This window comes from Quercus robur, chromosome 3, assembly GCF_932294415.1.
Source record: "Quercus robur chromosome 3, dhQueRobu3.1, whole genome shotgun sequence".
Taxonomy (NCBI): domain Eukaryota; kingdom Viridiplantae; phylum Streptophyta; class Magnoliopsida; order Fagales; family Fagaceae; genus Quercus; species Quercus robur.
The window spans coordinates 26,327,868-26,389,193 of record NC_065536.1 but is presented as its reverse complement, the minus strand read 5'-3'; the positions used below and the strand labels follow the sequence as shown (position 1 = coordinate 26,389,193).

Genomic DNA, 61,326 nt, shown 5'->3' with positions numbered 1-61,326 from the left:
TGTATCGTGTGAAAAAAGTGTTGTATCGTTGATACGTATTGTAGGTGCTTATGAATAGGACGATACAGTTGTATGTATCGTACGTATCGTGTGTATCAGACAATACATAAACAATTAGCTTAATAGGCTTTTTTAACCAAAATTTCAGCCCAAATGTTTTTCAAGTTTAGCCTAAAATGTTTTTCCATTTTTAAAAAAAAAAAATTTGGGCTATTTTAGTGGTTTGGCCCCATACAAAAGCCTTATTAAATTTTATTTAATTATTTTCTTTAGCCCTAAAAAATTTGAACCACAATTAAGTTGATTAACCCACACCACACCCACACGTTTTTTATTCTGATATTTTCCTTTGTATCTCAAGTTCTCAACTTTCCCAAAACCCTTTGGCTTCCTCTCTCTTTGTTTTCATCTTTTTAGCTTTTAGATCATCAACTTTCAAGAGATCTCTCATCAAGGGACCACAAGCTCCACAAGGACCACAATCTTGTCTTTTTCTTCTATTCCTTTTCCTAATCCAAAAGTCCCACACTCCTACATGCTACTAGAGCAAGACAACAACAACAAGAAGTGGTGCCTCACCTTCGGTCCACTTTGTGTGTAAGGTTAGTTTTTCTTTTTTCTTAATAATTTTTTTTGATTAATTCTTTATACTAAAAAATTATTGTAATTATTTATTGTTATTAACCTATTATATTAGTTAATTTAGTTTAATATAGCCAAGTGTTTTATAAAAAATTAGCTTAGTATAACTGAATATGTATCAATGTATGTATATGAGCGTTTATATATAAATATTTTATATTTATATATGTATTTTGTAATGATAATATTAATACTATGATTCTATGATAGTGTGACTGTGATGATTAATTTTTGAACATAAAAGTTTTTGATTGACTATAAATTCATGTGATCATATTTGTTTTTAGGTATATAAAAAAAGGGTGATAGGAGGAAAAGAAATAAGGAAAAAGATCACACTTGGGATCATTGTGTATGTATTAATGATGATAACACAAGGGAAAATTATTAGGTACTCCCAGAGTACCATAAATGCGTAGTCCCCCCTCTCATATGAATAGTGGGTCCCACCATGAATTTAATTAGTGGGACCCCACCATTCATGTGAGATGAGGAACTACGCATTTATGGTACTTCGTGAATACACAATAATTTCCCTAAGACAAGTAGACCTAAGCTTAAATATAATTATTGCTCAAATGAATATTGGGGTGGAGTCATAAGAATGAAAAACCATCTGGCACATACACATAAGGATCTTAAACCATGCTTGAAGGTGCCCGAAGATGTTAAAAATTATTTTGCCAAGCTTTTGGAAAACATTAAAAAAAATGAGCAACTTGCTGATGAGTTTGATGTTGAATGTCTTCAAGAAGATGAATTACAAAAGATTGATGGTGATAATACAAAAAAGGGAATCATGGATGAGTATTTAAAAGGAAAATCAAATCTTAAACAAGTGACTTTACCTTCCTTGGTAAAAGATCATATTGCAACTTGTTTGGCTATTTGTAGATTTTTTTATGCTCATGCTATACCTTTTCATTTAGTTAAGAGCCCTTTGTTTAAAAAAATGATAGATTCAATTGCTAATTATGGCAAGGGATTGAAACTCCCTACTTATAATGAAACAAGAGTGACTTTCTTGAAAAAAAGAGGTAAAAAATATGCACTTCACATTGGATAAGTATAAAAATGAGTGGAAAAAAAAAACAGGTTGCACTTTGATGTCAGATGGATGGACGGATAATAAGAGAGAGGTCTATCACAAACTTCCATGTCAATAGTCCAAAGGGAACAGTTTTTCTTAAATTTATTGTCACAAGATTTGCCACTGCCTACTTAACTTTGAAGAGTATATATCAACAAAAAATTGGATTAAGGTCTATGTTTGCATATGAGGAATGGGCTAAAAGTTCCTGTGCAAAGAAAAGTGATGGCATTAATGTCCAATTAATTATCTTGAGTGATCCAAAGTTTTGGCCTACTATTAAATTTTGCTTGAAATGTGTAATCCCTTTAGTAAAAGTTTTAAGGCTTGTAGATGGTGGTGCAAAACCAGCAATGTGCTATATATATGAACCTATGGATAGAACAAAAGAGCAAATCCGGTAAAATTTTAATGATGTGCAAAGGAGATATAGACCTATATTGAGAATTATTGAAACTAGATGGGAGCTTCAACTTCATAGGCCTTTACATGTAGCAGCTTATTTTCTCAATCCTAAGTAAGTTTATTATTTGAATTGTTATATATTTTAATCTTAATCTTTATATTTTGTATCCATATTTATTTATAAGATATAAAATTGTGACAAGTTTCATTATGATCCCAACTTTGCTGCAAGTGAAGAAGTGAGACTTGGATATTGAAAGGATGTGTCCTACAACTTTGGAGAGGTGTAGGATTGATCTACAATTGGAGAAATTTGATAAAGCTGAGGGTTTGTTTGGAAAAGAAATGGCTATACTTACAAGAACAAAGAAGTAGCCAGGTAAGTATTATTGTAATTATTATTATTATTGATTATCATCATCATCTTAATGTAGCTTTTTATTTGTTATTATCGTAATTATATTGTAGCCCTTTACAATTTCTCTTGTTGGCAATATAGTATTGTGGTGGGAAAGTTATGGAGTACATTGCAAAGAGTTTCAAAACTTAGCAATATGCATCTTAAGCCTAAATTGTAGTGCAACGGGATGTGAAAGAAATTGGAGTGCTTTTGATCATGTACACACCAAAAAAAGAAATCATCTTGAGCAACAAAGAGTGAATGTTTTGGTGTTTGCAAACTATAATATTAATTTGGAGTTGAGACAAATAAAGAGAGAAGAGAATGATGACTCATACGATCCAATTTGTCTATCAAATATGGAATTTGATGATGAATGGATTATCGAAAAGGAAGAACCTTGCTTGCTAGAAGATACTTCATGGATGGACATTCATGAATGTTTTGAAATTAATGAGGAAGGATTTAGTAGAAAAAGAAAGAAAGGTATAGATTTATATTAAATTAAAATTTTCTTTTCTATATTATGAATAAAATTTTAATTTTGACAATATTTTTTTTTTTTGTTATTATTTTTATAGGTCCAAGAAATTTGAATGCCAAAAAGAAAAGTAAAGAAAAAGTTTTTGAAATTGAAGAACCATAAGAGATAGTGGATGTACATGAAGATGGACATCTCCAAGAAGATGTCAATGATGAAATGATTTTGTAAGATGATGAAGACGATAACTTCATTGACTTGGACTATGGAGATGATTTTGATTAAGCAGTGATGAATATGATTAGGGAAAAAAAAGTATTTTGACTAATATAATATATAGTGACTTTGAACTCTAATGAATTTGGATATGGATGTTTTTATCTTTTGGATATGGATGTTAAAAATATATTTCCATTTGGTTAGCTTAGTCAAATGCTATAACATAAGTGATAATTAAAGTAGTCATTATTTGCATATGTTTCAATTTTATAATAAATATATGTATATGTATATTTTATATAGTGTTTGTTTATCTTACGATACACGATACGATATAATACATGATACATAAAAATGAAAAAAAGATTCACGATTTGACGACTATGGGTTGAGGAGTAGAAAAGTAGAGGGATAGAAAATAGAGGTGGTATAAATTTACTCACATACCCTAATTATATAACTTTTTTTATTATAAATGTTTTATTAAAGAAATAAAATATTGTTAGAATAAATAAAGAAAGTAACTCAAATGTTCAAAATGAAAGAGAAAAAAAATGTGCTGAAAAAAAAATCACATTAGTTTTATTTAGGGGTGGGGGAAGGGGTAGATGGGTAACTTCAATCCAACTGCTTCTCCTCCCTCATTTTTCTTCCTTTTTTTTTTTTTTTTTTTCGTGGGGGTAAGGGCGGGGGGGAGGGCTTGAAAAATGGAGGGTCTGGGGAGAAAACAACTGAGTCCCACCATTTTCTCTACAACTAAACATCCCTCCTACCCAAAATCACTCATAACTTCTCTCCTTTATTTTTCATCCTCCCTATTTTCACTCCAACCAAACATAACCTTAGAGCATCCACACCAGTGAATGCAAAATTTTCTTTCTATTTTACAATACAAACCTACTTTTTTTTTATTTTACACAACTAATTTGCAAAAACATCTGCATCAGATTATTTATAATACACTCTCTTTTATTTAAATAATACTTTCTCACCCTTTTTTTATTATTTCACTTACCCACGGCTCCACCACTTTACCCCACACATAGTCGACCTGAACACTCTCTCTGTCTTTTTCTTTTTCTTCTTCTTTCTTCCTCTACATTTTTTCTTCTTTGGCATGTTCTTCTTTCTTTCTTCTTCTTCTTTCTTTCTTCTTATTCTTTTTCATTTCTAATTTATTTTCTCTTTCTCTCCTCATTTCTCTCTATCAAACTAGTGCTCTATTCAAATCTGGGAAAAAAAAAAAAAAAAAATCTCTCTACCAAGCCTCCATGGCTCAATAAACTCACACTTTCTCTCTCGTGGCAGTGACAAGCATTTCATGGTAGTGGTGGCTTGGGTTTTGGGTTGATTTGTATTTTGCCAAATGGGTTTCCCAGTGTTTTGTTTTGAATTGATTTTAAGTTGGGTTTGTGATGATTTTTCATTAATTTTGGGTTGATTGTGTTTGGATTAAATTGATGTTGTAATAGGTTGGTTGTGGTGGTGGTTGTGGTTGGTTAGTTGTGATGGTGGGTGGATGTTGGTGGTGGTTGGTTGTGATTTTGGGCAGATATTGTGGTTATCTTCTTCTTCTTCTTCTTGATATTGAAGAGAGGGTGAGAGAGAGTCTGACAAGGCAAGGGAGAGGAGAGAGAAAAAAATCATATACAGAGTTATAATAACCGTACATATATGCATGGTTACTGTAGCAATTTTGCATACATGCAAAGTTATGCAAAGTTTTATAAGCATTGATGCATGTTATTTTATGATATATTATGCAAATTTTTGCACATTTTGTATTTTGCACCCACTGGTGTGGATGCTTTTAGTATACGTTTGGCTCCAAATTAAAAAGTCAGTTCATTTTACTATTCAGTTTATTTTTGCTAATATTCATGAGCCTCACTGCACTTTTTGGTACTATTTATGGGTCTCACTGTACTATTTCAGCTAACTTTTACCTTTATCTACAGTACTTTCAATAAAATGTTTTCAGATTCAACAAAATAAGTGGATCTCAAATAGACCCTTAGAGTGTGTTTAGCAAAAATTAATTCTGTCAACTTATTTTACTATTCAATTTATTTTTTGTACTATTCATGTGCCTCACTGCACTTTTTAGTACTATTCATGAGTCCCACTGTACCATTTCAGTTAACTTTTACCTTTATCTACAATATTTTTAGCAACAAGTTTTAAATTTCAACAAAATAAATGGGTCGCAAACGGACCCTTAGTGTGTTTGGTTGGAGGTGGAAAAGTGCGGAGAATGAAAAAATGGAGGGATGAAAGATTCTTTTGTTTCGTTGAGAAGAAAAATGAAATGATAAAAAAATGTAATTTATATAAATTTACTTCAATCCATATTACATAATATAAAAAATAAATTATTTGTAACCATTAAAAAAAACTATTACTTATTATCAATTTAATTAATAGAATAACATTTTATAAAAATTAATTAATTACCACCTATATTATATTATTTTTAATATAACAATCCACCATTTGATTTTTTTTTATAAAAAATGCATAATAAAAAAAATCCTCACTTGATTAAAATAGAAAATGAGAAAACAACAACATTTAAGTAGAGGGAGTGAGGGTAGTTTTCGTATTTTCACATCTACTCTTTTCTTCCTCCATTTTCTCTCCTATAGTCTCTCTAATTGGGGAGTTAGGATTTTGGTTGACTCTCCCAAGCCCAACAAAATCTCCTATATTTTCTCCTCCATCCGAACAACAATTTTTTTTCTCTCTCTTATTTTCCCCTCATCCTTTTCTACCCCCATAAGATTACCCAACCAAGTGGGGCTAGTTTCCAATTGTCATGTTGCTAATAATTATGTATGCACCATATTTTCCCCTCATCCTTGAATGAAAATTTACTATAAGGCAAGTATAATATTTTGTTGGAAAGTTGACCTTATTATTTCAAGATGTGTATCATTTCAAGATTTGTATATATTTAATAATATGACTTGTTATTATATAGGTGGAAATACATTTTTGGTCTCTACATTTTAATCATATTCTCATTTTGGTCCCTATCTTCATCTCACTAATGAATACAATCACGTGGTAAATGGAGTGCACTATTGTCATACTAAATGCTGACATGACCATTAAAATAATAATAAAATTTTTATTTAGCATTTTAAAAATGCCACATCATCTTTTAAATATATAAAATTAATTTATCAAATTTAACTAAATAAAAAATAAAAGGAAAAAACATAACTAAAAACCAAAAATCAATTAAATCATATAAATTGAGATCTAGCTTTATCTTGAAGAAAAACAGACAAAAACACAAACCAAGAAAATTCAAAACCCAAAAACATCTAGTGTTGTGAAATTTTAAAGTACTCGCAAGTGTACGAACCGTACCGAAGTATAGTTTGACAAGAATAAGGTCGAACCCACAAGGACTTGTATGAATGTAGGAAAATTAATCAAATCTTAACCAAATTAATCCTAATCTAGTATAACAAAAATTTGTTGTTTTGAAATTAAATATACTAAGCAAATAATTAAACTAAGCAAAGATATAATATAAAGTAGTAAAGAGATATAAACAATCCAGAGAAAGGAATTAAGGTTTTGAAATCCACCTTGTAAGTCATATTAGCATATATTTATGATCATTAATTTTTCCCAACTATTGCATGATAATCTAGAAATCAATCTTGCTATCATGGAAAATATTCTCATTAAAATTCTTGTTTTAAAAATCAAAACCATGTTCTTCTTCACTTTTTAAGTATAAAATCAAATCATCAATTATATCCATTGACAAACAAATCACAAGAGATATCCAATTTTATAATCAAGAAATAATAAACCAAGCATTCAATTAATTAAGATAAATCCTAAATCATGAGAAAAACATGATTGAACTCATATTTAGAATCTCATTTTAGTCAATTGATATGAAGTAAGAACAATTTAAATCATTAAAGAACAACTATTGTAGAAAAAAAATCAAATCACATAAATATTACTGATAATCCCTAACAAGCTTTCATCCTCAACCCTAATTATAAATTTAGCTACTCATGGTAATTGAAATAAAAAATACAAGAATAAAATATTAAACATTAAACTAGACAAATAAAATAGAGAAAGAAATAGTCACAATGCTATCATGGAGAAAAGCTACAGACTATCATGGAGAAAAGCTACAGAGAAGCCACATGCGGCACTGCCTCTTGCTCCAATTTTCTGTTTTGTATCTCAGCCCTAGCACTAGCCTCGGCCTCCTCTGAATTTTGCTCTAAAGAGCCTTTAAATAGATCAAGGAATCCTATTATAAGTTGAATTTCCGTTTGGAGAAAATCCCAAATTTTTAGGCTTCACTTAACTAATGATTTTGACCCATTTAACTTCAGAATTCGGACTTTTGGTAAAATACAAAGTTGTAGCCCTTTAAGTTAACTTCCCAACTCAACTTGAATCGTCTCGATTGGACATCTGAGCGGAAAGTTATGCAAAAATACTAACTGATGCGCAGGCTAGAATCCTAATCCGAACTATATTTGGATTTGGTGCAAATTGCTTTTGATTCCTTACTCCAATTGGACTTAAATTTAATTGGGTTGGTCTTCTTTAGCTTCATCGTGGCCCTTGTAAAAGTAAATTCCATTAGCTTCATCACTTATAATTCCATTCTCCTATAAAAGACAAATTCAAGCAATAAAATTCAATTAAATACAAAATTAATTATTCAACATTATTCCAAAACCAAATATAAAATGTATGAATTAACTCAAAATAAGTATGATAATGCTTTCTAACAATGATATAGATATGCAAAATTAAGCTATTACCAATGCATATCATCTAGCTTTATCAATTTTATCTTGACGTTAATTTTTTTTTAAAAGATAATTGACCAGATGTTTTTGATTTTTAAATTTTCTAGGTTTGTGTTCTTGTCTGTTCTTCTTCAACATAAAGCTATATCTCAATTTATATGATTTTTGGTTTTTATTAGTTTTTTCCTTTCTTTTTATTTGGTTAAAATTGATAAATTATTTTTTTATATTTAAAAGATGACTTGGTATCTTTAAAATGATAAATAAAAAAATTTATTAGTATTATAATAGTCATTAGTGTGCCAACAGTGTACTCCGTTTGCCACATAAACTACTTCCATTAGTGAGATGATGGTAGGGACCAAAACAAGTTCGCTTTTTTATTTTAAGGACTAAATACAATAAAATTAAAAAGTAGGGATTAAAATGGAAATAGAATCAAAATGTAGGGACCAAAAAGGTATTTTCGCCTATAATATATATACCACATAACTTGTCAAATTATCAATTCTCCAAAAAAATTTAAGCTATTAGAAGATTGTGAATTTTTATTTATTCTTCATGTGTGGGTCACCTAAGCTACCATTGAGTGGAGGCCTAACACGTGAAAATTTAAACATGAGGTGAGGTAGTGACAAATGATTGAACCCATGACCTTTTGTTCAGAATCCCATGTAAAATTACCGATTCTTTCAAAAATTTAAATTATTAAAAGATTATGAATTTATTCATTTAATCTAACACTAATGAAAAAAAGTATGACATCAAAATTATGTCAAAATAGGATTTCTGTTTGATAATTGATAATTACAACAATAAGGTATAAGAGATATGAACTCTAGTTTCCCTAATAGATAAGAGTAGGCTATGTCACTGAGTTATTTGTCTCTTGGTATCAAAATAGGATTCTCAATACATTATATAACACTAAATTTATAGACATGCATCAGCATGATAACCTAAAATTAGATGGCAATGTGTTTGGTTGGGGTGGAAACATGGAGGATAGAAAACAGAGGAGAGAAAAGAGTTTGGTTGAGGTGGAAAATTGGAGATATTTTGGTGGTGTTTAGGTATTTTCTTCATGAGCTCACTAAAATGCAACCTCTCCAACTAGAAAAATCTTTTTTGCGCCTGACACATGAGACATCTATCTCATTGACAAGCAGGACCCATAGGGCACATGAGACACTGCCTCTTCCAAATCATAGAGAAAACTAGGAACAATACTTTAGTGCATTTTGGATAAAAATACCCCCTTACAACGCTCTTTTCTTTCTTTTTGCTTTTGCCATCTTTCATTTTGTCTTTTCTCCTGCCTCTTCTTATTTCTTATATATGTTCTTCAAATCCTTGTATTTTTTGTTATTTGATTTGGTTTGTTGTTCCTTTTTTTTTTCTCATCAATTTTTTTGTCAAGCATTTCCTTATATATTTTGGGCTATTGTACCTTTTTTCAATGAAGTTTCTATCCATACACAATTTTTAATAAAAATATAACGTGATACTTTTTTTTTTAATCTAATAAGGGCATGAGATTAAATTTATATATAAATTACATTTTCTATCATCTCATTTTTCTTCTTAACTAAATAAATTTATTTTATCCCTTCACTTTTTCACTTCTAACCAAATATTATGAAGGAAAACTAAAATCTTTTCTATTCTTCTATTTTTTTTATCTTCTTATTTTTCACCCCCAACCGAACGGATCCTTAAAGAGACACCTACAGTACAGTGAGGCAAGCTTGTCATATGGATAACTTTGGACAGAAAAAAAGAAAAGGAGAATGATTTTATTTTGAAATTGGCTAAAGCAACATATTGATAATGCATTGTGAAAAATAATGCAGTGTGAAATATAAAAAACTGACTAAATTGAAAGGGAGATGACAAAATATAAGGAATTCTAACAATCATTAATAATTTAATATAAATCACCACAAAGCTTCAGGGCTAACTCAAAAAATTGCGGGGCCTACGGGAAAAAAAAAAAAAAAAACGAAGGCTTTTTTTAATATTTAAATATTAATTAAATTATCTATACTTAATTATTATTATTTTTATTTAAAATACATTTTTACTTACTTAATTAGTACAAAATTACTAATTAATCTTTGGGAAAATTACACTTTATACACTTGTGATTTGCCCAAAAAACACTTTACTTATTTGTGATTTAAAAATTAACACTTTATCTACCTGAAATTAGTTTCATTTGTCTTTCATTATCCATCTCTATTAAAAACATGAGTAAATTTGTATTTTTATTATATTTTTATGTCTCTCTTCTCTCAAAACATAAAAAACTAAAAAATAAAGTGAAAAGAAGATAAGCTAGATTTTAATTTTTACAAAACTTAACTTTTAGATCTTCTTTTCATTTATTTTATTTAATTTTTTTGGTAATCAGGCATTAATTCAATAGGGAAATTCTTTTCATTTATCAATTTTAGATCATGCAATCAGATTTATATACGATGGGGCTACAATTAAATAACATTGCAATTCCAACTTGGACCAGTTTGCCGTCATTCATTTGGCAATACCTTTGTATCGTGTACCCTTATATAATCATTGTAGAGATATCAGAAACATCAGCAACTTTCGAAATTATGCAGCCTCCAGAATTAATAAAACAAACAATATTTAAGAGCTACAGGCTCAGATGGATGTGAGATCTATTATAAGCCGTGAAGTCTTTGACTCTTTCTCAGCAGAACCTGAACGTTGGATTTCAGATATTTAGATTTGATTAAGATATCTGTCATTAAACAAAAAACTTACGAGAACATAGCCAAAAAAAAAAATACAAATTAAATAGCTTACTTAGAATAAAAAGGACTAATTCTATCTTATTATTAAAAAAAAGGACCGGTACAAATGGGAAAAGTCAAAAGTAATTTAATAAATTATCTTTCAGGAATTAAGATGGAGAGATAGATAGAATGTTTTTGTTTTTTTTTTTTTTTTTGTCTTGTTATTAGAGATATATAGTCTCTTTTTTGGCCGATTTCAAGAGATGAACATTATATTTTATTTATGGATTTGTTTGCAATTAATTCATATTTTAATTTTGTTAGGAGTGTTTTGTCTTATTTTAATTTTCTTTGTTCACCTTCTATGTTTTTGGATACAATGAAGGTTTTTTTAATAGACATTTAATTCTATTGTCCAATAGAGAGCAAAACTTCCACCGATAATTGGTGAGAAGTGCTACTTTTACACTTTTATAACAAATCATAGTTGGTAAATTATTATTGTATCTAATTTGAATAAAGCGCTTAACGTTTTTTTTTTTTTACTAATAACAACTTATAACAATTTGTCATCTAAGATTTGTTAGTGAAAATGTTGTTAGTGATATAGTATTTCTCATAATTGATTCAAGTAGGAGTGGGGGTATTTGTTTAGGTAAGAGTAAGAGTGCGCATAGAATACCAAAAGGGGATATTCATATTCAAGCAAGTTTCAACAATACCATTATGACTGTTATAGATGTACAAGGTCGAGTAATTTCTTGGTTCTGAGCTAGTACTTGTGGACTCAAGGGTACAAGAAAAGGGACATCCTTTGCAGCCCAAATTGTAACAAGAAATGCTATTTGGATGGTAGTGAATCGAGGTATGCAAAAATTAAGGCCTTAAGGGCTATTTGCAGGCCTTAATTTGTATATATTTATTAATTTTTATGGGGTGAAACAACCTTAATTAAAATGTTAAGACAAATAAATATAATATACTATTATATTAGTTAACAGAAAGTGTCGCCTTTTATTTGTGGCCTTTAGGCCATTGCCTAAGTTGTCTATATGGTTGAGTTGGTCTTACAAAGCTTAAGAGAAGGAAACCCATGTGGTCATCCGCCAAATTGATAAGTGCATTTATAACAGGGTATAATTTGTCATTAATATGGATGATAAAAATTCTCATTCCACTTTAATAGCATGTCTCACTCTCACTCTACCCGCATGCTTTTTTCTTGTTTTGGAAAGGTGATAGGTTTAGAATAGGTTTTTGCTCGTGACGTCATGTCTTAACCCACTCCACCTTGAGGTATATATATAAATAAAACATACTGTTAAAGACTCATAGTATGTTTATATATAATTTAATGGTATTTCTAAAAGATATGCTATTTACAACAAAAGACTTGGATAATATATTTATATATAAACAAAATATATAATTTAATAGTAATTCTTATAGATATGCCACTTAATGCAAAAGACTTGGATAATATGTTTATATATACTTTAATAGTATTTCTTAAAGATATGCTACTTATAGCAAAAGACTTGAATTAAGTTTAGTATTCAATTGCACTAAATTCATTCAAATGGAAACCTGACACGTATCATCCAAACGAGTTTAGTACAACTTAACACTGGATCCAACCCTTGCACCACCGCAAAACACTTGTGTTATTTCTCTTTCATTAACACTCTCACCATTGTCCCTTCCATTTCTTTTATCATTTTTACCTTGTTGTCAAAGCCCCCTCATTACAAAGCAAAGTCGAGCAATCGGGCTGGACCTGGACTCACGTGGGCTGCAATGCAAATATACAAAACCATGAGATGAGAGAGCCCATAGCCACAGCCGTACAGGCGTCCACTACACTACACTACACTACACAACACAACACTTCCTCTTCCATTTGCATTTGCATTTCAATATCCACAGTATATAAATCATTTTCCATATGTGTCTTCTCTTTGTCAGAGTGAGTCTCAGCACACCAGCATCTCCTCCCTAAAACCCTAACCAAAAAAAAACCAAAACCAACCCTCACCACCACTGAACTCAACCCCCACCTCTCTTTCACGCCCTCACACTCGGATCCTCAATTCGGATCCCAATGGCGGAGAATTCTTTGGATTCTCTCGTTTCCATTGCCGGGTTGGTATCCACCCAGTCCACCAAGACCCGGGTCCGGATCTTCCGCCATGAACTCCCACCGGTTCTTGACAATCCAGGTTCGTCACTGACTCCAAAACCTAGTTGCCGAATTCAAATTCTATGAAATGCTAAAAGTGGAATCCATGTGTAATACATCTGAGAATTCCCGATTGACTTGGGTCGCGTTGCACAAAAGCCATGGATTCCCAATTCTTTATATCTGACGCAACTTTGCCTAAATACCCATTTCAAATATTGCTCACAAGGCTAATGGGTCTAAGATATTTCACTTGCAAGTGCACTATTTTTATGGGTATCGGTGATATAGAAAGATAGTATTCCAACTTTTTTTTCTAAACATAACTTTATCATGGAACTTAGTGAAGAAAGAAACGCATTGTTTCTGTTCGAACCTCGCTCGAACCCAACTGGAAGAAATCAAGTTGTAAATCCATCCGTGCTTTTTAATGCCTTATGGACATCTTTGTCCTCAAAATGGTGTTCTGGATAGGCCTTCGATTCTTCTATGTGCATTATTTGTTTGTGTGATATTATTTGTTTTTATTGTTTTTTTATTGAATTGGTCAGTGTTATGAATTAAATTCTTAGTTATTTCAATTTAAATTAGATAATATTATGACAAGAAAGAGAGAGAGAGAGAGAGAGAGAGAGAGAGAGGAGAATAATTTGCTTGGCTATTAAACCGAAAACGTTTTTATTAATTAGTGAAGAACCCGATGATTAGGTTATGCCTTTACCTTTTTGGAGGCTTAAGTGTCAAATGATACGTTATGGATTGTATGAAGCAATTAGCGACGAGAGAATACATTCGCAACTTAATGTTTTACCATCTGTGGTTTTCGTGCATAGAAATAGATGATCAAACTTCGTAAAGCCTAACAGTATAGGTTTAAAATTACAGCATAAAAAACAGATGTTTATGTCCATCTCAAGCGTCTGAACTTTTGGGAGTTTGTGTAAAATACCATGTATTCATGTTAGTAAAACGTTAGTTCTGTCCATGGCCGAATTTGATTTGAAGTTTTTCTAAAGTATTGACAAGGAGGGAGTATGAATGATTTGCATTTCCTTCTTTAGCATTCTCAGGATGATTCCTAATTGTGATTTTATCCCAGCAAGAAAGAGGAAAATTCAGTTCTCTGTTACTATTTTATAAGAATATTTTTTCCTGTAAACACCATGAGGACTTACAAGTGAAAGCAATGGTGTGAATATGTTGAGCTTTTCTTTGGGTGTGTGTGTGTTTCGTTTTTGCTATGTAAGAAGTCATTCCTTTTTTTTTTTTTTTTTTTTGTTTATTTGTTTATGATAGGTGCAAAAAATAAAATCATTCATACATATTTTTCTCTCTGTGTGTGTGTTTAGTTTTTATGAATGAAGTCATTCATTTTTTTTCCCTTTTGGTGTCTGTTCTGCTATGAACAAAGTCATTTAATTTTCCTTTTGATAGGTGCTTTGCTGCTACTTAAATCATTCATACATATTCTTGTGTCAGTTGTGTGTTCTATTTTTGCTATGAATGAAGTCATTCATTTTTTTCCCTTTTGATTGGTACGAAGTCCTTTGTACATATTCTTGTCCTAAACTGTTGTAATTCTGAATTTGCAGCAATGTGTACAGAGCTTGCATCACTTTTGGTAGATATAATATTTAGAACCTTGTCAATTTATGATGATCGTGGATCAAGGAAGGCTGTTGATGATCTGATTGCAAAAGCTTTGGGTGACGTATTGTTCATGAAGAATTTTGCGGCAGCACTTGTCCAAGTAATGGAGAGGCAATTGAAGGTCCAATCCCATGTAGGTTGCTACGGACTTCTCAGATGGTCATGCCTTCTCTTAAGCAGGAGTCAGTTTGCCACAGTTTCAAAGAATGCATTGTGTAGAGTGGCTGCAGCGCAAGCATCTTTACTTAATATTGTTGTACAAAGATCTTTCCGTGAGCGAAGGGCTTGCAAGCAAACTTTTTTTAATTTGTTTTCTCAGGTTTTGCTCGTGTAACCTTCACTGATTGTAGAGAAGATTTCCCTGCTGGTACCTTCAAAATTTAATACCATTTTATAAATTTATTTTTTCAGTCTCCAAACATTTATAAAATATACATTGGAGAATTAAAGGATGGGCGTATTCCGTACAAAGATTGTCCTGAGTTAATACGGTTGTTACTAGAGTTCTCAAGTACATCACCGTCTTTGTTTGAACAATGCAAGGTGAAGAATTTATTTTTTACCTTGTGTATTTTCTTATTTTATGGAGATGCTTAAGTGCTCTTTCTCCCTGAATTCTGATTTTATTTCTTGTTTGTACAGCCTACATATCTTGATATGTATGTTAAAACAGTGCTAAATGCCAGAGAAAAGCCAGCACAGGTTCTATGTGAAGCTTTTTATTCACTTTTTACATGTATGTCACATGAAGATTTTCAAAGTATTGTGGTTCCGTCTTCTGTTAAAATGCTGAAACGCAACCCTGAGATTGTGTTGGAGTCGGTTGGAATTCTTTTGAAATCAGTGAACCTTGATTTGAGTAAGTACGCCACCGAAATACTCTTGGTAGTACTACCACAGGCTCGGCATGCAGATGAAGGAAGACGGATTGGGGCATTAGCAATAGTCAGAAGTTTGAGCCAAAAGTCTAGTAATCCAGATGTTTTAGAAGCGATGTTCAATGCTGTCAAAGCTGTAATTGGAGGTCTGTGTGTATTCTTTTGTTTATGCTTTCCTATGTTTTCTTTTAGGTGTTTTAAATGCTTTGTAATGTTTTCTATAAATCTCTGGTATTTAAGAAGTTTAATAACTGAATTTGTAAATCTATGTTGACCTTTTGTTTTTTTGGGGCAAACATTCATGTTGTTGATTTGATCAGGCTCAGAAGGAAGACTTGCGTTTCCATACCAGAGAATTGGTATGGTCAATGTGCTCCAGGAATTGTCTAATGCTCCTGAGGGAAAATATGTCAATGGCCTATCACGTGCCATATGTGTCTTCCTTTTGTCTTATTACAAGGATGATGGTAATCTATTTGTTCTCATCATTTTTTTTTAATTCATAAATTTAATTTAGTTTATGTTTTCATTTTTATTAACTGGTGGGAATTATAAACTTCTCAGAAAATTTTTCTTGATTTGAATCTTCACTTTCTTCTCATCTTTTAATGCTTTCAAGTTTTATTTTTCATGCACACTTCTGATTAGATGTCCAATGTTCTAATTTCTAGGGAATGAAGAGGTAAAGCTTGCAATTTTGTCAGCCATAGCTTCTTGGGCGGCACGATCTGCTGATGCCATTCAACCAGATTTAGTTTCCTTTATTGCTTCTGGACTCAAGGAAAAGGAAGCCTTAAGGAGGGGTCATCTTCGTTGTCTACGAGGCATATGCGAAAATGCTGATGCTGTTTTACAGGTAAGCTGTCTGATTAAAGTATATCTGCTTTTGTTGTTTGGTTCTTGTTGAGGCTGTTGCTTTGATGCTTCTATGTTAAAACACCTCAGGTATCATCTTTGTTGGGTCCTCTTGTCCAACTTGTAAAAACTGGTTTTACTAAGGCAGTGCAGCGTTTGGATGGTATATATGCTTTGCTATTAGTTGGGAAGATTGCGGCTCTTGATATCAAAGCAGGTGTTTAGTGTTTACTACTATTATCCTTGTTGCTTTTGAACTATAGACTTATACTTGGAATGATCCTGCATTTATGTTATTGGTTTTTCATGTGTAGAACTTCAAATTGATTTATTTATTCTTCTTTACTTTTTTCAGAGGAGACCGTTGCAAAGGAAAAGATCTGGTCTTTGATATCCCAAAACGAACCCTCCCTTGTACCAATCTCATTGGTAGCTATTCATAGACTCTTTGATGTTAGAGATATCCAATCTAAGTATTTTTGTGGGTATTTAACACTGAAATTTGTCACACAGGCCTCAAAGTTATCGACTGAGGATTGCATGGCATGTGTTGATCTTCTGGAAGTGCTGTTGGTGGAACATTTGCGCAGGTTTGCTTTATGAATGTTGCAAACTATTAACATTATTCTTGTCCTTGCAGTCTTTCTTAAGAAATTCATAGTGGCCTATTTCTTGTTCATTCTGCAGAGTATTGGAGACATTTTCAGTCAGATTACTATTACAGGTAAACCAGTGTCTAGTACTACATGGATGTATTTCTTAGCTAGGAATTTTATCACTTATAGTTTGTTGATATGGTGCAGTTAATGATATTTTTGATATGTCATCCAAGTTGGGATATAAGGAGAATAGCTTATAATGCTACCAGAAAGATAATTACTGCAGCACCACAGTTATCTGAAGATCTTTTACTCGAATTTACTAATTTTCTTTCTGTAGTTGGAGAAAAAATTTACCTTTCCAAGACAAGGTACAATTGGTATACAATGACTTGCTGAAATTTTTTTGTTGCTGGTTGTTTAAAACCTTTTCTCCGCTCCTCCCCTCACACTCTCTTCATTGAATTATAATGCATGCATGTAGTTAACAAAAAAAGTGAAATGCACAAGTGCATGTGTATGCATATAGTTACTGAAAAAGGGTGAACTGCATATTTTTTTTTGAAGACAAGGTATAATTTATATTTGATGAATCTTTTGTCTCCTATTATTAATTATAATTATGGTCATAATACACATGCGCTATTAATTATTATGATCATTATACACAGGGATGTTTTCCTACTCTTATTAATAAATGTTTTAGTAATAAAAAACAAAATGATCACAATATACATGTGCTTGCATGTTCACACACAACATATTTATTTTTATATTAGTAAAATGATTTTATTCTAAAAAAAAGAGATCAATCAATACACAAGTTGAAAGAATTACAATCTCAAGTTCAGAAGATCTAAAAAACCTAAAAAGACAAAAGGATTAAGGGGTGCTGCCTGAAATAGTCATGAACTCATGTAGGGCTTGCAACATCACTTGCTTAATTACTTGAATAGGCCATCACAAGTTCCACTTTGCTTCTCTTGCCAAATGGTCCACAACTCACACAAGGAAGTAGCCTTTTAAATCTTCAAGTTTCTTCGATTAAATTTTCCTTGCCAACAATTTAACATCTCAATCACTGTCTTTTATATAACCTAGAGTAAACACTAACAACCACAAGTCACTCACCATTGAGAAATGCAGAAGAAGGCCGTTGCTCTTACACCTGCAACACCAATCAATAATCATAAGCGATCATTTCTGAATATTATACATTGTGAAAATTATCCAAGCAAAAAAGCTCTCTTGCAAGGTATCTTTATGCTCCAAATTTTCCTCTAAGGGAAGTGAGCCCTTCTAGATCTAGGACTCATAGAAAGAGCGGACCTTAAAATTTTCACTCTTAGTCAATCCCCATGATATCTGGTCTTTAACCTGGCCTTTAGGAAAATGGGAGCACAACAAATCACAGAAACTATCCCCAGCTTCTGACTCCCGATCTTGAAAAGATTGACAAAAACAAAGGTCATGTCAAAACCTGGTTGGCTAATTCTCTTGCTCCAGCTCCAACTCTCAATCTTAAGAATTACTGCAACAAAGGTCATGCTAAAACCTGGTTGGCTGACCCTAGTGCCATCCCTAATGGTATTGTTAAATTAGAGGAATATGCGAAAAACACCCTTTCCTCCTTAGATGCACTTCCATAACCTTACCCCATTCCCAGGCACCTTTGCTGTTGTGCCCTTGGTTGTCCATACTTCATACTTTTTTTTTTTGATAGGTAATAGAACTTTTATTGAAAAAATAAACATTGTGTTCATGATGATGAACACTTTGGACATGGAGAAAATACATAAAGCTCAAGAGCTAAAGCAAGAAGCTAACAAATTATAGAAAGCAGGAATTGAAATACATTGTGTAAGACCCCAATTACGAGCCCACTGAAATAAAGTACCAAAAAGAAGATGTTTTAAAAGATCTAAAGATTGCTCATTATCTCCATAGATTTGTATGAAGTATGGTTATCCATACTTAATACAAATAACACGTGTCTATAAATGCTCCCTTTAAGTTGCAAATCTACAACTTTCCTAGCTAAGCTTGGTTATAACTACCCAGCTTTTGAATCCCCTTTGATGGCAAACTACCCTCCAGTCTAATGAATGAAATATTTTTGCATCCCACATTCCATCTCACATAAAATCTCTTGTAATTCTCTAACCTATTGGCAATGTGAATGGGCATGTTAAAGAGTTACATAAAGTATGTAGGAAGAGAAGATAAAGTATTCTTGATAAGAGTGATCCTCCCCCTGTTGAAGGTTAAAGTCTATTCCATCCTGCAAGCCTTCTCTCCATTTTTTTTTATATTATAAAATTCATATTCCTGACTGCTTGAGCCTTATAATACAATCCCGAAGGCAAGCCTAAAATATGTCATGGGAAGATGACCCAATCTGCAGCCCATAAAGGCAGCTAGTTGTCTGGCTCTGCTCACATACATTCATATTTATGTATCTAGTTTAGGAAAAACCGTGTGCAAACCCATAATTCTCAATTGGATGACTGAAAATTATGATAAATTTCTGTGTTGGCTTTAAATAATACTATTTTGTGTATGTATTTGATCTGTTGTTTAGTACTAGCTTGATAAATTCTTAATCTGTTAGGCCATTTATTGACTTAATTTGAATTTGTAGTTTTATTAAGGCATGTTTTCAGGCCAAAAAACTCTTGCTCAAATGGCATTTTTCACTCCATAAAGAATGGGGTGGAGGGAGAGGTAGTTGGTTCATGAACTTGCAAAAAAACAGAAGAGTGATTTTAGATACAGTTTTTCCTGGTCATAAATTTTCCATTTGTCCCCTTCCTATGATTATCAGGCATCTGACCTTTTATGCCTGTAGTGATACAGAGATTTCAGTGGACCCTCAAGTTCCTTTCCTTCCATCTGTCGAGGTTTTGGTGAAGGCTTTAGTTCTGATATCTTCAGCAGCTCTAGCTGCTGATCCAAGTTCTTCCGTGCGAGTTATATTCTGCTCACATCATCCATGTGTAGTTGGAACAGCAAAACGAGATGCAGTTTGGAGGGTAAATGTTTTATTCATCAATTTTTTTTGTTCATCATTTAAAATAGCTGACCCCAAAATGTAGGGTTAGGGCTTTGTTTGTTGTTGTTGCTGTATGAAATGCCTTGTACTTTCTGTTTGGTTTTGTTCTTTGGCATATTTTTTTACTTGAAACCAGTGAAGCCCAAGATTGCTGTTTTTATGAAAATGAGGGATTAGGCATGATCAATATTTTCTTTTCCTGCTCTGTTGATTTTTTTATATAAAAAAATAATTATTGAAATAATGAGTTCAAGAAACAATGTTCAATACTATTAGACGCTATCAAATAGCAAACATGACATAATCACCTTGCAAATTTTGGGGTTTGGGGGTGGGGTTTCTATATAATAGGTTTTGTTAAGGTGTATCCTTATACTCTTTCTTTGTTCTTAAAGGCTTTACATCCATGTTCAAGCCTTCAAGGCTGCTTTGATGGTAGATTCATGCTAAATTTCAAACATTATGATACACTGCTAAAAGTTTATTAACGATTTTAATTCTGTTTCAGAGACTTTACAAATGTTTGCAAACACTTGGTTTTGATGTAATTGGCATTTTTTCTGCTGATGTGGGGAATTTGAGCAAGGTAAGTTTTAGATTCTTAATTTATTTTTGGAGGTTTTTGCTGTTTTTTATTGAACTCCATAATAAACCTTCCAGCTATACATGTTTTTATTCATTACTTTCTGCCAAAAAAAAAAAAAAAATAGCCTAATTACATTATTCTGGTTGGGCATTTTCTGATTGATTGGTTTTCTAGGATAAGCATTATTATGCATCTGTGAATGAGTGAAGAATAGAACATATGTTGGCATATTATGATTGTTTAAAAAAATGCAGCTATGATAATTGGAGCCTAGAATAGCTAATGTGTGATTGTTGCCACTTTTCTTGGGAATATCTTGTCCTTGGCTGAAATTATCTTAAATGGTTTTGGTTGACAACTGCAAAAAAAAGAAAAAGAAAAAAGAAACAGAGAAATAGACATTGTGGAAAATGTGGACAAACAAAAAAAATATTGATATAGAAAATGTCAAGAAGATTTTTGGTAATCTCTGGATATCCATGAATAGTTGATATCAATTTATTGGGAAAGAACTGGTAGGTTTTGATTTGATGTATTTGAAAGGAAAAGTGGGGTGTCTTAATGTGTTTCATTGTTTATTGTTTGCTTGGCCTTTCATTCTTTTTTGACGTTTCTCTGTCTCTGTTGGATTTCTTAGATGCTCTTTTTCTTAACGGTTTTGAGTTATTTTGCGGCTTCGTATGTTTACATACTATATACTTGGAGTGTTTTTTATTTTTTATTTTTTATTATTATTATTTTTTTTATAAAGATTTTTGCTACTAATGCATAATTTGTGAGTGAAGTATAAACTTGTTATTGATAAAGGTTATACATTTTGAATGTTCAATATTATAATCTAGATATTCTCAACCAACTCAAACTTATCATTACGTCTTTACTTGAATGAGAACTATTATGCATTTCATTTTCTTTGTCAGTTTATTCTTTGCAACTAGATTTTTTTTTTCCATATATATGCATTGATTATTCATTCCTGAGTATTTATATCAGACCTCGTTGAAGTGTCTACACACTTATGTGCGACCAATGGGCTCTGGCTTAATAATGAATGGGACCTTTTTCCCTTGTTAGGGCAAGATTCAATGTGTTTCTCTTATATTTGTTTGAGTATGCTTTTTGTCTGCTTCTTCCTTGAAAATTTCTTACAAATTTTAATTAGTATGAGCATCATAATTTCTTCTATGAACTGCATCTTCCATTATGTGGTTGTGTTTACGATGTTGTTAAAGGCTAACTGGTGACCTCTTGCTGGTTGAGTTTTGCAGGGCCTACTTGGACCAATGGGGTTGATGAGTGCTAATCCACTTGAACAACAAGCAGCAATATCATCATTATCCACTTTGATGTCTATAACACCCAGAGACACCTATATAGAGTTTGAAAAGGTTTGCTTCTTACATCAATTATATTTTAATTTTTTTTTTTGTTTAAGTGGGGCCAATGATATTATATAGTGGAGGTTCTCTCCTGACTGCTGACTGCTGACTGAAACTTGTTTTTCATGCCAGCATTTGCAAAATCTTCCAGACCGTTATTCACACGACATGCTTTCAGAGAATGATGTTCTGGTAAATTCTTCTGCTTTTCTACTTGAATCGAATTGGTTTTGTGATAAATAAAAACAAAATCAGTGTAAAAGGGTAATACTATATTTTTATGTTACAATACTGGTTCTCTCAACATACTGGATTTGATATGTTAGGTTGATCATTAAATTAAGATGTGGAATTATACACCCTTAATTTGGAAATGATTGTTCTTTGTTGGGTATTTTGCAGTATTGTACTCAGGAAAGAATAGATATGTGGAGTATATAATTTGTTATCATGATTGTTTTCTTTGGCAAGCTTCCTCATTTCTTTAACTGAGTGCAATCAAGTTACTTATTCTTTCACTTGAGGAAGGGATATCTGGGGCTTGATATAGGTTTTGCTTTTAAAAGTCTAGTAAACAAAATTTTCTTTCGTATTGTGCATTTATATGCTAGAATCTCTTCTTTACCATTAATTGATAAAATATCTTTTGTTGGCTAAGTGCTAAATGGAGGGTGATGTCATGGGTTCAAGAACCATTGGGTGCGTGTGGAACATACCATTAAATAAAGGATCTCTTTTGATATCTAAGATGGTGATTTGGTTTAATTTATTTGGAATGGGGGCTTTCTACATTGGATTTGGTATTTGGAATGCCAAATATCCCCAAACTTTAGGGTGTAAAATCCAAATTTTGAAACTTTAGGGTGTAAAATTCAAACACCTCCAAATTTTAAGGGTAAAATCTATTTTCTAAATTTTCAGGGTGTAAAATCCAAGTACCCCCAAAATTTAGGGGTATAGTTTGCAATATAGCCTGATATGGGGAATATTCATCTTAATTGCCAACATCTTGGTCAACTTCTTGTCAATGTCATAATTCTATTCAAGGTTAACTATTGTGTTTGAAATTTTTAGAGAAGATCTTTATTTGAGTTTAGATGAGGGGTGTTTTTGCAAGTGAATAAGTTTGAGAAGTCATTAAAAATGTGGTAAGAATAAATTTGCACTGTAATTGGGTTGAGGAATATTTTTGGTGAAATCATATAGAAAATTGTTTTTTTTTTTTTGATAAATAACGTAATAATATTATTCATAATAAAAAGATTGCCAAACCGAGTACATTGGGGATGTACTATGGGGGCACAAGTCAAGAAACAAAAGAACAACGGTCAAGAAACAAAGAAAAGGAAGAACAAGAAAAATGAGAAAAAACCACACTCCATTCAAAGAGAGTGTGTAGGAAAAAAGACTTAAGCTCCAGTAAAGAGCGTTCACAACCCTCAAAACTTCTATCATTCCTTTCACGCCAAATGCACCAAATCAAGCAATGAGGCACCATTCTCCAAACATCAATGTGGCGATGTCGCACAAACTTTCCTTGCCAAGCCTCAAACAACTCAAGAACAGTATGAGGCATAACCCATTGAATACCAAACAAGCAGAAAACCATGGACCACAACTCCCAAGCTATGGAGCAATGAAGTAGAAGATGATCCACCGACTCCCCACTCCTCTTACACATATAGCACCAGTCAAGCACCATCACTCGTCTTTTACGAAGTGATCTATACAATTTTCTATATAAATCATATAGAAAATTGTAAGAAGTATATATTACTAAATCATGAAAGAGACATATAAATCAAAGAAATTACTCATAGAAATAGCCAAGAAACCCAACACAAAATTAAGCAATAATCTCATCTCTAGAAGCTGAGATTTGTGTTAGTGAGGAATGTCAAGATCTATGCAGGTGAAGGAGAGACAAAAAGTAATGGCCGAGATTAAAGGCTCGTGTTTGAGAGATCAAGGAATGAGGTCTCGTTGACATTATAAGTGGCTTCTGTTCAAATATCACCAACTTGCTTCTTGCTTGAGGTGGCCCAGTGTCGGACGAATCTAATAAAAAGTTGAGAGAGAGAGAGAGGGAGAGAGAGAGAGAGAGAGAGATAACCTTATCCCATGGCAACCAATAGTAATCAGCCATGCATGAGATAGGCACATGCAACAAATGAAATCTTGTCATCTTATACAAAAAAAAAGAAAAAAAAAGAAATCTTGTCATGTGCAAAGCGAGTGTGTGTATATATATATTAAAGGTTTTTGGGCAGGTTGGGGGAAATTTGATCAAACCTGCAACCCTCTTGGCGGCTTGGCCACCCAAAAATTCTAAAACTGATGATTGTTGGGTCAGTCGGGTGGGTCAGTTATACCTGGTGCATCAAATATTGGAAACACAATTGCTTTTACCTTCTCCATGGTTATTGTATTGATGAGATTGGGGGATTCTTCTTGATAGCAATTTGTAAGGTCAACAAAGACAGTTGATGAAGTTCAATGTAGATTTTGTGTAAAAATTGTCGACAGAATGTTCTTTCCCTATTTTCTGTAAGTGAAGATGTGCCTGCATAATAGTTTGGCCTCATATAGTATTTTTTTGATAGGTAATACGACTCTTATTGAAAAAGAACATCATGTTCACGATTGTGAACACTCTGAACAAGAAACATATACAATCTAATCAAGAACTAAAGGAAATAGAGACTAAGAATTCAGATAAAGAAATACAATTTGTACTTCAGCTGAAAAAAAATGATATTTATTTATCAGAAAGTTTTGATCTGGTAGCTTCTTGGAGCTGTTTATTCAATTCCTGGCTAAATTTTATGTCTTCAGTTCATATAATATAGAGTAAAAAATGATATTTTTTTTTATCAGAAGTTTTGATCTGGTAGCTTCTTGGAGCTGTTTATTCAATTCCTGGCTAAATTGTGTCTTCAGTTCATATAATATTGAGTAAAAATTGATATTTATTCATCAGAAAGTTTTGATCTGGTAGCTTCATGGAACTGTTTATTCAATTCATGGTACAAAAGATTTGGTTGATGAGTTATATCATTTTGGATCTCATCCTCTGGAAGGCTTCAGTTTCCCAGTCTATGAATTCTGCAGTACCTCTTGCTATTTTCTCTAAATTTCTCTTTGGGTTTTTTGTATGAGCTTATTCTATACTTTTCTATAAAATTAACTTTTAATTTTAAAAGATAACATCCCATAACACTAAGATGCTCTTGTATAAAATTATTCTTAGTTTGCACTTCTCTCTTCTTCTTTTTTTCTTTTCTCACTAAATATTTTATCTTCCCCATTTTTATGCAAATGGTTTGAGATTTTTGTTACATGTGCTTCTGTTTTTCTCTTTTTGTTCAGGTTTTTCATACACCTGAAGGAATGCTTTCCAATGAGCAAGGTGTTTATGTTGCAGAGTCCATTACTGCCAAGAACACAAAACAAGCAAAGGGTCGTTTTCGGATGTATGAAGACCAAAATGACATGGTACTTCTACATGTTTCTTCTTTGTAGGTTCTTTTTCCCCCCTTTTTTCAATAGTAGTTATATATGATGTGTATGTATTTGTTCCAGGATCTTATCGGTTCTAATCATTCTGTAAAGAGAGAACCAGCTAGTAGAGAAGTTGCTGGTGTGGGGAAAAAGGATACTGGGAAGTCAACTAAGAAAGCTGGCATGTTACTATTGATCCTGTGTTCTGTTAATGCTCTAATTTGCTTTCGTTGTTATTAGTCATTTCTAACATTTTATTTATTTATTATTTTGATCCATCTAGATAAGGGAAAGACAGCAAAAGAAGAGGCACGTGAATTGCTTCTTAGAGAGGAGGCATCCATACGTGAGAAGGTTCAAGAAATACAGAAGAATTTGTCTTTGATGCTGACAGCTCTTGGGGAGATGGCTTTAGCTAATCCTGTATTTGCACACAGTCAATTACGTTCCCTGGTTTGTGTCCCCACAGCCTGCCTTTCTTGATCTTTTCTTTTATTGATAAATTATTTATCTGATTTCTAATTTATCAGTCTCATTTATAATTACTTCATTTTTGCGTCTTAATGAAAGATTTGTTCGGTTTGCTAATTCTTCTTGATTAAAGATTTGTTTGGTTTGCTAATTCTTCTTGATTGGTAAGGTCTAAAGCCAAAGATTCATTAATCCCATCTCCTCCACATTACCACTTTAGTTGTGTTAGAGAAATAGGAGGATAATACTATGTGTTGTACCCATGTTTTGTATGGGTAGTACCTCTTCCAGAAAGGGTCAGGAAGTTTCTATGAGGTGAGTTGTCCCTACCTGCTGTCCCATTCAAGAATATTTGTTTTCCTATTGTAATTACCCTTTCTATATATATTTATCCAAAAAAAAAAAAAAATTACCCTTTCTAGATAAGGAATGAATGGTAAGAGGGCTGAAATAAAAAATGGGTCCCATATTTTCAGTGCAACATCATCTTTCATTCTTCTTCTTCTTCTTCATGGTATCAAAGCATTAAAAGTCCTTGCCCTCAGCGTTCTTTCCTTCCTTCGTTTTCTTCTTTCCCCTACTACTTTCTTTTCCTTTTTGCCTTTATCCGCTTCTAGTGTTTGCCGACTGATACACCTCTGGCATTTTTGGCAGATACTGTTCTTCTTTAGGCTGGTTCATTCATTTTCGCCCTTATTTAGCTTGGCTAGATACTTTTTTTTTGCTTCTATTTTCTTGTTGCATATCTGCATTTGCTGCTTGTTTACTTTTACAATGACTAACAGACCTGAGATTATGTATTCCTTGACCACTTTGAGGGCTCCCATGACAACTCTTAGTTTCATTGGCAAGAATTATATATTTTGCATAAAAAACAAGGAAAAGCCTTATTTGACCATCTCTTATCTGACAAGCCATCATCTTCTGCTTTTATGAGTGATGCGATTAGCTCCGATGAATCGACTATCATTACCACCATTGCCTCACCAAGCCTTTAGGACCAAGAGGACCATCTGATCATGGCTTTCATGCTCCCTAATATCAAGCCCAATATCAAGGTCACTCTGATGATCTGTAAAGGACATTTGGGAGTGTTTTCAACACGTCATTTCTTGGTCTTAGAATGCCACTCAGTTGTATGATGTCTGTAAGAACCACTTTAATCTTGAGCAAGATGATTAGGGGGCATTTGGTTTAGCCATTTTCATCACTCAAAACTCAAATTTCGTGGGCCCCACCTCATGTTCTCCTTTTTGGTTTAGTTTTTATTCTTAGTTCTCATTTCTGATTACTCAAAAAAAAATGAGTTATAGTGATGAAAACTGAAAATACATTTTAGATGTTTTCAAGTGATAAAAACTGAGTTCAATGGCAAACTTGTAAAAAAATAAAGGTGTTGGGACCCACATTTATGACTAATCTTTATCAAGTCAGGCTTCACTTTATTATATCTCTCTCTTGCTCCGGTCTCTCACACAAACCAGAAATGCTGGTCTCTTTCTTCTCCACTTTTTCTTTCTTCTTCTTTAACACTCACAAGCCTTCTCATCCCAGAATTTTTTCTTTCTTCCTTGTTCTAATTTCTTTCTTCTTCTTTTTTTTTTTCCCTTACCTCTTTGCCTTTCTCATCCCAGAATTTTTTTTCTTCTTTCTTCTTTTCCTTTGTCATCCCAAATTAAAGATCTGTTTCTTGAATTCTCAAAAAAAAGAAAAAAAGATCTGTTTCTCGGTGGGTTTATGTGTTGTTTATGGTATTGGGTTTGTGGGTTGAGATCGGTGTGGTTGTGGGTTGTTTTTGGTGGCGTACTCCTTGGTGGTTGTTGGGTTTTTGTGGTGGTAGTTGTTGGTTTCTGCATTTAACTGTGGTGAGTTTGTGTAGCAGCTGGGTTGAATGGTGGTGGTAGGAGGCCTGCTGGCTGGGTTGATTGGAGAGAGAGGGTTGGTGGTTGGAGAGAGGCAGAAAATTATGAAGAGAAAGAGAGAGTTTTAGAGGAAAGTGAAGAAGCAAGAGAGAAAAATGAAAGGAAATAAGGAGAGAGAATACTGTTCTGACAAGGACAGTGTGTGGGCTCCATCAGGTCATAAATAATTTGACTATAAAAAGTGAGATATCACCCCTGATTTTGAGATTCATTCCTGACTTCAGCACTCCACTCTCTGATTTTGACACTTTTTTGGTGACTGTTTTGCATTTGTTGTCTCTCGTGATAGTTATGGTCACAATTGATCTACTCTGTATAGAGAAACACTATTAGGATAAGGATGTTTGATTTACTAGTGGTTTGAAATTTTATTGGCCACTTTGCGCATTGATTTTATGCTAAGAAGCACAGACACAGGTATGAGTGTGACACGAAGACATTGCAATTTTTGAAAAAATAGGATGCGTGTAATAATGGATAATAAAACAAATCCATGACTATTAAAGGATGTTTAGAAATTAGAATACAAACCAAGAATAAAAGTATTTATTAATTTCCAAATGCACTATTATTATTCAGAGCATGAATTCTCTCTTTGTTTTGTGAAAGGGTACTTGATTCCTCTTATTCTCACGTCCAGGCCGTGTTGGGCATTTTTTTTTTTTTTTTTTTTATATATAATTTTTTTTTTAAAAAGGACTTGACTAGGACATGCATGTCAAGTGCACTACATGGGTACGGCACCCGAATGAAGTATTTTTGATTTCTAGATTTTATGTATCTTCGACCTCCCCTCTTTAAATGAGTGTTATTCCTACTTTAGTGCTCCTTTCTCTCTGATTCTAAGACTTTTTTTGGTGACCTTTATGCACTTGTCACCTTTCATGAAACTTATGGTGGTTCACAAGGGGGGCCATAGTAGTTTGGGTGGTCGCAGTATGCTCAAGGGGTGTTGGACACTGTAGCATTCGGGAACTGAACAAGTGCACGCATTGTGGGTACTACAACCACACTGGGAACTGAACAAGTGCACATATTGTGGGCACTAAAACCACACTGTTGATTACTGTTGAGACCTCCATAGCAAACCCTCTTGGTCTGCCAATCCAACTTTCACATAGCATGAGCCCACTCCGGCATCTGGACCATCCACTGATGTCCCGGTCACTAGATTAATCTCTATATCCAGAGACGTGAATGCTCAATTGGTTGCCCATCAGTTGCAAGTTGCTTTAACCGTCACAACCACCTAATCCAACCGTCATCAGCTTTCAATTGTCAATTATTGGGTAAAATCCTAACTAATGATCACTTTTGAAAGTTTATATTAGTTATGATAGAGTGGTGTAACTGGTTTCCATGTGTCAGAGGAAAGGAACTATTGATCATCTACCTCTATTGCATGATTGCTAGAGAGGTTTGGACCATGTTACGCTCTTTGTTTGGGGTATTTTGGGTTATGCCAAAAGGTCCTGTGGAGCTTTTAGCCAATTGGCAAGGCGGCAAGTTAAGCAGGTGTAGTAATGCTGCGATTTGATGCATGATCCTTTATTGTATCATGTGGGGTATTTGTCAGGAGAGGAATGTCCTGATGTTTAAGGATTATGAAAGATCAGTTCATGACCTGAAGCCTTATTCCTCAAGACTTTATTTTTTGTGGATAAATTCTTTGGGCTTGTTCTGTTTTGCTTCTTTTCATGACTTGATTGATCGATATACTTTTAATGTTTAATTTTGGTTTTCCTATTGTATACATCCTTTGTAAATGGATGAGAAGTTGAGAGCGGTGAGAAGCAGCAAACGAGATTGGCAACAAGAGTGAAAATCCGAGGCAGAAAAAAGAAGCAAAGAAATGAATTAAGAAGAGAACAAGCAATAGATGAGAGACAGTGAGGGAAATTTGGGATCTATAGTCTCCTGAGGCAGGAAAAAAAAAATTTAGCAGCAAAAACTGTTTGCCCAATAGTAAGATGAAGAGATGAGTGTGAGTGTAAATCCAGTTGATAGAAGTCCTCTATTTTCTTTAATATTTTTCTTCTTATTTTTGACGTTGTCATGTCGTGACCACGTCCAGAACTTCTCACTGCTGTTTCAGGAATAATTTTTTTTTTTTTTTTTGCCTACGCCCTGTAGATACACAGGCAACTGTGTCCCAGATATGTTTGTGTGTGACATGTGTTTGACATGGAACACTGAGATTTTAGGCATAGTCTTGCTTCTTAGCTTTCAGGTGTTTATGTTTTGACAATTCATCGGGTTGCATTATCTGATTCAGGTTGGTGACAAGCCATGGAATTGGAAATTGCTGCTTTACATTAAAATTGGACATGGGATCTGTTCCTCTTCCAATTGGCAAATGTACCGTTGGTTGTAAATGGTTATAGACGGTTAAGTTTCACCTTGATGGATCTGTTGACTGCCCTAAAGCTTGTTTTGCTGTCAAGGGCTGTATGCAGACCTATGGTATTGATTAGGATGAGACACTCTCATGTGGTCTTGATCTCTTCTATTTGAGTTTTGATATCGGTTTTGACCACCTCGACTAGACTTTGTATCAATTGTTGTAAAAAATGGCTTTCTTCATGGTGATCTCCTTGAGAAATTCTGTATGGAACAACCTCAGGGGTTTTGTTTGCAAATTGTTCCACTTAGTAGCATTGGAAGTCTGTGTAGTTTGCAAACATTGCATAACATCTTTATGCAAAACCAACAAGCAACTAGAAGCCTGTAGTGCCTGGAGCTTTATAACTCAGTGGTATTGATTGGTCTCTTTTGTGAGGAGAATTATGATTCAAATCTCTCTTTCCCACTAGTTGTAAAATTAAATTATAAAAATAAAAAATAAAAACCCATACCATTTAGATCATAATTTGTCTCCATTGGCTGTTTGATAGTTTCTGCTAAATTCTCAACAGCCAGTGGATTCTTATGGTGAATTTAACTTAAATATTCTAATTGGCTTACTAACGTTCCAAGGCTTGCAAGGGTATATGATTGTTCTGATGATTCTATGTCTCTCTGGATAGTCCATGAACCCTGAAAATTTGCTAAGTAATGTAGTATGTATGTATGTCTATATAAATTGTTCGCCATTTTAGCTTATATATGCTCTCACTTTTTTGTGTTATATCAGGTCCGGTTTGTTGATCCTTTACTACGATCACCAATAGTATGTGAAGTGGCATTTGAAACTATGGTGAAGCTGGCTAGATGTACCGCACCACCTCTCTGTAATTGGGCCCTCGACATTGCTACTGCTTTACGCTTAATTGTGACTGAGGAAGATCGTCTTGTGTTCGATCTGATTCCATCAGGTGGTGATGAAGAAGCCAATGAAAGACCATCCTTGGGGCTTTTTGAGCGAATAATAAATGGCTTGTCTGTATCTTGTAAATCTGGACCTCTTCCTGTAGATTCCTTTACTTATGTCTTCCCGGTAAGTTTTCCTACTTGTCCTGTATGGTTGAATCAGTTCAGTGTTGCTTCTTTTACTAATTCTTAAATTTCTCACAGATAATTGAGCGAATTCTGTTATCCTCCAAGAAGACGAGACTCCATGATGACGTGCTGCGGATTGTTTATTTGCACATGGATCCTCTATTACCCCTTCCAAGGCTTCGGATGTTATCAGTTACTTATCTATATTCATTTTTGAACATGCCCAAAAACATGCATAACTGATACATATAATATAGCAATTTTGTTTTCTTCAATATGTTTGGTTCTGTTGTTTCTTATTGCTCACTGTAGTGTTAACTTGCTGTTTTGCAGGTTCTCTATCATGTTCTGGGTGTTGTACCAGCCTATCAAGCATCCATTGCTCCTGCATTAAATGAGTTGAGTCTTGGTCTGCAACCCAATGAAGTGGCACCTGTATGTGCTTTAAAAACCCTTTCAAATTGTTCATATAATGTGTTTAGGTACATTGCTTATGCTATCTATTGAAATGTGGGTTTACAGGCTCTATATGGGGTATATGCAAAAGATGTTCATGTTAGAATGGCCTGCTTAAATGCTGTTAAATGCATTCCTGCTATTTCTAGTCGTTCTCTTCCTGAGAATGTTGAGGTCGCAACAAGTATTTGGATTGCTTTACACGATCCGGAAAAGGTTAGTGTTGCTAATTGTTTTACCTATAATCATAAATTAAATTTAAAATTAACCCTCTCTGTGAGGTTTATTTAGATTTTAACCAGAAAATTAGCAATCACTTAATTTTAGTACAATTCACATATTTCTGTTTATGTTCTTCCAACAGTTGGGCAGAGATATCATTAGATTAATTGATTATTGCTTTCTATAATCATTTTCTTTCCATGGCTCCTCGATCATATTTTATGTATATCTCTATCATTTCCTCAGTTATGTTGTTTAACATGGTTATCATCATATTGCTCTTCTGCTGAGATGCTCTTCTACTTTGTAGTTCCATTGTTTCTATGGGTGATGTAGGAAGCAATGAGAAGACAGACTTATTATATTTTATTTGATTTTAAGTATCAAGGTCAATTTTATAATTTCATAATATTCTGGAATGGGCTATGCTAACAGTCCATTAGATCTTCCTTTGGGTTATATTTAAGTTTGGTTATTTAGTTGGGCTTAGTAGTAAAAGCCTAAGGAGTCCAAGTACAAGTCTTATTAGGGTTTTAAGAAATCCTACTTCTACTGATATTTTTTTTGGTCTTCTTCTACCCTTTTGCGTGCCCTCAACTTGGACCAACTCACTCTTTCTTACTAGTGCATTAGTTGAACATGGCCAAACCATCTTGAGTGACCCTCCTTCATCTTTTCATTAACAGGGGTTACCCCTATCTTTATGCGAATGTTCTCATTTCGAATCTTATGTTTTTGTGTATTTCCTCTCATCCATATTAACATTCTCATTTAAGCTACACTCATTTTATGAATATGTTTCTTTTTTAAAGCCCCAACATTTAGTACCATAGAGCATAGCTGGTCGTATAGCAGTCTTATGATGACTAGGAAATTCTTATACTTCTCTTTTTCTGCTCCCATTTTAAAATATAAGGTGCTTGTCTGCAACCACACAATTAAGACTTTGTATTGGCATACTTCTTTGTTTACTTGATGCGCCCTCCAGAATAGATGTAAATAAGCGCTGATTTTTTTCACGATACATCTTTCTTCCAACAGTCGTATGAGCTTTTGAATTCTGATTTCATTATATATGTGCTCTATGAGAAGTTCTGATGCCGATCTATTCATATTTTGTATTTTAGTTGATGCATCTTTGTTGAATTTGTGCATCAAAATATTTCTCTTCTGGTTTTAGAAATTATGTTTTTCTGTTTATTTAATTTATTTTCTTCTCTAACCGACCTCATTGCACTTTGTTATCCTGATGTTCATTATGTTTCAGTCAATTGCAGAAGCGGCAGAGGACATATGGGATCGCTATGGGCATGACTTTGGGACTGACTACTCAGGACTTTTCAAAGCGCTTTCACATTCAAATTATAATGTCCGCTTGGCTGCTGCAGAGGCATTAGCTACTGCATTGGATGAAAACCCGGATTCTATACAGGTTAGTTTTGTTTCAAATGTCCACCATAATTTATCGATGTAGTTTTCTTATATTTTTATGTTATTTTCAGGAATCTCTTTCCACTTTGTTTTCTTTGTATATCCGTGATGCTGGTTTTGGAGACGAAAGTGTTGATTCTGATTGGCTGGGCAGACAAGGAATAGCAGTGGCATTACATTCTGCAGCTGATGTTCTGAGAACCAAAGACCTTCCTGTTGTTATGACATTTCTCATATCACGGGCACTGGTAAGATCTGTGTTATTCATCTCAAAGGATGAAACTTGTTTTTATTCTTGATGTGCGTATTTTTTGTTAATTTGTTTTTATTATTTGTTAAAAAAAAAGAGATGTTTTTACTTTTTGGTGTAACAGTCTTGTTGAGCTGTTTATAGTCTATTTATTTCATTTTTTTTTGGTTTTGGATAATCTTTAAAGCTAAGCCAAATGTATATCATAAGGATTTTTTTGATTCTGCAGGCTGATCCTAATGCAGATGTTCGAGGAAGAATGATCAATGCCGGTATCCTGATTATTGACAAGCACGGGAGAGAGAACGTGTCATTGTTATTTCCAATTTTTGAGAACTACTTAAACAAAACGGTTAGCTTTTGTTGTGATTGATTTTTTTTTTTTTTAAATATAATTCTTATTAATTTTTAAATTCATTTTTGCAGTGTGGTGTAATTAGAACCACTTTGCCCTATAAGCAATTGGGGTCTCTTGTTTTGTTCCCATGTCTTAAATACTGAACTACTGATTGTGTGTTAATTTGTAGGAATATCACTAATATATTTCTATCTCTTCTCTTAGGCATCGGATGAAGAAAAGTATGATTTGGTCCGTGAGGGTGTAGTTATCTTCACAGGAGCTCTGGCCAAACATTTGGCAAAGGTGTGAGTTTTACTATTTTGGGGAATTAACTGTGCTGCTTTACTTTTCCAGTTTGATTTTATTAAATTGCTTGTTGAAACTCTTACCCAAAACCCAAAAAAAAAAAAAAAAAATGGCATTTTGGAACAGGATGATCCTAAAGTTCATGCTGTTGTTGAGAAATTGTTGGATGTGTTAAACACGCCATCGGAAGCTGTTCAACGGGCTGTCTCAATGTGCCTATCTCCACTAATGCAATCAAAGCAAGTATGTGAAAGGGTGATTGTATATATTATTTGACTTTGTAGCTTTCTTTGTAGACACTTATGCAGTTAAGCTCGATAAATTTGATGTTCTTAAATTTCTTTTGTGTGTATACTTCTCATGTACTAGTGCACTTTTTTTATTTCTATATAATTTTATTAACCATCAAACAAAATATTTTAGTTGTTCTTAAAAATGATGGTATACCCCCGAACATTTGTTTCTTAGTAATGGAGGAAAAGGTTCCAGTGTTACAGGTAGGTTTCAATAAATGGCATGATTAGAATAACAAAAAAAATACATTGCTAGCTATTACTGTCTGTGCTTAAGTGTTAGGCTTTCCTGGTCTGTAGGCTATGCAATAACCTGTGACATGGTTATTTATGTCCAAAGAGAAGTCTGGAAAAAAAAAAACACTGTAGCACAACATTTACTTCCAAATCAGTCACTTAAAATAATAGTTCTTGGTGTTTGAACAAGGCAATACATTCCACAAAGGGTGATACTGTTACATTTCTGTCCATGATTCTTTTTTTCTTCAAATTCTGTTCAGTCATGCTGGCTTCAATTATCGTGTTTAAGATGCTCACTCTGAAGCATAAACTTGTCTATTATAATGATTTGAACCTTTGTATTGGACTGGAGTTTTTTTTTTTTTTTTGGTTTGCTTTACATTATTTTTTTTTTGGTGCTTTAGGATGATGCACCTGCTTTAGTTACTAGGCTGTTGGATCAATTGATGAAGAGTGACAAGTATGGGGAACGGCGTGGAGCGGCTTTTGGACTTGCTGGAGTGGTTAAGGGATTTGGAATTTCTTGCTTGAAGAAGTATGGTATTGTGGCTGTATTACGGGAAGGTCTTGTGGACAGGTTATTGGCAATTGTTTCTTCTAAGTGGCTAATACTACATATTTTATAAAAATGAGATAGTGCTGTTTTTTGCATGCGAATACTTGATTAAAAGGAGGTAATATTTGTGCGTAATTAAATCAATGGAGATAGGCTTTTATAAGTTAGTCTATCTTTAGTAATTTGCATAAGTTATATATTTTGGGAGAGAAACATTATGATGAGCAAAGGCCATGTAATTTTGTCACTAACGTGGTTTCTTGTTAAAATTCTTGTGTGCATGTATGCATTTAAAATAAAAATTAAAAACCAGGAAGTTATTGTCTTGAATTTTTCATATAATACACAAAGCTAGATTTTGTTATATTTATGTCGTCGAATGTTATGGTCATTGTCTCTGGAGCAGTGACTTCCTCCCTGAACACACACACACACACACACACACACACACACACACATAGATACCTACATATATATATATATATATATATATATACATATGTGCTATCTGTCAAAATATATGTTATCATTGTCTCTAGGATTACCTGCTCTGCAAAGTAAGAAATTTAATCAATGTAATTGTTAGTGAACTTCCTGGGGGGTTAGAACTTCTTGCAAAGTTTAAAGCCTTGTCTGGTACTGTGGTTTATCCAGGATATATATATATATATATAAATATGCATGTATGTATGTAAGTATGTATGTATTAATGTTCTTGTTTTACAAGTTCTTGGACATGTTTTTGATATAACAGATTCTCATATCTCAATTACTCATGCGGAGGCATGTTTGCAGTCTTGGGGAGCTGGCCTTGCCAAGGGCTTGCAATATAATGAACAATGTGTTTTTCTTTATGAACTATCGTGTGGGAAGGTGGCTGGGATAATAATTGATAAAATCATAGAAGGTTTATTGCTTATGTCAATCAAAATTTAATTCCCATCTGGGATGTAATTTTGGCATCTTGAGTGCAATTAAGTTGTTTTATTTATCTTTAAGGAAGGACCATGTATGCTTTTTACAATAATGAATTTTTATGTGAAGATCTTTCTAAATCTTGTTATCAATTGCTCAAAGTAAAATCTTTTCCCTCTCTGATGGTTGCATTTGTGGTGTTGAATCAAGTTATCATATTTCTGATAGCATTAGTTTTACTATAATCTTTGTCCTACCTAATGGGGAAACTTTTAGAATGTTTGAATTTGGGGCTATATTCTCAATAGAGCCAACCTATGTTAAGGAGAAAGAGGCCATGATAGAAAAACAATTCAATAGATGGATGATAAAAGGTCTGTTAGTTTAGGATTCAGATTTGAGGGATTAAGATTAACTTGATGTGATGATTAATAGAAAAGAAAGTGAAATAGGAGGGCGGGAGTGAGTTTGATGGAATACAAAAATCCAAGCTGACTGGATTCTGTGGATGTGGATGGAGGAAGCAAGGGAGATTATAAGTTGAAGAAGATAACAGAAAGATGTAGTGGGAAGTGTATGTTGGTGGCTGCACAGCCTAGTGTTTGGAGGCTTGGGATGAGCTGTAGACCCAGGGTCCCCTGGATTATCTGAGACATGGTTCTGGTGGATGGGGTCCTGTATCTATGGTTTACTCACTAGTAGTGGGTCCAAGGGGTCCAACTTTGGTGAGGTTCTGCATCATTTAAAAAAAAAAAAAAAAGAGTTGCCAAACTTAGCTTTGCTTGGACAATCAGAGAAAAAGTGGGGGAAAGTGGCTCCTTAGGTTTATTTGTCAATAACATATTCAAAGAAAACTCTACTTTTGTTCATTTATAGCCTATTAAAATGAGAACAAGGGAAGTGAGGGGGTCAGGTTGTGGATAGGCCAGTATGATCTAATGGGTCTCAGGCAGTTTCAAACAGGTGGGAAGTCAAGTGGCGTTTGGAGCTTGGAAGGAAAAATAGCCAGTCATCTGTCAGATAGTGGTTTCTCAAACCTCTACATGAGCAATCTGATCTGACCAAAACGTTGCTATATATGTAGATGTAGATATATATTGAATGCCCAACTGTCACCATTGCCGCCGACTACCCCATAATGGCTGCCTCTCATCGCTCTGTTGACTCAATCTGGCAAGACATTTTAGTTTCTGTGTTGCTGCCTCTTGTCAGGTCGAGTGATGGGTTGACCTCAAACCCAATCCAACTCGGCCTATGCTCTGTCTTTAGGTGCAGCTCAGGTCAGATTGTTATGAATAAGTCTGACTCAACCCAGCTGGGCTATCCTAGGGGAATTTATGTGTAGTTTAAAAAAAAAAAAAAAATTCTAAATCAGTAGATTTGTGTGTAGTATGGTGGATTAACTTTTTATTACTATGCAATTGTGAAAGTTGGTATGCTTTTGTAATTTTTGACTTTGGCCCTTTTTATTTCTACTGAGTTTTTTTTTTTTCCCATATAATGGGAGAATGAAGTTGTAGTGCATTAAAAAAATTTAAATCTATAGTATTTGAATGTAACAAGTTACTGCTTACTGATTATGTTAAGTACAGGAATTCTGCAAAATGTCGTGAAGGAGCTTTACTAGGATTTGAATGCCTTTGTGAAACACTTGGAAGATTGTTTGAACCGTAAGCATGCACATTTTTATGGCCAAAAAACTGACTTGTTCTGTAATCGGTTTGTCTAACTGTTTTCTTGTTTCCCCATGTTGGTCCAGCTATGTGATTCAAATGTTGCCATTACTTTTGGTTTCTTTCTCCGATCAAGTTGTTGCTGTTCGAGATGCTGCTGAATGTGCTGCTCGTGCAATGATGTCTCAACTTAGTGCTCAGGGGGTGAAGCTTGTACTTCCATCTCTTCTAAAGGTGTTTATTTCACAATTTATTTATTATATATGGTTGTTTTAGGGATATTTACTATTTAACTGGTGGTTTTGTCTTATTAACTATTTACTCCTATCCCAAACTATTTTTTCTTTAAAAATTTGTTAGATTGGATGTCAGTTGGTTCATTGTTTTTCTCTATCTATGGTCAGCAATTTGATAGATATTTGTGTTTTTTGTGCTTGATTGTTGGTATACTTGGGTGACTCTTTTGATCTTAATAAAATTCATTATTTATCAAAAAAAAAAAAAAAAAATTTAGTACACAAATTTCCCATTGTTACATCTGATCCCCTAAAGTTTGGATTAAAGAAAATAGTTAGGGTTCCGTCCAAATTTATAGATTTTGCATTTTGTGGACAAACTTTGAATTACAATTTACTCCTCACAATTTAGTCCCTTAAAACTTTTCAATTGCTACATTTTAACCCTTTAAGATTTCAATTAAAATGAGTCTTTTGACGGAACCACAGAGATTTCCTTTTAGTTTAAATCTTAGGGGCTTAAATATAATAATTGGAAGTTTGTGGACTATATTGTGATAGAGACAAACCATTGGTTGGGGGGGGGGGAAGAGGGATTTCAATTTCTTCTTGCTTCTTTTGTACTTATACTGTTTTTCTTTGTAATCAAATTGAAAATGCATCTCTCCATTTGCTATGATTTTAATATAAATAAGTATGCAAGTGAACACTAGTAGTGCTTATCTTTCTTGTGCTTCCTGAACCAGTTTATTGTGGCTAGAAGTTTAGAATAGTAGTCTGTTAGATACAAGGACATACCATATAGTATAGGGTTTACGCTATCTTGAGTTCAGTTTGGATCAGTCAAATAGTTTCCGTTAGGGTCCTGTTTGTTTGACCTAGGACTGGCTAGCAAATAATCATCCATAATTTGAATGTCACCTTTATGTGAAAAGTTATCTGTTTACGTTAGGATTTCCTTTTTTAAATTTGAAAAGCTAAAGTTCCTCGCAAGTGCATTTTGGATGTAAACAAATAGCTTTAAGTGTGTGAGTTTGTGGATTGTTTTACAATTATCAAGGTTTGATTTTTGAAGGCAAGTGTTACTAAATGTTTTTGGCATTGGCTAATTGATGGTTTTAAATGTGAGTTTGAAAGGGTTGGATTGATGGAAAAAGGCTATGAAATACGAGGCTTCATATTTTTGAAAAGGTGTAAAGAACTGATTGAGGTTTGGGGTTGGGATAAAGCAAAGAAAGTTAAAATTTGGTTGCTGTTAGTTGGTCTGCGGACCATGACTTGAAAACTATGATTTTAGTATTTGTGATTTTGATTTGGCAAATGGTGGTGGGATGGTTGCGTGAAGATTTTAAAAGCTTATGGTAAGAGGACTTGATGGTGGTTGAGCTTTTGGCTTGTTGGCAAGGAAAGTTTGGGTAGCGTCGGAATGGTGCTATTTGGATGGCTGTCCCACATTGTTTTCTATGGTGCCTTTCCAGATCTTATACTCTTCTTCTTTAAGACTCTCTTGGAATGGGTTGCGGTTTTAGGGATCCAATCTTTTTTTTTTCTTCAGTTCATGTTTTAATGGACTATTGTAATTTTTGCACTTGATTGTACTTTGTTCCTGATGTATACTTCTTGTATACATAGTTGACACTCTTCTCATTTTTATTATATGTTTTCGTTACTTATACTTACCAAAAAATATATCTTTTCGTTACTTATCCAAAAAAAACAAAAGAAAAAAACAAAAAAGCAAAACAAGGAGATGACAGTGAAGGGGAGATATTGGTCTCCTAATCCTACTTTATGTTTGATGTGGACACTTTGGAGAAATAGCTGCACCTTCATTTGGGTGGAGGTTTCAGTTGTTGAGCAAAAGTCAGTGATTTTGGGATCAATGTTTTGAGTGGTTTTATAATTGTTGGATCTTATGATGCATAGTCAATTGTAGACTTTGAAAAGCTTCACTTTCTTTTCAATTGTAGTTCTACCAGGCTTTAAGCCAGAGCCGTTACTCATTTTTTAGGAGGGTGTTGTGTTCACACCTCATATGCTCAAAGTCTTTCTTCTATATCAATAAAGTTATCTAATTCTTCATCTTTACAACCCTAAATCAAGCCCTTTCTTTTACCTTTCAAAACCCTAAATCCTCACATACTTCTACCAAGTAACTATCACATAACTCATCAAACCACCTTTAAATTCATAACACAACCCCATGATCCTTTCTTCAACAACTCTAAATAAAAAAAGAAAATCACAAATCCTCCTAAACCTTAATCCACCACAACCACACGTTGACAAATTCTCTAATTTGTCATACGTCTGGGTGTTATTTGCTAGCTTTGTTATAATTGGGGTGGTTATTTCAAGTTTTCATAATTTAGGGTGCTAAGGGCAAGTATCTCGAAAGTTTGGGGTGGTTTTATTTATTTTTTAAGTAATAAACTTCTTTGAAAATTAATAAACAATGCACACTTGCATTGTCCTAAGAGGCAACAAAGAAAAAGAAACTGAACAACAATGAAAGTACAAAAACCAAGCATATATTGTGGAATTTGTGGATCATCTACCATTTCACTGTAAGTTTTCTCACGCCTTATGGTGTGAAGCTCTCTTCTCTTTGCTTGGAGAAATTGGATTGGAAAGCACCTATCAACCATATGGAATATGGTCCTGCCATGTTTAATGTGGATAGTTTGGCAGTAACATAATACTCGCATTTTTGAAGACAAGGAGAGACCCCTAGACCTCTTAAAATCTCCTCCTCGGTACTTTGTTTCTGTGGGCTCGTATTTGGGGTTGTATGAAATGTATTTCAATTTCTGAATTCTTACTCTCTTCCTTTTAGTTCTTGATTTGGTTGTATTTGTTCCTTGTTCAGAGTGTTCACCATCGTGAACATGATATTCAGTTTTTTTCAATAAAAGCATTATTACCTATCAAAAAAAAAAAAAAAAATCAAACATATCAGGAAGAGAAATGAAAGTAACAACACCCGAAGCATTCGCCTTTTCAAACTAAGTTTGAAAGAAGAAGAGCTCCAACTCATGAATCAACCTTTCATCCCCTTAAAAAGTATGTGTATTCCTTTCCCTCGATGTGACACACATAAGACAGTGAGGGACCATACTCCAAAGCAACTTGCCTGACCAATTAACCTAATTCTATATGAACAAAAAATGTCAAATCTATTTCTAGATTCATGTGTGTTTGAGAGAGAGAGGTACCCACTAACTTGAATTAAAGTAAAGAGCTACCCTTTTATGGCCAAATTACATGAGTGCCTTTTGTTTTTCCCCTCATTCTGAATTTCGTTGAAGCTGTCACCTGAAGTGCTTTTAACTTTGTTTGAGGTGTTTGCCTCATTAAAGGTGCCTCACCTCAGCAGTTTGACTAAAATAAAATAATCTAAATAAAATTACAGTGAGCAACATCTTCGTAAATTTGGAGGCACTTTTGCCACATTGTTGGTATATAGCTATCTTTAGTTGTGGCCCCTGTACTGTGCCCTGAGAATGTGTATATTTGCTTTGTACCTCTTGGAACCAAGATTTGTTGCATTGGTTTTGTCTTTTCTTTGCTCTTAATGATATTTTTATAATATATATTTTTTGTTTTCTCAGGGTCTTGAAGATAAAGCATGGAGAACAAAGCAAAGTAGTGTACAACTACTTGGTGCTATGGCTTACTGTGCTCCTCAGCAGCTATCTCAGTGCCTCCCCAAGATTGTGCCCAAACTTACAGAGGTCTGTCTAAATCTCAACTTGAGTTTGTTATCTATAATTTAAATTGTTATTTTTTCTCTTCTTTGAAGAAAACAAGTAGTCTTACGCTCCATTTGTTTCGATAGAAAACCTTGTGTAAAAATAGTTTTTCATGTTTTTCAGTGTTTGGTAGTATTAGTAAAAATTAGTCAATGGAAATCTATCTTTGGTCAATGAAAAAAGTATGGTTTATTTTTAAAGATTGTTTTCCTCTAAATTTTTTGGAAAACAACTCTATCTCATAGCAAGCTAAATAAGGGAAGTTAAAAGATTATTTTTCATTTAAAGTTGCTACCAAACATAGGAAAATGAGATAGTTTTATAGAAAATACTTTTGGAAAAATGACTCATTTTCTAGAAAACATTATCGCCAAAACAAACAGAGCATTAATTAACCTTCATTCTTGCTTCTAATTTCAGGTTTTGACTGATACCCATCCCAAAGTCCAGTCGGCAGGGCAAATGGCCCTTCAACAGGTTATGATTGGTGTTATGAATTATCAGTGCTGTTAGTTTTTTTTTTTTTTTTTTTTTGGGTGTAATTTCTGAATTTAACTCTGTTTATTTATATATATTTTTGCATAATATTTTCTTGTGCTTCTTAGGTTGGGAGTGTTATAAAGAATCCAGAAATAGCTTCACTTGTCCCTACTCTTCTAATGGGTCTAACGGATCCCAATGACTATACGAAATATTCCCTAGATATTCTTCTCCAAGTATGCTCTATAGACTTAAATCTGTACTGTCAGTTGCCTTGGTTTGTTGTACGGTACTCTAAATTCTCATTGATTCTTTGCAGACAACTTTTATTAATTCAATTGATGCTCCTTCACTTGCCCTTTTGGTACCAATAGTACATAGAGGGCTAAGGGAGAGAAGTGCTGAGACTAAAAAGAAGGCTGCGCAAATTGTTGGAAATATGTGTTCATTAGTTACAGAACCAAAGGATATGATTCCATACATAGGATTGCTCCTTCCTGAAGTGAAAAAGGTATTTTCTTCGCGAGAATTGTACATTTTGACATTTCTTGTATGCCTCTTCTCATTTTTTGTGTTCAATGAAACAGGTTCTTGTGGATCCTATTCCAGAAGTCAGATCAGTTGCAGCTAGGGCCCTGGGATCCCTTATAAGAGGGATGGGTGAAGAAAACTTCACAGATCTTGTTCCATGGTTATTTGATACGCTTAAATCTGATAATAGTAATGTTGAGCGCTCTGGAGCTGCTCAAGGGTTGAGTGAGGTCAGTCCAAATTTACTTCTCAGTTTGAGCTTTTTAAATTTGATATGTTTGGTATTATCCTGTTTTCTTTCTGGGGTTTTCCATGTACTTTTTTATTACCTTTGATTAGAGATTAGGCATAGTGGGAGATTGTTTTTTGAATTCTCAATGGTATGCTAGAAACTGCATTGGGTAAATAATGTCCTTTGTTCTTCATTGTTTTTTATTCAATGTCGACATTATGGAAATACAGATTAGAAGTTCATGGTACAGCGCAGATATGTTTATATGGCGGGACCAGGGAGTCACTGAGAAACAGATATAGTTACTTTTTTACATGTCAATTTTTTGTTATGTTAAAATATTCTAGTTATACATCAGCCAAACTGATGCAAGACAACCAAAAATGATGGAACAAAAATTGAAGAACTTAAAAAATAGACAGTAAATTAACCCAGGAATCGGCACTAAGCCAGATAAAACAAACCTTGGAATCAATGTCTAGGGTTGAATGAGATCAGATCCAGGCCACTTAGAAAATTTAAACGGAAATGTTATTAATTAAGAAAATTCTAAATTTTAAACTTCTCCATATGAAAACAATAGTGTGCTTATATAGACTACTAGGACTAAATCCTAATTCTAATTGACTGGGGAAGCCAATTATTGAATTACAAAAATACCCATGACTCTTGGAAATTTAATAAAACACTAATAACCTAATTAACTAATAAGTCCTAAAATTAAATCCAACAAACTAATAGTAAAAAATTCAATTGACTTCTAAAAAAAACCAAATTAAAATTTATTTTTGCTTCTAGCATCACAGGGATTCTGAATTTATATGGTAGTCAATATACATGTCAGATATTTCCATTTACAACTAGCCTGTAGATTGTAAAATGCATGGTAGTTTGAATTCGGTTTACAACTTGGAACATTCTGTCTCTGGGTCTTTGTGTGTGGATATACCGTTTTCTTCACCGTTAAAACTCACCTTATAAACCTTTGTGTCATAACAATATTATCATTGAAGTCATATACTTTGTGGTGAAAAATAACATAATATCAACTCTGGATCATGAAGTACGTAAATTTTGTATAGATGCCTTTGCAAATTGAGCTTTTATGTGTATCTTTTTTTTAAAAAAAAAAAAAAAACAAAGAAGAGAAGACATTATTTGATTTAGGGGTGGTAAGTGGAAAGTCTAAAAGTGATATTGCTAAAGTTAAAGAGTCTTGGTAAATACTACTTATATGAGATTTAATGAGGAAAGAGATGTGGAAGCTGTAATTGAACGAAAAGAAAGGGGCACTGGTGGGTGATGCAAGTGAGGGTTGTTGTCTTGTTGAATTGCTTGCTTCTTGGAAAGGATAGATTGGTTGCCCTAGGAGTGGTGAAATTTGCAATGCCATTGCACATTGTCTCATGTGGTTAATTTGGAGAGAATAGGCATTCAACATTTTCTCATATCCCTTAATTCTTCTATTTTTTGAAATTATTGTTCAACTGGATGTTAGCTTTAGGCAGTATACTCATCTGCCTATTTTCTGAGTTTTTTAGATTATTTAAACTTCAAATTTTAATTCTTTAGGCACTTACCTGTTGACTTGATTGTTTCTCTATCTAATGAAGTAAAATTACTTATAAACAATAGAAAAAGCAATACATCTAAAAAATGACGTTTTTAACAGAAGTCCTTTTGCCACATATTTTATGTGATTATGCTCTATTTCATGTTAGAAATGATGCATCTTTTTGTTCAAGGTGTAATTGTTATGTGTCAGAAGGTATCTGAGTGGTGAGAACTGAGAAGTATCTTTGTAGAAGTATTAGTATCAGCATGTGTATCCAATTCAGATGCAGCTCCCATCTGGAAGTGGTACACAGTTGATCCATTTCTCCTGTCATATTAATAAGAGATCTATATTTGTATGTTACAGGTTTTAGCTGCACTTGGAACTGTGTACTTTGAGCATGTACTTCCTGATATTATTCGAAATTGTTCTCATCAAAGAGCATCTGTACGTGATGGATATTTGACACTTTTCAAGGTAAACACATCTTTGTATGACTCTTTGCTGATATCAGAAGTGTTTGCTTATAGGCTCTCTGTAATTGTTACCTTCTTATGGGAATTTATTGCAGTATTTGCCAAGGTCACTGGGCATCCAATTTCAGAACTATTTGCAACAGGCTCTTCCTGCTATATTAGATGGTACATGTGCTATCATTTGGGAATTTTTCTTATGCTTTGTTTACTAAGTTGGCACTCTTTCTTTAGAGGTTTTTTGGCGCCATTTTTCTAATATAATATCGGCTTATACTCTTACAGGTCTTGCTGATGAGAACGAGTCAGTACGTGATGCAGCACTAGGTGCTGGACATGTCCTGGTTGAGCATTACGCAACAACGTATGCACTCTTTAGATTTCTTGTGCTGCTCATTATAGGTTTCTCGATGCCAGTGAGCTCTAGCTCAACTGGTATCTCCTCCCCTTGTAAGTGCTAGGTGGAGGGTAAGGTTGTGGGTTTGAGATCCACAGGGTGTGCGCGTAACTTACATGTCAAAAGAAGTATATGTTTCTCTATTCCTTCTCTCTTTCCATGCTCACTAAAATGTAGCCATGAAGTCACGATTAAGATTTAAGAAAATATTCTAGGTGTTTCTCAAATTTTGCATTTAATCTGAAAAATACCTTGAATAAGCTGGTTGGTGACTAAGCTTTGAAGGATAATAGCATTTTGAAGTCTTTTTTGTAAAATTTATGCAATTTTTTAAGATTTTGGAATCTTTTGCAATTCCTTAATATTAAAACCTTTCATAAATTGTTCGGTCACAATTACTCAAATTCTTTTAAAAGTCTGCCATAACTTGGGACATCAACCGAATATCTGTGAATATTATATTGATTGATGGTTCTATTTTCATTTGACAAGTTCTTTCTATTCTCATGTTTGTTATTTTCATCCCAGGTCTTTACCTCTGCTCCTGCCAGCTGTTGAAGATGGTATTTTCAATGATAATTGGCGTATTCGACAGAGCTCTGTGGAGCTGTTGGGTGATCTCTTGTTTAAAGTATTTACTCCTCACCTACTTCCAGTATTTCCTTTTAGGAATTCCTACAAATTGCTATTTTAGATGATCTGTATTTCTTCCAGGTTGCTGGAACTTCTGGAAAAGCTTTGCTTGAGGGTGGCAGTGATGATGAAGGTGCTAGTACTGAAGCTCAAGGGCGTGCTATTATTGAGGTTTTGGGAAGGGATAAGCGTAATGAAGTTCTTGCTGCATTATATATGGTTCGAACAGATGTCAGCATATCTGTGCGTCAGGTAGGAAGGCAAAGTACTTATTATTTGTTTTTCCTGACTTGGATACCTTATTTCATTTTTGGCTACATATGTTCTATGTTAACTGAATTTCCCCATTTTCCAGGCTGCTTTACATGTGTGGAAAACCATAGTGGCAAATACTCCAAAGACTCTCAAGGAAATTATGCCAGTTCTAATGAATACTCTAATTACTTCTCTTGCATCATCATCATCTGAAAGGCGGCAGGTCTGCACTTATATATTGGTGATCCATTTTTGTTGAGCAACAACCTACAAAATTCATAAAATACTATTGCTCTGTTTCAGGTTGCTGGACGATCACTGGGTGAGCTTGTTAGGAAGCTTGGTGAAAGAGTACTTCCTTTGATCATTCCAATTTTATCCAAAGGGCTGAATGACCCTAATACTGGCAGAAGACAGGTAGAATGTTATCCTATTGTTATTCTGTTTTCTATCTCATTAGCCTTTTCGGAATTGCAACTGTACTTTTTTAGTTAGAAATTCCTTATAATCGTGAAATCTCCCAGCTGGTAAACTCATTTTAGAATTCATACTATGTTTGACCGCATTTATAATATGCTCAGAGGTCATTAGAAAAATGCTGTAAGTACTTTTAAATGCTGCAAGTAGTTTTAAATTTTACATTCTATATAAAGTAGAATGAGAAAGTAAAAGGCAAACTGGAAATATATTCCAAATTGAATTTGAATGATCAGGGAAGTCTTTGGGATGCTGAGAGTGGTATTATTTTCAGCTTATTAAATTTGGATGATCAGGGAAGTCTTTCAGACTGAGAGATGTATCATTTCCAACTTATAGCCATCAGGTGTGTTTTCTGTGTGGCTATGACTGGTCCAGGGGTCAAATTTGGCAAAGAGTAATTTAGTACCAATTGTTGGAGTGGGAGGGGTAAATGACTTGGCTACAATATTGTGTTGTAAAGTAGGTTTGTTACCTATGACTTTTGTGGGTTTCCCAGTGGGTTAAACTTTAGGGCTTGAGAAATCTGGAACATCATTAGAAAGAAATGGAAGGTGTCTGGCAAGTTGGGAAAGGTTATTTTTGTTGAAAGGCGAGAGTTAACTCTTACCCTAATCTTTTTCCTGGTCACATGGTGGAATTGTGCATTTGCACGAGCCTTTTAGGAATGCAAGTTCGTATCTATTGAAGCTTTTCTTTATGTTTTGCACCCCCATTTTTCCTTGGGAGTAGAGGATGGCAAAATTTATTGGTGATTATTGCATTTAGATAAATATATTGTTTTCTATTCTTGTGTTGCTTTGAAAGGAGATGGTAGAGTAGGTTCTAGTTAGCTCAATTGGTTAAGTCTCTTGTCATGGAATAAGGACCCACCTTGAATCCTGCCTACACCAAAAGAAACCTGTAGGTGTCTTGGCCTTGTGGTTAAGAGTAATCATTATGGAGTAGATGCTGTCATTTTAAATCTTGTTGTATCTATCAGAAAAAAAGAAAAGAAAGGACACAGTTGAAGTTCCAATGAGCTCAAGACTTACCGAGTGTGTGCATAGTTACCAATAATTTTTAAACAGAGTAGAAATTTTCTTTGGAAGTGTTGATTTGGGTGAAAACTTCTTCATTTCTGTTTGGACAGTTGCGTGGGGGAAACTTTTGATGGTGTCATATTTGTTTGGACAGTTGTGTGGGGAAATTTTTTATGGACATCCTTTTACTCCTCTGTTTGCTGGCAGGAGAATTGTGGTCTTTTTTATTTTCACTCCTTGTAGTTAAAAGGGTGATGCCAAGGACAATTGGCAAATTGGTTGGATGCTGGCAAGAAAAGTTCGGTTGGTCTGAGAGTAGTAAAATTTTGAGGGCTGTTACATTGTGCCTTATGTGGAAAATTTGGAATGGTATAATTGTTGGACTTTTGAAGTTGGACTTTCTCCCATTGTGATTAAATTTCTGTCGTTAATGTCTTTATTTAACTGGACTAATTCTTTAGCCAGGTTACTGTGACCATATTCTTCCTTTTAATAAAATGAAAAAACTTGGTGAGATGTAAAGGATTAGAAATTATGTGATTTTTTTATAAACTAGATGTTATGTGACTTTGTGAAGAAAAAACTGGAGAGTTTACAGTGTACATGGGCCATGCATTTTTTTGGTTAAAGTGTCTTATTCATTTCTAATATTTACATGACTGGCAGGGTGTATGCATTGGCCTAAGTGAAGTGATGGGCAGTGCTGGTAAGAGTCAGTTATTGAGTTTCATGGATGAGCTGATCCCTACTATTCGGACTGCCCTTTGTGATAAGTATGTTTCACCTCTTTGTGATCTTCTAAATGATAAAGTTGAATATATAGTTTTATATGAACTTTGTAATTATTTGTACCTTTGAACAGCATGCCTGAGGTTCGTGAGTCTGCAGGCTTAGCATTTAGTACTCTCTACAAGGTGATTAATCTATTTTCTGTTCTCATTTCAAATTATATTTTCAAAACTATATTTTTGCAAATTAGAGAATAATAAATTGTCATGATATAGAGTGCTGGATTGCAAGCAATCGATGAAATTGTTCCAACTCTTCTGCACGCTCTGGAGGATGATCAAACTTCTGATACTGCCCTTGATGGGCTCAAGCAAATCTTAAGGTGTGATATGATCTGTGCAACTTACATGTGATTACTTGCTGATTTAATCTCAAGATCTAGATTTTATAACAGCTGTGCTAAATTACTGCCTTTGTCTATTAGTGTCAGGACTACTGCTGTTTTGCCTCATATTTTGCCCAAGCTGGTCCATCTTCCTCTTTCGTATGTGTCTCCTCCTCAAATTTAGAAAATGTGTTTCTATATGATCTTTTTAGTCACTTCTATCACTGAACCTTCTTTGTATGTATTCAGTGCCTTTAATGCACATGCTCTTGGAGCTTTAGCCGAAGTTGCTGGATCTGGTCTCAACTTTCACCTTGGCACTATTCTCCCAGCTTTACTATCTGCAATGGGCAGTGAGGAAAAGGTATGCTGTTTGGATGAGCATTCATATTTCTATGGCAGTTATTCCTTTTAACCTTTGATGAGAGATGAATTCACAATTCTGGTTTCCTACGCCCAAACCAGCCCCCCCCCCCCCCCCAACAAACACACACACACTCTCTTTCCCTCTTTAGTTTCATTTGTCTGGCAGTTTATCTGTTTGATCATGGAACATCTTTAAATTGTAGGATGTTCAAAATTTGGCAAAGGAGGCTGCAGAAACAGTGACCTTAGTAATTGATGAGGAAGGTGTTGAGTCTCTAATATCGGAGCTTCTTAAAGGTGTTGGTGATAGTCAGGTAGCTATTGTTAAGGCTCTCCTTTTGTGACCTGCTTTCTCTCTCTCACAGTCTCTCACTTTGTTTCTCTGGTCTCTTATGGTTTCAGGCTTCAATTAGAAGAAGTTCTTCTTATCTGATAGGGTATTTCTTCAAGAACAGCAAGCTATATTTGGTTGATGAAGCTCCAAACATTATATCAACCCTGATTATCTTGCTTAGTGATTCGGATCCATCTACTGTTGTGGTACTTGTTACTAGTAATTAATGTTGTGCTGTTGATCTACATATTTTGGATTGTATCTTATATTCTTTTCAACAGGTTGCTTGGGAAGCTTTGTCAAGGGTTATCAGTTCAGTTCCGAAGGAGGTACTTCCTTCATATGTAAAATTAGTACGTGATGCTGTATCTACATCAAGAGACAGAGAGCGTAGGAAAAAGAAGGTGAGAAGTAGTTTAGATGATTACTTACAGTTGATTCTTTGGTTCGATAAATTTCAATTTTGTGTATGTTTAGATGTTGTTCCATGGAAGGTCAATTAATCTAATTGTTTTATATAATGTTTTATTTGAGATGCAGGGAGGACCAATTTTAATACCTGGATTCTGCCTCCCGAAAGCACTTCAGCCATTACTTCCAATCTTCCTCCAAGTATTCTTGCTATTCTCTTTTGGAATCTCTGCATATTTAGTTGCAATTTGTGTCTCTTCAATTTTTAATATTTTTTATCCCTTTTTTGTTGTTGTGAGAATATAAAGCTTACTGAAAAGTAAATCATCTTTGTCAGCTTCCTCAACTGGGACCTAGGACTATACTGTCATATGCTTTTGTCTTGTGCCTTTTTACAAACTTCTGGTGGTTGTATCTAGCATACTGTCATGCAGGTTCCTCCCCTGGGAACTATATTGTTTTTCTCTGGTGTCTGTAAACAAACTTCTGGTAGTTGCACCTAGCATACTGTCATTCTGGCTCAATGATGGAACAAAAAGAGATGAGAACAGTAGCCCTGAGTTTATCATTGCCACATACCTGAAAGATAAACTTACTGTTTATTCCTGTTAACGTATGAAGGATTTTCATTTCTAAATTTTCTTGAACTCTGATATCTAAGTCAATGGGATCTGTTGCTTCATGCTTTATTGACCCATTACATCTAAATCATATGAATTGTTTAATTAAGTATGTTGCACCTGGCTTTATGTGTCACTTTCAAAAGTCACAGGAGCTCTCAAACTTGTTTGTTTCTAGCCATTTCCTTTTCCGTCTGTATATAAAGCAAATTAAACAGGACCTGCATGGATTATTCTTTGACAAAAAAGTTATATCTACAACTCAACGTATTCAAATCTGGCTAAATGGCAATCATTTCTTTAGCGCTCCTTGCCATGCTTAAGATTCTAATTCCTATTATTCTCTAATTCCTCTTATTCTGTGGCTCCCGAAAAATTTTCCTTAGCTGTCCCCTTATCTAGTTTTTGTAGTGAAAGTGAGACAGTTAAAACCTATCTGGGTTCTTTTCAGATTTCCAATCCTGAAGGTGGGTGGTTTTGTTGGAAGGGAAGGGGGTTAGGGGCTTGGATGAATATAAAATATGGAATTGGGGCCACATTTAATGTACAAATAATCTTGGGGGACCCGCAGGACAGTTTTTATGATTTGACCTTTTATGGGGTAGGGAGGTTTCATATGGTCCCCCTAGGCTCAACATGGGTCAGCCCCTGGTGGTTTATAACCACTGTCTTCGTTGACATTAAGTCTTAAAGTTTTCGGCATTTCCTGAACCTTTAGTTTCCTTTTAATTTAAAAATGACTGAGATTTTGTTTCTATTTATTTTTATTATTCTTTTTATTTTTATTTTTTATAGTTTAGATGGACAAGACATGCACCTTTTAGATTTTTTATTTATTTGAAAAAAGCTAAAGTTTTTTAATCAGAGTAAGGATGATGCTTTATTAAATAACTAAGTAACCTTGGGAGCTTGAAGTGGACTTGGGATTTTGTTTAATGGGCTTCAGCGAATCCTCTTCTTCGAACGCGGCAGAAAAAAAGAAAAAAAGAAGAAACCTTCTGGTCCTATGGGCACTGTCCCACATTGCTAAAGAGGGAGTAAATGCTTTATTGTAGCCTTTAATCTAACTTCTTGTTTATTGGAACCATTGAATTGAATATGGTAAAGTTGCACTCCAGGTTGGGGAATTAATCCTTTGATACCCATCACAATGGCTCTATTTGCAATATTCCTATCTTTTTTGTGTGAATATTTATAATGTAACTCGAGTGGTGAAATAGTATCTCCCTTCAATATTATAATAATATTTATTATTTTTATTATTATTTATACATTTTTACTAGTATGTTCAGCCACTAATATTGTACTGCACCTTCAGGGTCTAATAAGCGGGTCTGCTGAATTAAGAGAGCAGGCAGCATTGGGTCTTGGGGAGCTGATTGAAGTAACTAGTGAGCAAGCTTTGAAGGAATTTGTCATCCCAATAACGGGGTATGTACCATGGAATGTTGAGGATATAGATTGTATCCTAAATCTTGTTTATATCGTTTGATCAACTCCGTTTCTCATCTTAAGCTATGAGGTCATTTGCCATGTCCCCTGAAAATTTGAGCAATTAATTCACTAAACTATTGTGCTTGTTGCAATGTCCCACTATTGAGTTTCTCCTTTTCTATTATGTTTAACCTTAATATTCATTGATTACAATTCATACCATGTGTATATTTTTTGGTGTTTTTCCCGTGATTGTGTGATAAATGTGTGGATATTGAGGTTAAGTATGATGGGAATTGGAGAAATTTAAAGTGGGGGATGTTGCAACTAATCAGACTTTAAGGGGCTGGTAGTTCAATTTTAAATTTTAGGGAGAACATTGCAAATTACTTTAATTTTTGGTGGGAAACTGCAGTTATACCTATGTTGTATAAAGCTTTATCCTCTGTGGATAAATTTGCTTATGTTATATACTCATTGTTTCTCCCTGTGTGGCTTGTTATTTTTTTTATTTTATTTAAAATTTTTTTTTTTTTGAGGTAAAAGATAGAAAGACTTGTTATGTTTGACTTAAAAGAAACGGTGCACACTAGCTGTTCTATATGTTACATGTTTCCCATGGTTGTGCTAAAGACATTATTCTTGTGGAAACTGATTGTGGCTGTTGAATGTTTACTTCTACAGGCCTCTTATCCGGATCATTGGTGATCGGTTCCCCTGGCAGGTGAAGAGTGCCATTTTGTCTACTTTAAGCATCATGATAAGAAAAGGTGGGATGGCCTTGAAACCTTTTCTTCCTCAGCTTCAAACAACATTTGTCAAATGTCTACAGGATAGTACAAGGTTCGCTGGATGTACTCAACTAGTATTTTTTTTTTTTTTAACATTTTCGCTACTCTTGGTTCTTCCATCTGTAATATGACTATTATATCCTAGGCACAGGTGCCATGCTTTCTGTTGTAGATTTTCTTGATTCCCTCTCTTTTTTAATATAATTCTACATGAGATACTACTCTATTCCAAAACTGTCTTATTACTTATAAAACAAATGAGTGTTAGATCCGCTTATCCAAAAAGAAAGAGTATTATATCCTCTGTTTTTGGGTGCTGTACATATTCATAGATGCTTCCGTTGTGACATTGACAATGTTTTTATTTTTTATTTTTTTATGAACGTGGTATTAACAATGTTGTTATATAACATGAAGTAAACATTATTTACCTTGATTATTGAGTTTGATTTAGTTTGCCCTAATAACAGTAGAATGTAATCACTTGCGTGCATTATTTACCTAATTTACATGCTTTATTCTCTGGTTACTTATTAGATTGTATTTGAGTGCAGAACTGTTCGTTCAAGTGCTGCCCTTGCTCTTGGAAAGCTCAGTGCACTCAGTACCAGGGTTGACCCTTTAGTTGGTGACCTCCTGTCCAGTTTGCAGGTGAGGATTGTCATTTTTTAATCACACTGCATGTTGAATTCAAAGCTGGATTATGTAATGCTTCTGGTTTTTGACTTTTAGGCATCAGAAGGTGGTGTTCGGGAGGCCATTCTAACTGCTTTAAAAGGTGTCATAAAGCATGCTGGGAAGAGTGTGGGCAGTGCTGTTAGAAGCCGTGTCTTCGTTCTCCTAAGGGATTTGATTCATAATGATGATGACCAAGTTCGAATATCTGCTGCAAGCATATTGGGCATCATATCACAGGTAATTTTTGGATAATATAAGGAATTTTTTAAACTAATTCTGTTGAGTCTAAATTTTTGTTAATGTTTCTCTGAAAATGAGAAAGAAATTAAATATTTTTAGGTTTTTTTACTGGGTTTCATCCTTACTAATCTTTAATGGTAATTCAATACTGCTACTGCCAATATGGTGCCTGCATTGTTCTTTTTTATTCCTGTAACTTGATTGCTAGTTGCTGCTTCTTTATACAGGCCATTTCCATTTAACATTCCAGTGATCTGATATTGATTTGTTATTTAACCTTTATTTACTGATATCACAGTATATGGAAGATGCTCAGCTGACTGACCTGCTCCAGGAACTGTCGAGTTTGCTTTCATCTCCTAGTTGGTCTGCAAGGCATGGTTCGGTACTCACAATCAAATCCATGCTCAGACACAATCCCACTGCAATTTGTATGTCTCCATTCTTCCAGTCTATGGTAGACGACCTTAAGGAAACCTTGAAAGATGAGAAGGTATATATTCCTATGCTGTTACATTTAATGATTTTACTTTTGCCTAGTGTTAACACTTTCTGTCAAACAGTTCCCTCTTCGTGAAACATCAACGAAGGCTTTAGGAAGGCTTGTACTCCATCAAATTCAACACGAACCATCGAGCAGCACTGCACATCTGGATATTCTTTCATCCGTGGTATCTGCTTTGCATGATGACTCCAGTGAAGTGAGAAGAAGGGCATTATCTGCTCTAAAAGCAGTTGCAAAAGTATGTGGTTAAGATTTTGTAATCATGCATTGAAATTATGTACTGTATCGTGTGGATTTCATTGGAATATTTACACTTATATGTGGCGAATTGTGTTGCAGGCAAACCCATCAACCATTTTGGCCCATATTTCTGTTATAGGCCCCTCCCTTGCTGAGTGTTTGAAGGACGGAAGTACTCCAGTGAGACTTGCTGCAGAAAGATGTGCTCTGCATGTCTTCCAATTGACAAAGGGTATTTTCTTCTGTTCTTTATCTTTTTATCTCACATTTCTGCTGCACACTTTTTCCTTGGATGACCCATCAACAATAAATTGAGTGAGTTCTTCACTGTTGTTTTGATCATTCAAAAGGGATAGTGTTATTAATCATCTAATAAGTTTCTTTCCATGACGCTAATTGGTGGAACAAATAAGTGCTATTCATCAATTTGGTTGTTTATGTTTCCAGGTACAGAAAATGTTCAAGGTGCACAGAAATTTATAACAGGCTTGGATGCGAGACGACTATCAAAGTATCCTGAACTGAGGTATATAGCTTCAATTACCTATTGCATCTATATTCATTTGTTCAAATCTGGTGGGCATAGTTAATGGTTAGGAATTTGTTTTTGCTCTCAAATATATAATTCCTATGTTTGTGGAATATTTTCCCTATCAAAAAAAGTTTTTGAAATATTTCTTTAATGCTATTGCTCATTTTTGTATCCTTCATAATATTTTTTGGGGTCTGGTTTCCATTATTTTCCAATGATATTGTCTTAAAAATGTGCTAAATCTTTAAATAATATTCTCATGTGAGTTAATAACTTAATATAGAAATGAAAGAAGATTAGGGGTCACGTGAAATGAAAACAGAAAAATGGGTTTATAGCAGATACAAAGTGCTAGGAAGCACGGACACGAGCACTGGTATGGGTATGACATGGCAATATAAGCAATTTCTGAAAAATAATAACATGACAGAGCTGTTAAAACGCTGATATGACATGGGTATGGAACCCCAAATGAAGTATCCGTGTTTCCTGGACGAGTGTAATAATGAAATCTGGCGTTGAATTGAGAGGTGTAGTTTTGCGGGAGTCTCAGAAGAATGGTTTGCTGTAATTGGATGCTAGACAGTGGTTGGGAAAAAAGTAAAAAGAAAATGGATATTTTCTCCCTTGCCTTTGGAGGAAACCCTGATGCAGATACCTTGGTTATAGTGAGATGCATCAGACTAATAATTGGAAACCTCTGTAGAAAACAAGAATTTGGACCAAATGGCATAACTTTCCCATGAAAAAGGTGAGGAGGCCCTGGAGGACAAGGGCATGGGTTCAATCTTGTATGGGTGTATGGCGTGCACCCTATAATCGAAGAGAGAATAAAATGTGGATCAGTGTTTTCAAATGAAATCTTTTGAGTACATCACAAAGAGACAGGATTGAATCCAGATATCTGGATAAAAAATGTGGGATTGGCTTTTTTATTTATTTATAGATATCTTATAGAGAGTATGTAACGTATTATGAACAGGGAATTCCCATTACTAATGAGCATGTGGAGGGGTGTATTCTGTAGGCACAGGACTATTGTGCATAAAGAACACTGCCAACCTTTAAATAGCTATGTTTAACATGGGAAAGGTGTGCTAGATAGCTGTAGTTATGCAAAGAAAAATGGCATATGGATTACTAAGGCATTGCAACCATTGCGTCAAACATGTTTTAACTTGTATGCTAACCCTTTAGGTTGATTGATTAATCAAAGGTTACCTAGTATTAGCCTTATGTAACTTGTGCCAAATTCACTGTCATGGCCCTTAACATGGGTACCCAATATAGCGCTAGAAGTACATACATGGTATATATGCCATAGATGTGCCACTCGACATGCATACTTGTGCTATGGTACTGTTATTGTGTGTCTATTGCAAGGGGATTCAGCGAAGCATAGATGTGCTAGTGGACGTGCTTGCTTAAAAGTTATGCCCATTTTTCTGTGTTTTACCAATTTCTTTTTTTATTTTATTTTATTTTTTAATATGCTTTAAAATTTGTGGTTTGCATTAGCTGATTGGTGGAATATTAAATGCAGTGATGACAGTGAAGACAGTGAAGATGACTCGGCAAGTGGCTGATAATCAATTCTTTGCTGAGCCTACTTAAATTTTAATTCTTCACGAGTGGAGGTATGGGGAATTTTAACTAATTGAGAAGTCAGTTGCCAGAGTTTGATAAGGATCTTCTGTTTAATATAGATACACAGATACACAGTTAGAGGCGTGATACCCAATTTTTGCTAACCTGGGTGTTACGATGTCAATTTCTTGTGACTCGGGTTTTGACAATCATGTGTACAAAAATGAGGGCAAACAGTGGCTTGATTTTTGTTTGGCAGTTGTATCTGTTATGTTAGTTTTGAGTTGATATTTAAAGAATGTCTTCTTGTAATTGTATCTACTCCATAATTTCAAATAGTGAAAATATTTATTTTAAATAGAAGCATGTTAACTTACAGGTTAGTATACAACATGATATAAGTTTTGTTGGGCCAAATTGTTCCAATGAAAATAATAAACATACAACCATTCAGGAAGTAGAATCATTGAATAATATTATCATACAACTCAAAACAACAGAAAGGAGACCATTGAAAAGTCTCATGTAAAACAAGTCTTGTTATTGCACTAATGCAAACATTCCTCCAATTGATTCTGAAATATAGCACACAGAAAGAGTCACTATGTGTATAAAGAATAATGTTGAATAAGATTCTTTTCAAATAAAATAAGTAGGTGATTTGAAGCTGAAAAACTAATGTTTAACAAAAAAAGAAAGAAAAGAAACCCTGTTATGTTTGTAGTACAAATTATGAATGCCTATCGATAAGCCATAATCATAGATTAATTATGTGCATCTTAAAACTGATATAACTGTCGTGTATATATATTATGCATTCAACAAGGTGGATAAATTTGCCCCACTATAATGGTAATTTACTGCTCTACTAATTATTTAGGAAATTTGCAATTACGTGTATCAGTGCATGCAATCAATGTCCACTATAATGCCTAATGGTTTTGTTTATTTATTTTTTATTCATTTATCAACAAGGCACAATATTTGTAACTTATTAGTTTAGATTTAGTAAAATAGTACATACAGACTTTTCACGCGTATCATGTTTAAAGAGAGTGTCACTTACCAAATGTTTTTTTTTTTTCCTGTTCTTTGCTTGTAAAGTTTTCTTACGCAAATTGATTGTTGGTAGGGTTGTCGTTTTAATTTTTCGCAATAATCTAGGCATGATTTAACAAGATGATATATTGGTTCATTTACATACACTGGTTTGTTGATGCAGTTTTCAAAAGAGTTCACAATACACCGTGAAAGACTTCGACCGCCTAATTTTTTAAAACAATTACGATTTTCGATGACAATGCAACCATGAAGTAGAAAAGGAAGGTTTTATCGTTTAGTGAGATGAACAGTACTGGAATTGGCAAACGGTTAAGGATACGGGAATTTGTCTGTGCTTCAACAAGAATAGGAATAATTAACACAATCACCCTTAGCAAAAGTCCTTTTGTGAAATTCTTACCCATTGATTCTATCTCACTATAATTGAAACTGCAAATTTTGTACTATATAAATAATTGAACGATTATATAAGTATGAAGTTAATATATATATATAAACTATTGATTCTTAATCGTGACTTGGAAATATGAAAAATTCTAAAATAAGTGCCATGTAATTTTTTAAGTTGTCTTTTCCCTAGGGTCATTAGATTTCAATATAAGTTTTAGGTTAACATGTAATATTTTGTAAAAGTAATGTATTCCTATAAGAATGCAATACGTAGGTGTGACTATGGCAAACCAATAATCACAATATATATTATGTCAAATACTGTCTTTTTATAAGTTTTGAAAGCTAAAATATCAAAATACTGTCTTTTTATAAGTTTTGAAAGCTAATATATTCAAATATTGTCTTTTTGTAAGTTTTGAAAGAAGTTTTCGATTCACAAAGTATAAGAGCATGTAGTGTTCAATTTGCCTTACCTTGAGTTTATTGAGAACTTATTGATTTTGTTGAGAACTTATAGACAATAAAAATTCTATTAAATTATAATGAGATATAAAATTTGAAATCAATAGAATAAACTGAAATCCATCATGTTGAAATTTATTTAAAGTGAATGTATTACTCAAATCTTAAATAAGGTAAAATGTTATATGGTAAAACATTTGTCTGATCAAAATTATATTTAATTGGACTGTTCTTTAAAAAATGATCATGTCTAATAAAATAAGAAGGATTGAAAATTAAGTGGATTAAAAAAAAAAAATGAATGAGTGATTATGATATTAAGATACAACTCAGGCTGCCCTTGTTTGTGTGCACTACACCCACCCACACGAAAAGTTGACAGTTGGTATGTATGTGCATGGATCAGGATCGAATTATGTCATTATTGGAGGAGTGACTGCATTGCATGATTTTTTTAGATAGAGTTTCAACTTATCAAAAAAAGCACTCTCTGAAGGCAAGGGATATGTATGTGCATGGATCAGGATCGAATCATGTCATTATTGGAGGAGTGACTGCATTGCATGATTTTTTTAGATAGAGTTTCAACTTATCAAAAAAAGCACTCTCCGAAGGCATCCTTGCCTTCAGAGAGTGCTTTTTTTGATAAGTTAAAACTCTAACACTGTCTTTGGAGAGTGCTTTTTTTAGGAAACCCATTTGAGAATAATAAAGACAAACATTATTGTAAATAATTGTTTTTAGGAAATCCATTTGAGAACATAAATAGATAATTTTTTCATTTGCAACACATGTTTATTATATTTAAAGGGAAATGAAGAGGGTTAAAGATGGTAATTCATGATCATGAATAAAGTTTAGAGCATTTATATTGTTTTATAGATAACCTGGTGTGTAGGAGCCTGAGCTGACTTAAAACCATGGTATTAGGTTTCAATCAGAGACTATCCAACTCAAAGGCACAGAATCTTGAACACTATCGGATCCAAATTATAATAGAAATCCACCTTGAATGAGTCTCTGCCATGGGGTGTAAGAAGACAAAAATTTCATAGCCTCTTTCATTGCTTGGAAAGTGGATCCTAAAAAATTCTAATAGTTTTCTACAAGCATAAGATAATACAATAATTTATTTATTAGAAACCAAAACCTTTTGTTCTTCTTCTTCTATTATTTTTTTAAAAAACAAAATGCGTTTCCCTCCTTTCTTGGGCTTTCGGAAAGCCTATAACTAAATACTCCATTAAAAATAATTTTGTGTAATAAAAGGTTCAAGGTAAAATCCAAGATTGGATTGGACGAGGATAAATAAAACTATGGGCACGTTACACTTAAAAATTCAATTTGACCTTATTAAATAATTCAATTTCATGTTTCAACCAATTTAAAGTAATATAAGAACTGTCCTCAAGTAAGTATCTCACTATCTTCTATAGGAAATTAATAAAATAAATAGCAATTGTATCTTATGGATCGACCAAAATAATACAAATCTACCATAGAGTTTCAAAATCAACGAATTGTGTAGAATAAACAATTTTGTTCTCAAAATGTAAAGCCTGAAACAATAAAATGTCATAAGTTAAAACCCAAACTTCATTCATTGTAGCAGTAGTGCATGTTCAGTACTGGAAATATAATGCCTGTAGAAGCATGCAATTTGAAGCCAAACGATGCCATTAACTTGTAACAATCCAAGTTTCTCACATTGAATAAAAGAAAGGGCTACCATCATGGGAGTGGAGTCTTGGTCTGAAGGCAATTTTTGTACACTACAACAAAATGTATTTTTAGCAAAAAAATTTAGTGAGGAAATATTTTTCGTTGCTAAAAGCTAACCTATAGCGACTAAATTTTGTCACCAATTATAAAAAAATAAATAACTTTTAGCTATGAAAATACAATCCGAAGAGGCCCACCACAATTAATCCAAAGGGCTAAAAATCCGAAGGCCCAAAATGTAATCAGGCTTGGATTGAGGCCCATCACAATTAATTTATAGAGATGAGTGTCGAACTAATAGTTGGATTGATCTATGATAATTCTAATTCAAAGACGAAAATATGGCAAGAGATTGGTACTAATAATGATTACAAAGGGTAAATTTGTTAATCTTGTCTTCCTCGGACTGGTTGAGGACCCTTTTATACTTGAGAAAATACAAGTATGAATACTCTTTTCTCTCAATTTAATAATTTGACTTTCTTTCTTCTAACTCCCATACTTGTTCACTAGGGATCTCTTGCCTTATAATAGCCTCCTTCTAAACTTGACCCTCCACTTGGAGGGCGGTTGATTCTCTATCAAAATACTTGTCCCATCCCTACTTTTGGGATCATGTTGAACAAGTAACATGCTGTGCTGATATTGTTCTGGTGTCATTCAGCCATTAATGCGGGTAACATGGTTGGTGCAATGCATTCAATGCAGAGGTGATGATAGGTTTTTTGGGAAGTTTCCTCTTCTTCTTATCCACATTGGCAAGCGTTACTTTCTTTGGACCATGATCTTTAGCCTCTAGTAG

General features: G+C 33.9%; 1 protein-coding gene across 2 annotated transcripts; it reads left to right on the top strand.

Annotated features, from left to right (window-relative positions):
• The first annotated feature begins 12,731 nt into the window (after nucleotides 1–12,731).
• On the top strand, nucleotides 12,732–58,418 carry LOC126717623 (protein ILITYHIA). Of its 2 annotated transcripts, XR_007652676.1 has the most exons (61): nucleotides 12,732–13,017; nucleotides 14,570–14,946; nucleotides 15,039–15,170; nucleotides 15,270–15,651; nucleotides 15,826–15,972; nucleotides 16,177–16,361; nucleotides 16,451–16,577; nucleotides 16,716–16,789; nucleotides 16,874–16,950; nucleotides 17,048–17,084; nucleotides 17,164–17,330; nucleotides 19,808–19,991; nucleotides 20,520–20,597; nucleotides 21,866–21,985; nucleotides 22,109–22,168; nucleotides 25,346–25,471; nucleotides 25,559–25,658; nucleotides 25,761–25,930; nucleotides 31,004–31,306; nucleotides 31,384–31,500; nucleotides 31,642–31,743; nucleotides 31,831–31,980; nucleotides 33,254–33,418; nucleotides 33,489–33,665; nucleotides 33,897–34,019; nucleotides 34,230–34,310; nucleotides 34,440–34,556; nucleotides 35,251–35,423; nucleotides 37,910–37,987; nucleotides 38,077–38,224; nucleotides 41,838–41,960; nucleotides 42,399–42,455; nucleotides 42,584–42,694; nucleotides 42,778–42,969; nucleotides 43,046–43,219; nucleotides 45,143–45,253; nucleotides 45,348–45,417; nucleotides 45,535–45,613; nucleotides 46,175–46,277; nucleotides 46,361–46,531; nucleotides 46,635–46,757; nucleotides 46,838–46,951; nucleotides 48,700–48,806; nucleotides 48,896–48,947; nucleotides 49,038–49,144; nucleotides 49,247–49,306; nucleotides 49,397–49,511; nucleotides 49,717–49,827; nucleotides 49,916–50,053; nucleotides 50,129–50,251; nucleotides 50,388–50,459; nucleotides 52,197–52,309; nucleotides 52,997–53,155; nucleotides 53,658–53,754; nucleotides 53,836–54,018; nucleotides 54,320–54,514; nucleotides 54,585–54,764; nucleotides 54,866–54,998; nucleotides 55,214–55,292; nucleotides 56,842–56,935; nucleotides 58,108–58,418. XR_007652676.1 is itself a non-coding variant. In XM_050419455.1 (60 exons), exons 1-60 carry the CDS (start codon nucleotides 12,900–12,902, stop codon nucleotides 56,882–56,884), a joined length of 7,890 nt encoding a protein of 2,629 aa, XP_050275412.1. In that variant the 5' UTR covers nucleotides 12,732–12,899; the 3' UTR covers nucleotides 56,885–57,261. The 2 variants fall into 2 exon arrangements, 1 of the variants encoding a protein (XP_050275412.1); XM_050419455.1 differs by lacking the exon at nucleotides 58,108–58,418 and having other exon boundaries at nucleotides 56,842–57,261.
• Nucleotides 58,419–61,326: the final 2,908 nt, after the last annotated feature.

Excerpts from the sequence above, each read along its gene's own strand:
- LOC126717623 (XM_050419455.1), top strand. The coding sequence starts at position 12,900 with ATGGCGGAGAATTCTTTGGATTCTCTCGTTTCCATTGCCGGGTTGGTA. Across the intron at positions 37,988-38,076 it reads CTTGGAAGATTGTTTGAACC|CTATGTGATTCAAATGTTGC; the intron begins GTAAGCATGCAC and ends ATGTTGGTCCAG. Across the intron at positions 54,999-55,213 it reads TGTCTTCCAATTGACAAAGG|GTACAGAAAATGTTCAAGGT; the intron begins GTATTTTCTTCT and ends TTATGTTTCCAG.